Here is a 71,243-nt window from a genome sequence, read left to right as displayed (position 1 = left end):
TCATGCTCACCCACTGGGATGCTCCACCATGCTCACCCACTGGGATGCTCCACTGCCTCACCATGCTCACCCCGGGGTTGCTCCATGACTTCCCTTCTGGGATGAACTGAAACTTTGAGCAGTAATAAATCTTTCCTCCCTTAAGCTGCTTCTTATGGGGTTGTTTTTTTTTTTTTTTTTTGTCAGAAATGAAACAAAATAGGAACATAGAGTTCCTTTTGGAACCTTTAGAAGACTACAGGGCTGGCCAACTGCTCCTGGTTACTCCAGGAAAAGGCCTATATGCCCTTGGCCTGGGGCCTGAGGTTTCCCAAGCAGCGTTTTGATCCACACAACACACGGCCTTCAGGAGAAGGGAGCCACAGGCCTGCTGGTGGATGAAGTTCACTCCAGGACAGCTTTGGGTCCTGGAATTGACACCTATTAACCAGGTGATGCTGTGTAAATATTTCTGTGCCTCAGTTTCCTCACTTGAGGCTAATAACAGCACTTGACCTCACCGGGTGTGGTGAGGAAGGCATTCTGAAAATCTCCTTAGGCAGTAAGACTCAGTGTACACTAGCCATTTAGGGTGATGACAGAAAAACAGCCTCAGGCCCTGCTGGTCACCCTCAACTCCAGACCTGAGCTTGCCACACCCTCTCCCCACTCAAGTGACCGAAGGTCCCAGGGATCAGCAACGAGGCGCGTACACAGCAAGGGGCGGGAGTAGCTTAACATTTAATACTTTAACGTTTGCCGATTTCCATGGTGTAGGGTGTTCCACCTGATCAGCTGTCCAGCTGCCGCAGGAGATGGAGTAGAGAAGTCAGTGCCAGGGCCACCCCCCTGCACAGTCTCACTGTGCAGATCAACAGGCCCCACAACCCCGAGTAGCATTAGCAAGAGGCCAGTGTGGCACAAGGGTGATGGCTAGTGGGCTTTTTTTTTTTTGGTTTTTCAAGACAGGGTTTCTCTGTGGTTTTGGAGCCTGTCCTGGAACTAGCTCTGTAGACCAGGCTGGTCTCGAACTCACAGAGATCCACCTGCCTCTGCCTCCCGAGTGCTGGGATTAAAGGCGTGCGCTACCATCACCCGGCGACTAGTGGGCTTTGAATATTCTCTTCCCCCTTTGAAAACGAATCTATTTTGATTGTAGTGATATGTCTATGTGGGGCTGGGGTATGTGAGTACAGATGCCGTCTAAGTCCAGAAGACCATGTCAGATTCCCTGGAACTGCTGGAGTGGATGCTGGGAACTGAACTCAAGTGCTCTGCAGGAACAACCTACATTCTTACCCATGGAGCCATTTCTCCAGCCCCTGTCTCTGCCTTTTATAGGGGCTTCTAGGACTGGACCTAGAGTCTCAAGCAGGCTAATCATGTGCTTTGCCCTATACCCCAACCCACTTTTATTTTTAATTTATTTACTTATGAATTTATTTTTTTCTTTTTTAAAAAGATTTATTATTTTATGTACACTGGGGTTTTGCCTACATGTATGTCTGTGCAAGAATGCCAGATCCCCTGGAATTGGAGTTACCAACAGCTGTATGAACTGCCATGTGGGTGCTGGGAATTGAACCCAGGTCCTTTGGAAGAACAGCCAGAACTCTCAATCACAGAGTCATCTCTCCAGTCCCAAGATAGAATCTATTTTATCCCAGGCTGGCTTTGAATTCATTATATAGTTGAGGATGACCTTGAACTTCTTCTGGTGGTCCTGCCTCCAACTTCTGAGTACCTGCACTACAGGCGTATTTCACCACACTCTGGGTTATGTGGTACTAAGGTTTTTTGCATGCTAGGCAAGTATTCTACCGATCGAGCTGCGTCTCCAAGCTCCTCCCCACCATTGCTTTTAGCAAACATTAGTTAGCGTGTTCCTTTGAAGATGTATTTTCTTTTTAATTACGTGCACATGTGTGAGCATGTGTTCTTGCAGGTGAGCTCAGAGAAGGCGCTGGGTCCCCTGGAGCTGAAATTGTAGGTGACTTCGAGCTTCCCAGCCCCTGCTTTCAATAAATTTTAATTGTAAGCATATCTAGTTTAATTTTTCACAAGGGCCGTGCTGAACAACTGACCCATGAAATGGTAGAAGTTTAACAACTGGCTGTCCCAAGCACATACAAGCTGACCCCGGCACCTCACTACATTTCCTTCCCACGAAGGCCCTGGTTACTCTGGTAATTCTAGGACCTGACCTCTGCCCTCTCAACACACACAGCAACAAATCCGCCCCCACCACCACCACCACCACCACTTCCCAGCCCATTCCACTCTTTGGAATGCTAGGCACACACGGAGGCTGTCTCTGGAATGCCCTCCATCACCTGGGGACCCTTGGTCTGCAAGTCATGGCCCATTACAAAGCTGGAGTGGCAGCACATGTCTTAATCCCAGCATGCCAGAGGCTGAGGCAGGGGGATTGTGAGTTCTAAAACAGCTTGGGCCAGCGATCAAACAACAACAACAACAACAACAAAAAAAAACCCTGTTTTCATTCTAGGTGAAACAAGCCCAGGGCTTGGATTCGGGCACACTTTGATATCTATTATGTTGATATCTGTCATTTAATAGCCATGGGACCCTTAGCAGTTAACCTAATCCCCACACTGGTCATTTGCTGTGTCTCTAGAAAGGGAATATTAATTCTAGCCAGGGAAGTGGCACAGGTCTGCTGTTATCCCAGACCTTGGAGGCACAGGGATCAGGAGGGTAAGGTTATCCTTAGCCTGGGCTACATGGGTCAGCCTGAGCTACATGAGACTCAACCTCAGACCAAACCAAACCAAACCAAACCTAGGACTGGGCCTTGACTCAGCAGGTAAGAGTGCATGCAACACAAGTGCGAGGACCTGAGTTCAAATTCTCAGACCCATATACAAAGCCAGGTTGTATGCCACAGCTGTAAGACCCAATACTATGGAGGGCAGAAACAGGAGGACGCTAAGGTTTGCTGGCCACAGGATTGGGGGCTGAGCAGGAGGATTCCAGTCTGACTCCAGGTTTCTGTCTGGAGGGAATAAGGTAGAAAGTGATAGATTGGGCCGGGCGGTGGTGGCGCACGCCTTTAATCCCAGCACTCGGGAGGCAGAGGCAGGCGGATCTCTGTGAGTTCGAGGCCAGCCTGGTCTACAAGAGCTAGTTCCAGGACAGGAACCAAAAGCTACGGAGAAACCCTGTCTCGAAAAATCAAAAAAAAAAAAAGAAAAAAAAAAAAAGAAAGTGATAGATTGGAACACAGCTGTACTCCTCCGGCTTCTGTGTGAGCATAGGTGTGTATACCCAGGCACACACATGTGCAGACATCACACTTATGATACACACACACACACACACACACACACACACACGAACACCTAAAACAAAACAAAAAACCAAAGAGAATTCTGAAGGGCCTGGGCAAAGAGGTCTTACTTAGCCCTGGTTCCAGCCTGTGCCCAAACCAGTTTTTTTTTTAATTTATTTATTTATTATGTGTACAATATTATTCTATCTGTGTGTATGTCTGGAGGCCAGAAGAGGGCACCAGACCTCATTACAGATGGTTGTGAGCCACCATGTGGTTGCCGGGAATTGAACTCAGGACCTTTGGAAGAGCAGGCAATGCTCTTAACCACTGAGCCATCTCTCCAGCCCCCAAACCAGTTTTATCAACCTGCTTTGGCATAAAGTCACATTGGAAGTTTGCAAGTCCGACATTACATACTGGTGACGTGAGGTGACATGTCAAGCATATTCAGTGTCCTCCCTCTGCAGTCCCTCTTTTCAACCAGGCAGACAGCCATCCCCTGTCACGAGGGGATAGTTGGCATTTTCTTTCTTTTTCTTTCTCTTGGTTTTCGAGACAGAGTTTCTCTGCAGCTTTGGAGCCTGTCCTGGATCTCATGCTGTAGACCAGGCTGGCCTCGAACTCACAGAGATCTACCTGGTGACAAACGACTCCAGTTCTTGAGGTTTCCTCCTTGTTCACATTCCGTGATGTCATTGGTGGCTACGGTTTTGGGCCATGTCACCTGCACTCCAGGACCCAGGTTGAAGGAACAACTCTTATCTGGGGAACAGCCCATTGCCTGGCAGGAAGAAAGGGACCCTTGCATCATGCTCTGACCCTGAAGGTGTCTCCGGAGAACTGGCACGCCTCCTTTATGTACACTGTCACCGACGGAAGCCGGCACAAGCGGTGGCCTATCACTGTCCAAACATTGACTGGGGTAGGATGGGAACAGCAATAATGCTTACTTCAGCTGCCTCCCCCATCCTCACCGGTACTCCTTAACCTTCCTTGAGCTGACAGAGATCACACTCTGTTTCACACCAGGCGGAGCCGCCTCTTCCCCAGAGGCCAAAGTCTTCTGGCAGCGTCTGATCAGCTAGACTACCTATGTTCATCTTGGGCCATGGTCTACCCTGTACACCCACTCCACAGCAACCACTTCCCTCGTCCTTCCGCGGACTCCTAGCATTATGTAGCTAGAATAAGATAGTAGCAGACCTCTGTGAGGTCAAGGCCAGCCTGGTAATTTTCCAGGCTTACTTTGTAAGCTGAGGCTGTTATACAGAGAAAACTTGTAAAAAAGGAACCGCTTCTTGCTTCTTCCTCTTTCTTGGTCAGAAGAATCACACCTGAGTTCTACTGACAGCCTGGGTAGTGACTTGACATTTTAAATACTTAAAACGTGACACACTGTTGTCTCCTTTAAGAGTTAATCCAGCTGGCCTGTCAATCACTCACCAGGCCAGGACTGCTTCCCTGAGGAAAGCTAGTAAAGACAGGCTAGGGAGAGGGAAAACTAGTCACCCCCCTTGGGAGATAATACAGTCACTTGCCCTTCCAGAAGGCCCTCCCTGGGGCAGTTGCAGGACTTCCTTCCTGTAATCCTTCCCACAGCACTGTGGAGTCCTAACTCAGAAAAGAGTAAGTGGTCCCCGCCCCTGCTTTCTTTTTCTTTCAGAGAGCACGCTCTATCTTTGCCCCAAACTCTCCTAACCTGAGGCTGTCTGAGCAAGCGGCCTAGAGCAGTAGCCTCCCTTAAGCCATGTTCTTCCTGGGCACCGCAGTCCCTGGGTCCTCACCAGTATCCCGTAGATGTCCTTTCAAGTACTCCCAGACCCCCAGAAACTCTCTTAGCCTCATCTTACTCTGTTTCTGATCTTGGGGTGCACCCTCGTCATCCGTGTTACTCGCTGGTCACCAAGGTCTTGCCCTCGGCCTCCTTCCAACCGTGACACTTCCCAAGTCCCGCCAATTCTAGCCCTACGTGTGCTACAAGTCTTGCTTCTTGCTGTCCCGCTCCAACTTGACCAGGGCCATCATGAACGTGCTCCTGGTTGCACTTTCGAGACATTTTCCTTTTTCTTTCCATCCACTTTCTGCACAGAAGTCAAGGGTAAGAATGAAAACAGAATCGAGCATGGCAGTGCATGCCTATCACCCTGGCATTTGGGATGCAGGCTGCAGGGGAGGTCAAAGGCCCTCTGGGCCTCCTGCAGACCCCCCTTGCAGCCTCGGGCTTGCTCTCCCATCTTGGGGACCATAGTCTGTGCCCGGAGCCTGCAAAGACCAAGAGCTGGAAACTTTACCCCCAGGGTAGCGATGTTGGGGACGGGACCTGTGAGAGCACTGAGCATTCAGTGGTGTGGTCGTGGAGGAAGTGTCTTTGTTTTAAACTGATTGCCCCTCCACGTTCTGCCATGGGATCATGACCATGTAACACAGAGGACTTCCCAGATTCCAGAAAAGAAAAAGGGAAAATTGTGCTCGTCTGTGTGTTTGTTGTTTGCGGTTTGTTTGCATTAGATACGGAGGTTTGTTTTAGCTCATGGCTCAGGGGACACACTCCTTGGCGAATTTTGGAAGACGGCGAGGGGCTTGTTGCTGGGACAGCTCGGCTCCCGTCAGTGGCAGTAGGAGGATGCTTGCTCCTACCGCGGTGGGCCAAAAAGCCAAGAAAGGAGACCAGGTGTTCCAAATTCCTGATCTTTATACACGGCCCAGTCTAATATTCCACTGCAGCTGCACAAAGGGGCCGAGGTGAGCAATGAGGTCTGTCCGGCCTCTGGCTCCAGGGGCTGTGCATTGCTCCTGGTTCAGCCCAAGGCATGCCCTGGAGGGGCTGGTTAAAGCCCTCGGGGGGGGGCATTGAGCTGTGCTCTCCCCCCACCCCAAGAGTTCTCTCCTCATCCCCGTCCCCCCAGAACAGAACCCTCCAGCTCCTGAAAGGGTGCAGTGAGACTACGGCATTAGTGACACTGACGTCCACGGGCTGACATTTCCTCAGCTCACCCCCCAGTCAGTCGCCATCCCAAATGCTTCTTACAGACTGGTTTTCCACCCACAAAGCTGTATATTTTGAGACGGGGTCTGATGTAGGCCAGGCTGCCCTCAAATTTGGAGCAATGCTCCTGCCCCAATCTTCTGAGTGCAGGGCAATATAGCTGTTCATCACCAAGTCTGGTGGTTGCCTTTTCTTTCTCCCACCTGAAGTATAGCATGCCTACAGAAAAAGACAGATTCTAAGTGGGGAACTGAGTGAAGCTTCAGAACACGGGTGCCCAAGAGAATAAGTGAACAATTCGGAAAAGAAGAGAGAGCTCTGCCCTGTAGGAGCCCCACTGTGCCTGGCTGGCTCACCCTCGGAAAACACCCTTCCCTTCACCCTTCCCCTGACTTCTGGCCCCGAGATCCATCTCACCTGTCTCCAAGGTAGAAATAAATGAAACTTGGCCTTGGACAAAGCTGATTCTGCCTCTCTCACGTGTCTGCAGGCCTGAGCACCAGTTTCTGGGCTCCATGAAATGAGGCACCGTGGTTAGCTGTGACTTGCTCCTTTGGGATCAGGTAGCCTGCCTTCAAAGAGATCCAGGACTTGCTCCGTGTGGATGAGTGCTGTGGTGTCCTAGTTAGCCTAGTTAGTCCTAGTCCCTGACGCAGCCTAGAGTCACCTGAGATGGCAGCCTCAACGGAGAAATTGACTAGATCTGGGAGCGTGGACTTTTGTTTTGTTTGCTTGTTTGTTTGTTTTTGATTTTTGTTTTTCTTTTCTTTTTTTTAAAGATCTATTTATTTATTATGCATACAACATTCTGTCTCCATGTATGCCCGCAAACCAGAAGAGAGCGCCAGGTCTCATTACAGGTGGTTGTGACCCACCATGTGGTTGCTGGGAATTGAACTCAGGACCTCTGGGAGAGCAGCCAGTGCTCTTAACCACTGAGCCATCTCTCCAGCCCCTTGATTTTTGTTTTTCAAGACAGGGTTTCTTTGTAGCTTTGGAGCCTGTCCTGGAATGCCCTCTGTAGACCAAGCTGGCCCCGAACCAACAGAAATCCACCTGCCTCTGCCTCCCGAGTACTGGGATTAAAGGTGTGTGCCACCACCGCCTGGCATGTTTTTGGTTTTGGGGTGTGTGTGTGTTGGGGGGGGGGTGTCAATTGCCAATTGGAAAAGAAAGACCCAGCCTACTGCAGGAGATACCATCCCTAGACAGGTGGTCCTGGGTTGTATAAGAAAGTTAGTTAAAACAGGAATTGGTGGCACACACCTTTTATCCCAGCACAAAAGGCAAAAGCAGGCAGATCTCTGAGTTTGAGATCAGCCTAGCCTACAGATTGAGTTCCAGGACAGCCAGAGCTACACAGAGAAACAGTCTTGGAAAATTAAGAGAGAAAGCTAGTTAAGACTGAATCTGAGCAAGTACTGTTTCTTCATGGTTTCTGCAACTGATTCCTGTCTTGATCTCCCTCAACAACGGTCTGTGACCTAGAAGTATAACAAACAAATCCTTTCCTAAGGTGCTTTTGGCCAAATTTGTCTCAGCAACGGAAAGGAAACTCGAACTCTGTGCGGTGTCCCAGGCTTTGAGGAGCATGTGCAATGCACCTGTCCTTCTGCCCACATCTTCTGGACACACACGAACCAGTTTGGCCTCCCTGAGTCGTGGACACACACTTTGGTGGGCCCCGTCAACTGCACCTGGGCATCCCGGATGAGTGGTGACTCCAATCTTCTGCAGGCCTGTGACAACCATCCTGGTTCTTCCACACAGGGCACACTCCCCACCACATGTGCTCAGGACCGGCCTCCTCTTACTTCCTGGCTACCAGGCTTGGCCCTGCACTGATCAAAGGTGCCTGCTAGCATTCTGCCTCTGTCCGTGGCCCTCAGGTCCGGTGTTGGCAATGCCAGCACTGAGTCTCAGAGTTCCAAGACAGCCAGGGCTATATAGACAGACCCTGTCTCAACAGCAAAATAAATCCAAAAGTTCCCCAAGCAAAAATGAATGTTTTAATTCTGTTCCTGGACTGGATCTTCTGTTTGTGCTGATTCGCACAGGGAGCTGCATCATTTCCATTTCTCAGATGAGGACACAGGTACAGAGGTTAGGGATGTCGCCCTAGTCCCACATATCAGGAAGCAGCTGAGCCACTCAGACATATCTATGTTTGTTTTGAAGATTTGTTAGTTTGCTTTGAGACAGGGTTTCTTTGTGTAACCCTGGCTGTCCTATAACTCTCTCTGGAGACCAGGTTGGCCTTGAATTCACAGAGATCCACCTGTCTCTCTCCTGAGTGCTAGGGTTAAAGGTGTGCCCCACTACCACCCAGAATTTTTTTTTTTTACTTATTTATTATGTATACAACATTCTGCCTCAGTGTATGCCCGCGCACCAGAGGAGGGCGCCAGATCTCATTACAGGTGGTTGTGACCCACCATGTGGTTGCTGGGAATTGAACTCAGGACCTCTGGGAGAGCAGCCAGTGCTCTTAACCTCTGAGCCATCTCTCCAGCCCCCCACCCAGAATTTTTAAAACATGTTTTTGAATAAAAAAATAAACAAAAGGGAAGGACATGACTGCTCCTAAGTATGGTAGTGATTTATTGTAGATATGAAAGGGAATACAGCCAGAGACAGAGATATCTGGGAGAGTCCAGGGTGGACATGACTGGGGGTGGGGGGCTTGTGAGGACAAAAGGGGAGGGGAGAGAGGAAAGGGGAGAGTTGCCAAGAGGACAAGAAGAGATGCCAAGGAACTAAAACAGGTAAAAGGACTGGTGTAGCCAAAATGGCTGTTATATAGGGCTCAGAATCTGGGGGAGAGGAAGCCCCAGCCCCAGAGAAGGGGACAGGGTATATCAGCCAGATATCAGCCAGGATGAACCTGTAACAGACTGAGGGATGCTGGGAGAACTTGGCTGGCAGGTAGGCTTTGATGGCATCTCAACCATTTGTTCCAGGCTTGAAACCTAACGATTCTGTGTGTGTGTGTGTGTGTGTGTGTGTGTGTGTGTGTGTGTGTGTCCACTGAGTCCAGAAAAAGGTGTTGGCTCTCCTGGAACTAGAGTTACAGATGGTTGTGAGCTGCTTGTTTTGGGTGCTAGGAACCAAACTTGGGTTCTCTGGAAGAGTGAAGTTGGGTCCTCTGCAAGAGCAGCAAGCACTCTTAACCACTGAGCCGTCTCTTCAGCCCCGCATTTATGCTGTTTTCGGGGCTCTAGAAAGTGCGGTCTCTACATCATTTCTATTAGGCTTTCCTTTCAATTCTGTAACGTTCATCACACACTTTAAACAGCTACTGGGCCATTTGTAGGTCCCAGGGCAAGGCAGGCCCAAGGGGTAGAAAAACACAGAGCTAGCATAAATGGTGACATTGCAGAAAATGTCCCCAAAGACCCGAATCAAACACAAGGTGGAAGCTACCTCAGGGACCGTCGTGGGGGTGGGGCTAGCTAAACCTTCAACCTGCAATGCAAGATCCAGAAAAGCTAGTTTCAAAGTTGGTGGTTCAAACACTCTTTGGTGTGGAAACCATTGCTCTAACAGGAAAAGGGTTGCGCCATAGGCCCAATGTTGCTATCTCTAGCTAGGCAGTGTGGCTCAGATAGCCGGCAGCTAGAACCAGGTGAAAGGGGGTCACCTGCCCAGTGCCCTGCACTTGAGGCTGGAGAAGGGTGGGGCCTGCTCTCATGGTGGGAAAGCGCCCTGGCATTGAAGCTCATGACCCCAACTGCAAAGATCTGCTGTGGAAAGACTCTTGTCCCTCTTGCCAATACAATTGGGTAAGAGGCACACCGACCAACAAAGCCACAGGAGCAACCACAGGCTTTTCTTTGTCTCTTCTAGGACAGCAAAGAACTGAGATGCAGTGACCTGTGTGTCTCCCATCAAGGTCAATCTACTACCCATAGCCCCGTATCCCCCAAATAAGTACCTCCATTGTGATCGGGGTCTTAATAATGATGGTTGGTAAGTTAGGCAGTGTGAAAACTGTACACACAGAAGCTGTCCTTTAGGTGTGGATTTTGCCAGGTCTAGTAATATGCGGATTAATCATCTCTGAGGCTGGGCAGTGGCAGCAGCCACAGCCCCATGTATCCCACAGCTCCATGTGGATCACTAGACTGTGGTCCTACAGCAGACTGAGCAGCATAGGCCATTCAGTTGCTTTCCACTGAGGGCACTTCCAAAGGGTGATGGCTTTATAGCGACAAAACCCCATTATAAATAGGGGAGCATCTGGACCTTGAGCATTCTCTCAGTCTGAGGAACCTGGGTACCCGTGTTTGACACCTGTACCTGGAACTCCCTTACAGTTTTTATCTGTTACTTTTCTCTCAGGAGCTCGCAAAAGCGGTTCTCCATCACGCAGAAGACAACCTCCAGCCTGCCCCCCTGGATGACAGATAGGGTCCTCAATCATTCCCAAGTGCTCCCAGGAGGCCAGTTTGATGGCATAGCTGGCAAAACCATGGGGTTTTCCAGGGGCTAGGTTGAGGGTCTCTGTCTTGAGGGGGCCTAAAGGTCTTATTGCTTAAAGAAAGTGGGGGTCCTTACATGAGCCCACACTTATTGGGCCCACAGACCACAGTCCATCATCTGGCTCCAGTTCTCCTTCCATTGCACCTGCTGGGTGTCCAGCTTCTTGCAGCTCCAGGGGAAGACGTCCAAGGTCTCTCCCACCCGTGGCAGTTGTTCCTTTGTTGTCAAAGCCTCATCTCCAGGGAAGCTTTACTTCCGTGGTCCCTGCCACCACTCTCAGTTTTATCTTGCAGTTTCTCTGGGCATGACATGGGATTTTCCAGGGGCTAGGTTGGGGTCTCTGTCTTTCTGAGGGGCCCCCGATTGCTGCTTTTCTCACTGTCAAGATGAGCATCAGATACTGGTGGCTCTCTCCTTCCCAATCCCAGCACTGGCAGCAGACCCAATCTGTGGAATTCTTTGTGGTCCACACTGGTGGTATGTCACAGGAGATCTCCTGATAGACAGCCAATCTAGCAACATACTCCTAATAGCCAGCCTAGTCAGGACCCTGCCCACTGCCAAGCTGGGGTTGTCCAATTAGAGAAATGCCTTTGCTGGCCTGGCTGGGATCTTGGCTGGATAGCTCCAAGTGGGAAGACATCTCTTTTTGGCCACTTCCCCACCGACAGACACGTAGGTGGAGTGTCTTCGAGAGCTGGGGGATGGACGGGTGGAAAGCTAGGGTCCTGGAAAACACGACAGTCACAAAAGCCTGGGATGCAGTATAGGAGGAGGAGGAGCTAGATGACCCACCCAGGAAGTAAGCCGGTAGGTACATCCTCATGTACATCATCCAGGCAGGAAGGATCCAGGACCTCTCCTGGTTTCCCTGGCCTCCAGCAAGAGCATTCCCGAAGCTGTGGCTCTGGGGTCCCTGCTCTGTCTGGCCGGGGCTTCCTATCCTCACAGCTATCAGCAGCTTTCCCTCAATTTGATGTCGTTCCAAAGTCCAGTCATTCTTCTCTCCTGTCCAGTCTGTCATTCACTCTCATCACTTGGGCCCGTCACTTTGTTCTTGATCTTATTTCTCAAAGAAAACAGGGGATCCTTACATGACCTCACTCTAATTGGGCCTACGGGCCCAATTAAAAACAACTCCATATATCTCAGGGTTGGACTAACCAGTCTCCTGTCCACTCGTTCACCAGTGGGGATTACCCCCAGGCAATTCCAATTTAACATGCCTGTATTCTGTCCTTCTCTCAATACAATCCTTGCTATCTTCCACCTGCAGCAACAGGCCTTCCCACCCCCACATCTCAGTCCTAGTAAGCACAGAGCAGAGAGACTGTAAGGATGACCTGCTGCTCTCCTCGGCCACCCACTTACCCAGCTTTCTTGATTTGAGTATGGATGAGGCGCTGGGGAGAGCAGCTGGGGCACTGCACTGGGTAGGAGGCCGACCCCTGCCCTTGAGGGTTTACAGCCGAGGAGGAAACAGACAACTTAAAGACATGCGCCTTGAGGAATGGGAAGGCTGAGAATGGCTGGGAGCTGCTGTTTCATATGGGTGTGTGTGTGCATGCATGTGTGTGTAGGGGGGGGGGACTGTGTGTGTACGCATGTGTTAACAGACTCTGCACCTCTGGAGGATAGCAGGACTGAACTGGGCTGAGGTCAGCTATGTCCTCAGTTTAGAAAGCAAAGAAAGGACGCGTGTTTCACACACCTTTAAACTGCAAGCCCTTGCTGTCAGGACAGCGCTCAGAGGCTGGGAGGGGCTAAGTCTTTTGCTCAGAGGCTGGGAGAGGCTAAGTCTTTTGCTCAGAGGCTGGGAGAGGCTAAGTCTTTTGCTCAGAGGCTGGGAGAGGCTAAGTCTTTTGCTGAACTTGTTTTCTTAAACTGTGACCTGCATGGGGCTGGAGATGGCTCAGCAGTTTGGAGCACTTGCTACTCTTCTAGAGGACCCTAAGTTTGGCTCCCAGCACCCCATGTCAGGCGGTTTACAACCATTTAACTCCAGCTCCAAGAAATCCAATGCCTTCTGGTTTCTGAGGGCACCTCCCCTCCCCATATAAAAATACTGACCTACACGAATATCTTTCCTATTTGGAAAGGAAAAACTGAAATGAAAAAGAACTCTGGGAAGGATTAATCATTTGCATCAAGCTATTTCCTCAATAGCCACTTCTGCCAGAAGGTGCACGGGAACAGCACTCTAGAACTTCCGAGAAGGCCAACACTTGACCTTGAGGTTTGGGCTTAGGTGAGGGCTAGCCTGGCAGCTCCCAGAGAGCTAGCTCACTCTGGGTGATCAGCGCACTGAGAGCAGTGGGCATCCAGAATGTTTGCAGAGCCCACAACCTTCTGGGTGGGTCTCAATACTCCCATCTGGTAGGCACAAAGGTGGCCACCCCCTACTCTAGGACTTTACTTCACGTACCTGTCCTCGAGTCCTTTTTAAAAAGACATGGACAGCCGGGCGGTGGTGGCGCACGCCTTTAATCCCAGCACTCGGGAGGCAGAGGCAGGCGGATCTCTGTGAGTTCGAGACCAGCCTGGTCTACAAGAGCTAGTTCCAGGACAGGCTCCAAAACCACAGAGAAACCCTGTCTCGAAAAACCAAAAAAAAAAAAAAAAAAAAAAAAGACATGGACAGACAGACGGTCATGCTAAGGAAAGCCTTCCACAGGCCAGGCCACAGACTGAGCCATTTCTCCTGGTTTCTTCTCTGAAGTTGAGGTCACGGAGAATAGCTAGGTTGCCTCTCTAGTGGTGAGGGAGGACTGGGTCTGTATGTGCTAGAGCATGGATATTCTGGGCTTGTGACTCAGGATATCCTCAACATAACAAGTATGGGGCCATGGTCAGGCTTGGAGGAAGGTGATCTGTCCCGCGCCCTGTGAGCCGGCATGACCCTGGTGAGTCAGGGGTGGAAATGTCCTTCAATCTTCCACACAGCAAGCACCGCGTCCATGGCTCCAAGCTGCCAGTCAGATGCTCACGGCCCAACCATGAGAGCATCGTTAGGGAAGCTCACAGTGGAGCACAGAGAGCCTGTCTCCCAGTTGAGGACGGACACAGAACATGGGCAGTGGGAGGGCTCCAGTTTAACTAGTGGCAGTGAGAAAACCCGGGAGGCCTCAGTGTAAACTCTCCAGGTCCAGGATCCCAAAGCAAACACAGACCTAGTCCCTGGTTGCATAACTAACGTCTCAGAGCAAAGGGGACACTCCTCTCCAAAAAGACCAAGGACTTCCCTTAACTACTCCACGGGAAAGTACACAGAGCATGGAGTACACACTTGTAATATCAGAATTTTGGAGGTGAGGCAGGAGGATTGAGAATTTATATTACAAAGTGAGACCTTGTCTCAAAACACAAAGAGGAGAGGGAGGTAGAGTTCGATCTCAGACTATGGCTTTGTTGATAGCTGACAAGCTGGCTGCAAGTCATTGGCAATTAACTAACTAACTAACCAACTACTCCCTCTAGGATGACTAGAGGAATGGAGTTTTCCAAGTCCAAACCCACACTATAAAGGGGATGGTGCGACCCTTGTCTGGTGCTTGCTTTGGAGCCTACAGTGCCAGGCCATAGTTTTTGGAGAACAAAGTCGTTTCCAGCAGGCAAACGGCTGAAATCTAAACTGCCTAGAAATTCCAGTTCTTCCCACTCAACGGTGCCTCAGTCAACAGCAAGCACACTTCAGAACACTGTGGCCCTCAACAAGACACACTCTAGGTAGCCTCGTCTCCAGAGGACCCTCCAGCTCTTAGGCTGGCTATCTTAAAAAAAAAAAAAAAATCAAACCTTGGGGCTGGAGAGATGACTAGGAGGTTAAGAGAACTGACTGCTGTTCCAGAGGTCCTGAGTTCAATTCCCAGCAACAACATGGTGACTCACAACCATCTGTAATGAGATCTGGTGCCCAGAACACTATATACACAATAAATAAATTTTTAAAAAAAAATCAAACCTCTCTGAGAGTGTTTCTTATATCTTTTTTTAGATGCATTTATTTATTATGTATACATTATACTGCCTGCCTCTGCCTCTGGAGTACTGGATGGGTGTGCCACCACTGCCTAGCTTCAAAATAAAATTTTTTTGTTTTGTTTTGTTTTTTGTTTTGAGACAGGGTTTCTCTGTCCTGGAACTAGCTCTTGTAGACCAGACTGGCCTAGAACTCACAAAGATCCGCCTGCCTCTGCCTCCCGAGTGCTGGGATTAAAGTTGGGCGCCACCACCACCCGGCTTCAAAATAAACCTTAAGAAAATAAAATGTCTGTGACTAAGACTGTTATGGATCTTGCTCACGTCATTCTACAGCAGATGCAAGAAACACCGGTTTCTTCATTCCTACTCCATATCCAGCCATTGCAAAAGAGGCCTGAATGTACTAAGATGGCAAGAAAATGACATAAATAAAAATAAATGCTTCAAGAGCATTAGGAATTAGCCATTAGAGATTTTGTCTCAGGTCTCATCTCCAGCAAACTGCCCTTTACTGCTGTGCCAACAGAAGACTGGAAGGATGGGGACAAGACGCTGTAGGCAGCGATGGGCAGAGTGCAAAGCCTCGTGGGAAAATGAGAACCCCTGGGTCCTGACACATGGTTCTCTAGGATCATCAACAATATCCCAAGGCGGTGGAAAAGGGACTAGGGGTCTGGCCAGCAGGAGGGGAGGTCCTGGGCTGAGAGAGTTCCCCATGAAAGTGCATTGGTCCCTCACCACCATGCCTGAGATGCAGCTGAAGGCATGGAGAAGAGGTCCTGTCCCCACAGCAGCATTAACTCCAAACCAGGCACGAGAAGAAGACTCAGCACGTGTTAACAACATTTACAGGTTTCCAGAGGTGCAGGAGAATGTTGCCCAAAGGAGTCCAGAGTGCTCACTGCAGGACGCAGAGTAGAAATACACAGCAGTGTGGCTAGCATGCTGCAGGCTCAGCCCACACAGCACCTAGTTCAGGCTCTCAGCTCTAGAAGCTGAGACTGGACAGCGGGCTTCTGAGCAAGGGGAAATGGTTCATCATTCACAACACAGTCACTGAACCTTCTGCTTCCAGGAAGACAGCATATTTCAAAGTTGGGATGAGTCATAACTCTGGGAGGATCAACCTTCATATTCTACAGACAGCAGTCTCTCATCTGAGAGAGGGCTGTGTGTGTGTGTATGTAGGAGTGCCCTCCCTATTGGCAGGGGTAGTGACATGCACCCAAAGTATGATTTAAATTGTGCCCAGCACACAGAGGCCGGTGACAACAAAATTGGGACTGTGCCCTTGGGGAAGATGTATTCTGCAGCAACTGCTGACCAAAGGCTTGGCTACACAGAGGGATCCTAGGAACAGAGGCCCTAGCGGAGCCAGTGCACCCTGCACCACCTACCACTCGCTACACCTGACATCTGAAAGGCTGGTCCTTCCTTCTCCCTGGTCTCTTGCCCAGTGACTGATACAGGATCTCAGAAGTCCTAGATGTAGGGAGGAAGTCAGGCCCTGGGAAGCAGGTGGCTTGTTCCACAGTCCCCAACCCTGAGGGCTTGTGTGGGAGGCAAAGGAGCAATGGCTTAGTGCACTGATGTCTCCACGGCCATGTGTATCAGAGAGCAGCAGGATGGCCAGGCAGTGTGCACCAGCTCCCTTCCCACTCTGGGAAAGGCTTAGGGTCCCAAGTCTCTAAAGGCTCAGCAGGGTTCTGGTTCTGGATGTGACTGCTTCGCTCATCGAAAGGACCCCAGTCCAGCCCAGTCCTCCACCTTCACACAAACTGGGACAGGTTGGGAACTTTGATGTTGAGATCACCAATGTTGATGTTCCTCGGGATCTCAGGAAGGTTGATGTTCTTCACAGCAGACACAGCCCTTGCAGGGGCTGCTGAAAGGCCACCCTGGGAACAAGGGGAAGGAGACTGTCAGTTGCTTTCCCAGGGACATCTGCTTAAATCTTAAACTAGATGATGTAGATCTGAGGAATTCCGAACGGCACACACAGAAGTCTTCATATCCCTCTGCCTCAAAGGCGGTGGACAAAACCCATTTAGATAGCTGGAGCTTGGTGCGGAAACCACGGCCTCTGCTTCCATTCCACTGCATGGTCTGCAAAGGGGGCTGTGTCTGATGCAGTTTTACAGCCGCAGCAGCTAATAGTGCTCATAGCCCATGGCAGATGCTCAATAAATGCTTGCTGAGGGACTCTAACACGGTTATCCTAAGTACTGAGGATACCCCATTTATAAAGCAAAACAAACAAAACCCTTTCCTCAAGAGTCCGCCTTACAGAAAAGCGCAAAGTTAAGGAAAAAGAACATCAGATTTAGGACACCTGCTTGCCAACTAGTGTGAGCTGTCATGTGGCAACCAGCTGGGAAGCACAAATGCTGGGAAAGCTGCACAGACACAAGAGGAGGGTGACCACCCCCAGGCTCATCCTGGGAGTGGAGAGGGAGAAATGACGAAGAGCTCAGAAATTCACTGTGCCCTAACGGACAGCTCCCAGGACACTCATTCCCACTCCACCCCACCCTGCACGGCTGTTGTGGTTTCCAGACCCCTTGCCTGACTCACTCACTGTGCCTGGAAGCACTGGAAGCACTCACTTCCCAGTCTGCACTCCTCAGAAAACTGCAGCCAGAGTTGTGACTAGAAAAGCTTCTCCAACAGGATCAGCAGTCCTCACAGGAAGACCGCCTGGTTCCGTAACACTCAGAGATGTCACTGCTCTACTGTTCCTGCAGCTGTGAGGAGGTGCGCCTCTGACCCTGCTCACCGTGGGACAGGTCTGGTTTCACCACGAGCCCCTCCATCAAGCCTGGTCACATGAGGATGGGGTGGGTATGGTATTTTCTATTTTGTTGTCTTTTTTTTTTTTTTTTTTTTTTTGAGACAGGGTTTTTCTGTGTAGGTAGCCCTGGCTGTGTAGATCAGGCTGGTCTCAAACTCAGAAATCCACCTGCCTCTGCCTCCCTGGTGCTGAGACTAAAGGTGTGTGCCACCACCGCCTAGCTGGGTATGGTATTTTCAAATCAACATTATTGTAGTTTTGTAGAAGCCTCACTGAAAATAAGGAATCTCGAATTTCTAGAGACTAAAAGATACCATGAGATATGGCTTCTGGAAGAACAGATGCGCAAAAGCACCAGAAATGTGGGCTGTAACTATATTCCAGAAGCTGTTTGCTCTTTCTGCCATCTGCCTATCCTTTAAGCCAGACATCTCAAATTGCCCTACCTGTTTAATGTTTATACTAGCCTTCAAGTTAGTGTGAACAAATCAATAAAGACAGTGAGAACCACCCCCTAAGGACTCAGAAAAACACAAGTCACACAAGGCACACATTCCTCCCTCTGCCCAGTGCTCTCTACCCAGCCAGGACACAAGTATAGCTACTTTCTTACCTCTGACTTCTCCAGTCTGTTTTGAGCTTCAATTTGAGCCACAATTTCATTCATGTTTGTTTCCAACACCATCCCACCCATCACCACCTCCTGAAGGATGTAGTGGACCTAGAAGAGAGGCAATAAGAAGACTCAGCACAGCACAGTGGTTTCCTTTGATGGCAGCAGAAGAGGGGTCAGACAAGCCACATTTTGATCTATGCTGGTGGCCATGTCAGAGGAGCAGCAGATGGCAACTGAGTCAGGAGTCGGCTCACCAGAATGCAAGGCACTGATGGGCGAATCTCAGAGAGTCACGGCCCTGAGGGCTTCTGCTCCAGAATGCCTCACGCTACTGCGTGTCTTTACATACAGCAAAGGCATTTTCGTCTGGTTTCCAGCATGGTGTGAATGGGTGTGGGGATGTCCCCACTGCCTTTAATGTAGTGTAATTATCTCATGGAAATCTCTTGTTCAACTGGGCATTTTAATCTATGGATTACTGGGAAGACAATTTCCTCTCAAGCGGGACTGTTTAACTGAAGCTATGATTTTATACAATAATAGTATTAATTTAGATAGAATTTTGATAATTCAAGGTTTTAAACAAGTGTAGTGAGGAATTATGATTGAACATTAATACAGGTAAAAGTAGGATAAGGTGTTGCCCCGTCCCTGATAAAGCAGAGGCTGCAGAGGATAGACAATAAGAACACGGAAGCATCACACAGCTAGGATTTAAGAGTTTTACTTGAGGATTTGTATAGACTGTGGTGTAGGTTTGATTAAGGTTGATTAAGGAAAACAATCTAGTCCCAGGAGTTAGCTCCAAGTCTTTCTGATATTGGGAAATGTGTTCATGGGTTTTGGGCACATCATAGCTAAAACAAAGATATAAACTGACTTCAGGTAAGTATAAAACAAAGAATTAGATGGTTACTTAAGAAAACTCAACAGGATTCTAAAATGAAAAGCAAAACAAATAGTCTGTTGTCGGCAATCATAAAAACTGCTGCCTGTGTAAACGGCTATGGCTGAAACGCTCTGATCTGGAGAAGTCTAAATGGGGAATGCTAAGCTGAGTGTGCGTTCTTGGGGATAATTAGGTTTTCACCTATAATATACAAAATGGAAGGGAAATGGAAACGTGTTGTTTTTTTTTTACTTATATTCATTGTAATCATTCACTTTAAAAAATAGAATGCAAACATGTTGTAATTTTTATATTGCTGAAAGATTTTGCTGGGGTATATGAGCTGTAGGAGAAAAAATACAGACGCATGGGAGGGAAACACCAGGGTAGAAGAACAGAACAGAGCAGAACAAGCAACAGAACGAATAGTAAAATGAAGAACTAAATTTTGTCCCTCAGAAAAATACTCATGTGTCTATGTGTCTGTCCAGTAGTTCATCTGCTCTGCATCTCCTCTTCAGGTTCTCTGATCTACTGAAGGCACCCCAGGTGAGAGCCTGCCGTGTTGGAGATGTGGGTGTGTTTTTCACCAGCCCCACAGAATTCACTTTCACTCCCTACGATCAACTGAGTCAACTGAGGTCAGTCCACCGACTCCACGGCTCCCTTCAATTCCTGAGCTGCCGAGGACTGGTCCTTATGCGAGCAGATCCACACTCAGCTGCCTCACTAGTGAGACCACAGGGGCCTCTGCCTTTTGGTTTATGGCTTCGTGGTCTTCTATTAGCAATGGCAGAGGGACTGGTGTCCTCAAGACAGTGAGGTGATGGCTGAGGCTTCCAACTCAGACAGGTGGTGTGCAAAGTCTAGCCCTGCTGTTGTTAGCTAAGTGGTCTTTGGCAAATTATCTTCTCAAAGCTTCAGCTTCCCTCCAAACCTACAGGACTAAATGGCTGGGTAAGATAACTAGATGGAAGACTAGACATAAACGCCTTGGCTGCTGCCTGGACACACTGGCTCATACAAAACAGATGTTTTCCTATCACCCGTTTGCTGCCATCACACTGGCGGGCACTGAGAAACAATCCCCAGCTATGGAAACGGTCCCCATCCAAGCACCATAAGAACCACATAAAATTTTCCTTGTGTGCCGGGCGGTGGTGGCGCACGCCTTTAATCCCAGCACTCGGGAGGCAGAGGCAGGTGGATCTCTGTGAGTTCGAGACCAGCCTGGTCTACAAGAGCTAGTTCCAGGACAGGCTCCAAAGCTACAGAGAAACCCTGTCTCGGAAAAACTAAAAAAAAAAAAAAAAAAAAAAAAATTTTCCTTGTGTGAGGCTCACACTGGGCTCAGGCTCCACCCATCCAGTGGTTCTCTGGGCAAAGCTAAATCTTGAAGCACAGCTGGGATGGAGCAGAGGCAATTCAGCCACTGTACAAGACAGCAGGAGAGCTGCCACAGAAAGTCCTGGCGGTGAAGACAGAAGTGCTCACTGGGCCTACAGGGTGGCACTTCCCATTCCTTTGCAGTACTGAGGCTTGAACCTAGGGCCTTGTGCAAGCATTTTTCCCAGTCCCTCTTTCAACTTTAAAATTATTTTTTGACTCATGTATCTCAGACTGACTTCAAACTTCTGATCTTCCTGCCTCTACTTCCCAAGCAGTAGGATTACAGGTATGTGCCACCATAACTGGATTATAGCCATGGGAACTCAGCCCAGTGCTATGTACATACTAGACAAGCACAGCTGACCAATATCCCTTGGGCTCATCTTTCTGAGAAATATTCTTGCTAAATTGTTCAGGATAGCCCTAGACTCACAATCCTGCCTCATTTCTCAGCTGGCTGGGATTATAGGTCTGTGCCACAAGGCCCAACAAAGCACTTCAAATTCCAAACCAAATCATACCAACAAGACTTGTGTAATTACTTTCTGACAAACCAGGAAGGTTTTGTCAAGTATAGAAATTGGACCAGCCCACAGGAGGCCAGAAAAGGCCCTGGGAAAAGCAAATCAGCTACAGGTTGGGGGGGGGGGGGGGAGGGGAGTGGTTACAAAGCTCATGGGCTGGCCTGTCTGGGATAGCAGCTTTATATAAGAGGGAGACTAAAGATGAGACTGAGAAGGTAGCTTGGGTTTGAGCAAGGTGCCCTAGCCTTGATATGGTGTGTGCTGAGACTGCCTGTATGTCTAAATTCAGAGGCTAGAAGAGGACACCAAGTATGCTGTTCTATTGTTTGCTCTCTGCTTACTCCCTAGAGACAGGTTCTCTTACTGAAGCTGGAAGTAGGCAGGCAGCCAGCAAGCTGGAGAGATCCTCTCATCTCCACCCTCCAGAGCTGGGGTTGTAGGTCATGTGACCTTGCCTGACATGGAGGTGCTGAACTCATGTCCTCAGGCTTGCACACTATGTGCTATTACCCACTGAGCCATCTCTCCAGCCCGAGACGATTCTTTGTTGAGCTTTCCTGGATACTGTAGCATGTTTCTGGTCTCTGAACACTAGCTGCCAGAGTTCCCCTCCAGCTAGGATGACCCAAGGTCTCCTCAGACATTGTTAAAAATCTCCCATGGGACGGAAGAATGGATGAAGAAAGTATGGAATATATACATATTAGAGTATTACTCAGCAGTAAAAAACAAGGACTTCTTGAATTTTGCATACAAATGGATGGAAATAGAAAACACTATCCTGAGTGAGGTAAGCCAGACCCAAAAAGAGGAACATGGGATGTACTCACTCATATTTGGTTTCTAGCCATAAATAAAGGACATTGAGCTTATAATTCATGTTCCTAGAGAAGCTAAATAAGAAGGTGAATCCAAAGACAAACACATAGGCATCCTCAGGAATATTAACCTTCATCAGGCGATGAAAGGAGACAGAGACAGAGACCCACACGGGAGCACCGGACAGAAATCTCAAGGTCCAAATCAGGAGCAGAAGGAGACGGAGCACGAGCAAGGAACTCAGGACCACGAGGGGTGCACCCACACACTAAGACAATGGGGATGTTCTATTGGGATCTCACCAAGGCCAGCTGGCCTAGGTCTGAAAAAACATGGGATAAATCCGGACTAGCTGAACATAGCGGACAATGAGGAATACTGAGAATTCAAGAACAATTGCAGTGGGTTTCTGATCCTACTGCACGTACTGGCTTTGTGGGAGCCTAGGCAGTTTGGATGCTCACCTTACGAGACCTGGATAGAGGTGGGCAGTCCTTGGGCTTCCCACAGGTCAGGGAACCCTGATTGCTCTTCGAGCAGATGAGGGAGGGGGAATTGATCGGGGGAGGGGGAGGGAAATGGGAAGCGGTTGTGGGGACGAGGCAGAAATCCTTAATAAATAAATAAATTTAAAAAAAAAAAAAAAATCTCCCATGGGACAGAGTCTTAGTTTAGACCCCTGACCTTCAGTCTCAAGTCAAGTTTCAATTTATTCTATGGTACTAAGAAGCTGAGGAAAAGATGTGTTTGCATGCTTCCGTGCATTTGATACAAGAAGTTCTTCTCCAGAAAGAAGGCACTAACACATATAACTGGGATTTGTCCTTTGTCCTGGGGGAAGGAGTACATTATGGAGTAGCCTGTAAGTGTACCCATTTACTAAGTCTTAACAAGACTTCCCAGCTTTCTCTCTTTTCTAAATTATATACAATATTCATTACCCATATTATACATTAATATATATCTACATTAAGATATATCTCTATAAAATTTAATAGCAAAAGTTTCATATTTAGGCAACTTAAAATGTTATGCAAGACTGGTTTTCATATTATTCTGTGGGGGAACTCCACTGCTTATACTTCCCTATCAAATGGTCCTCTGGATATATTGACTGTATGGAAGTTCCTCATAATGCAAAAACAGAACTACTATATGACTCAACAATTCAATTTCTGGGTATATATCCACAAAAACTAAAAGCAGAGACTCAAACATTTATACATCCATTTTCATATCATAAAGTCACAATGGGCAAAAAAATAGAAGCAACCCAAGTGGCCACCCCCAGATGAATGGATAAAAAAATGTCCTATTCCATAAAATAGATTATTTTGCCTTAAAAGGGAAGCTTCTTTTGTTTTGTTTTGTTTTGTTTTGAGACAGGGTTTCTCTGTAGCTTTGGAGCCTGTCCTGGAACTCGCTCTGTAGACCAGGCTTGACCTCAAACTCACAGAGATCCACCTGTCTCTGCCTCCTGAGTGCTGGGATTAAAGGTGTGCATCGTCACCACTGGCTGGCTAAAAAAGCAAGTTTTGATACATGCATACATCCACACAATATGCATAAACCCTGAGGGCACTGTACTAAGTAAACTAAATCAGACACACACACATAAACCTACTATAAGACTGGTATGGTGAGGCACGCCTTTAATCCCAGCACTCAGGAGGCAGAGGCAGGTAGATCTCAGAGTCCAAGGCTAGACTGGTCTACAGAGTGAGTTTCAGGACAGCCAGGGCTACCTCAAAAAAAAAAAAACACAAAACAAAAACAATAAAAAGACATACTATAGGAATTCATTATATAAAGTTGTCAAATACATAGAAACAGAAAGCAGAATGGTAGCTGGGCTGGGCAGGTGGGTATTGTGTTGCAAGTGCACAGAGGTCGATGACAATCTCTCAGATGGATGGTGGTAATGACTGCACGCTAATGTAACAAACTCAATGGCACTGACTTGCAAAATTAACAGTGGTAAGGCTGATAACACTTAAACAGAGACCTGCATTCAAGTACTCTTAGTGCTCCACCCACCTCTTATTCATCGGTACAAAGCAATACTTTTGTAGAATTTCAACTATGCACCAAGTGCTTCACTGAACTTATTTTGATTTCACAATAACTGTCCTGTGTTTGGTAATTGTGATGGTTAGTTCTGAATGTTAACTTGCCACAACTTAGAACCACCTGGGAAAAGTGAGTTGAGTAATATGTCTTTTTTGGATTAGTCTCTGAGTATGTCTGTAGTGGATTGTAGATTATTAATTAATATAGGATGACCTACTATAGGCTACTATAGGCAGCACCCGTGGCCTAGGCTGTGGTCCTGAACTACCAGACAGGAGGAAGGTAGAGAGCAAGCAGGCAACCTGGGTGGGCTCGTTTCTCCCTGCTCTTGACTGTGGCTGTGATGGACCAGGTGCATGAGCTCCTGCCACTGTGACTTCATTACGTGACGGTCTGAAATAACAAACCTCTTCCTCTCCCAGAACCTTTTACCACAGTAACAGAAATGAAACTAGGACAGCTCCTTCATTCCATATTAGAGAAAATGCAAATGGAGTCTGCAGTGCCAGGAGCCATCGGTTCCAGAACCAGGTGCTGAGTGCAGGTTGGGCAGACTCCTGGTCTCTGTCACCACATTCACTCCTGACCCCAGAGCACATGGCACCACCTAAAGCTTGCTGCTGGTGTGACAGTTCCAGTGAGAACTCTGCCATGATTCGCCCAAGGTCCAGAACAATGTACAATGCAGAGTCATGTGAATGGGAAAAGGGTCTCTCACATCTGAGCAGCGCATTCCTTGGACTTAGGAGACGGATCAAAGTGTGACTGTGGAGGCTTTAGCAAAGGTCTAATTCATAATGTCTGGGAATCAGAAAGTAGAATACGAGTCAAGAACTCTGAATTTGACCCGGGCGGTGGTGGCGCACGCCTTTAATCCCAGCACTCGGGAGGCAGAGACAGGCAGATCGCTGTGAGTTCGATCTCTGTGAGTTCGAGGCCAGCTTGGTCTACAAGAGGTAGTTCCAGGACAGGAACCAAAAGCTACGGAGAAACCCTGTCTCAAAAAATAAAAATAAAAATAAAAACCCTCTGAATTTGAACATCATAAAGGTAGACTTTCCGAAAGTCATTCAAGTGTGTTCTTTTTTTTTTTTTTTTTTTTTTTTTTTGGTTTTTTCGAGACAGGGTTTCTCTGTGGTTTTGGAGCCTGTCCTGGAACTAGCTCTTGCAGACCAGGCTGGTCTCGAACTCACAGAGATCCGCCTGCCTCTGCCTCCTGAGTGCTGGGATTAAAGGCGTGCGCCACCACCGCCCGGCTTCAAGTGTGTTCTAAATACAAGAGGGAGAAAAGGAACTGCAAACTCGTCTTCAACAAAACTAAGAGAAAACACAGATCCTAGACCCAGACAGTCACAGATACCGAACAGGGAGTGCAAGCTCCCTTTGCTTCACAGAAGGAAATGAAGGAAAGATTTGACAAAGAGAGGATGGGGGAGGGGGAGTTAGTGACCTCAGAAAAGTCTGCAAAAAACCACTTCCTGCAGGCAAAGCACATCCCCAGGTACCAAACTAATTTTTTGCTGGTGGAGGGCAGAAACCTCCTTCGACCTGGAGTTGGGACCACGTCAAAAAATACACAAGCCCACTGTAGGTGCCTCATAGATGTGGTCCCTGTGGCGGCAAAGAAGAACATCTTTGCATTGGAGAAGTTCATGGGTTCCAAGCTTTATTAACTGCCTAGAAATAAGGGTAAATGAACTCACCCAGAGCTCTCTAACATGGGAACAACAAAGCCGAGCTTGAAACACCTCCCCAAGCAAATTTCCTAATAGCTGGCACCTGAAAAGCAAACCCACTTAAAAATGATTATAAAGAGCCATCTACTCAGGAGCTAAATAAAGACACAACAAAGAAAATTAGGAAACAAGAAAACCAAAATAACATAAAATTGCTGCTAGGGAGCAGTCAAAATTACAACAAAGCCTTCTGAAAAATTAAAAAGAAGAGTGAGGGCAGATGAGATGGCTCATGGGTACAACACTTGCCCAGTGTGCACAAGGCCCTAGATTTGATCTCCAGCATTGCAAAGTAGGGGAGCAACAGAAGACAAGAAGATGAGAGTGTGTGTCGTAGCAGAATTCAGGGACAAAGTAGAAGGCAAAAGAAACTACAGGACTGACAGTAAAAATAGAAGAAACAAAACTAGAGACAAAACTAAAAACAACAAAGAGCAAAAGGAAAGAAATAAGAGAAAGGTGAATCAAACGTAAGGAAATGAGGGGCTGGGATATACCCTGGGCGAGCGCTCGCCTGACACACATGTAGTCCTGGGTCCCCAGCACTGCACAAACCAGGTGTGATGGTTCACATTTATCCCAGCATCTGGGAGGTAGAAGCAGGAGGACTGAAGGTTTAAAGTCAACCTCAGCTATATAGGGAGTTTGAATCCAGTCTCCAAACCAAAACCAATGCTTAATGCTAGCAGGAAACAGTAATATTCTCACGGACACAAAGTGCAACCCAAGGGTTTTCTGCCCAGTTGATTGTTCTTGAGTTTTCCTTGAGGAATCTAGAATATGTGACAACCAAGAGGCAACTGAGAAATACTAAGGCATAAGGGAAAGATCAATTGTGATTGGGAAGACAAAGATTGAAAGGCCAGCCAGCATCAGGGTTCTGTGTCTTAACAGTGAACAACTAGGAAGAGAAGTAGGGAACAGAGAACAAGAGACCACCTGCCCTTCAACAGCTGATAGTCCACAGACAGCTCATTAACACTCCTGATTTGCCTATTATGATTTTTACAGATTTTCCCCCACAAAGTCCAACTCTGCTATTTGCTACAAAAAAAAAAAAAAAACAAAAAAAAACCACACAAAAACAACAAAACAAAAACTCCAAGAGACACCAGTAAAGGCCAAGAAGGTCATCTCTTTTGGATTGTTAGTTCTATGTCACTAGTTTATAAAACTCTCCCAGAAGGTACCATCTATTATTTCAATGCTCTAAAAGAGAACTTACCAGGTAGGTGCCTGTGATCCCTGGCACACAGAGTGGGAGACAGGAAGATCAAGAGGTCTAGACCAGCCTGGCACAGAGTGAGATCCTACTTTGAAAGCCAAAAATCCCTCCTGTGCTGCTTTGGGGAGGGTTGTTGGAAAGAACATCAGGAGTGGGGAATAAGGGAGGATAATGAAAGGTGGGTATAACAGAGATGCATGGAATTGTGAAATACATAAGGCACTCCTTACGCCCCTTCCCCAAAGGGGAAATTCCAACACCTACGATGTGACAGTAAGTAGATAATCCTTCTCAATGCCTTTCTTCTGTTTTTGTCTTTTGATTTTCTGAAATAGGGTCTCTTTATATAGACCTGGCTTTCCTAGAACTCTATATAACAGAAGAGCCTCAAATTCATAGAGGCATGCTTGCCTCTGTTTCCCAGAGTGCTGGGATTAAAGTATATACCATGGGGCTGGAGAGATGGCTCAGAGGTTAGGAGCACTGACTGCTCTTCCAGAGGACCCAGGTTCAATTCTCAGCTCATACCTGTCTGAAACTCTAGTTTCAGGGGACCTGACACTCTCACAAAGACATACATGCAGCCAAAACACCAATGCACATGCATAAAATGAAAATAAATTATATTTTTAAAAAGGGTGGATCTTTCCACTTGTTTTTTTTTTTTTTTTTTTTTTTTGGTTTTTCAAGACTGGGTTTTTCTGTGTAGCTTTGGAGCCTGTCCTGGAACTCATTCTGCAGACCAGGTTGATCTTGAACTCACAGAGATATACTTGCCTCTGCCTCCCAAGTGCTGGAATTAAAAGCATGTACCTTTCCACTTTCAATTTAAAAAAAAAAAAAAAAAAAGCAAACGCCACCACATCTTTCTATAGCATTCAGTTTAATTATTTCTTTTCTTTTAGCAACAGGGTTTCTCTGGCTGTCCTGGAACTTGCTCTGTAGATCAGGTTGGCCTCAAACTCACAGAGACTGAAATGCCTCTGCCTCCTGAGTACTGGTACTGAAAGCATATGCCACCACTGCCTGGCTCAGTTCAATTTTTACACAATGATTTTCTCCTCTCATTCTCGGCTTGTTGTGTATATGTGATTAAACTCTGTAATTATAATATTCATGTAAATATGAGCACCCTTCGCTAGGCACATGGCTCCATGGACGTAAATAAGCAAAGGATATGCAGACAGTAGCCATGGTGATCCTGTGTGGCAGTCAGGAGTTCCGAATAAAGGGCAGCAAAACTTATCTGAGTGAATAAAGAGTGAGCTGAGATAGCTGGAGGCCGCCAAGCACAGGTGTGAAAAAGCATGCAGCCAAGAAACGAAACTGAACCCAGGACCCGCAGAACTGAAGGGCTGGGCAGAGCACAAAGGGTTCTGTTTAGGACAGGGGGTGGCTGGTAGGCTGGCCTGGAGGGTGCCAGCAGAAATCTAGAGAGCACTGACAGGTAACATTGCCCCGTGGAAGGAGGGGGAGGAAAAGAGGGTTGACACCTGAGTCAGCGAGGTAACACTCAAAATAATGGGACTACGGACAGTCTGCTGTGAGACCATGTCTTAGGAATGTCAGAAGCTATACCCATAAAGCCTCACCAACATGGCTGCCCAACTATCAGCTAAACAAGAGTGGCACCAATGGACTGGCACACTGGGTAAGGAAAAGCCCACAAGATCTTTACCCTATGTAAAGAACTACAGGCAGCTGAGGAAAGCTGAGTGCGGGAAGAGCACACCAACTGGCTCTTCAGGGTCGAACGGTCGGCCTTGGAAACACGAATGCAAGTAACAGTACGTAGACTGAACAGGTTCTACTTACATAGATGCATGCACAAGTACATATATGCACACAAAAATAAGTGAAAGAAGAGGCCGTGAAATTGAAGGAGAGTGGGAAAGGGTATAGGAAGGGCTTAAAGAGAGGAAAGGGAAAGGAGGAATGTTGTAATTATAACCTCAAAAATAAAAACAAAAAGAGTAAAACAGATGTGACCAGAAAGAAGCAAAGGTCAAGAGCCCGCGCCTAGCCGAACAGTGTGCACTGAACAAACACAAACGACCCTGCTATCTCAATAGCCATCTGTCATAATGACACTGGCAAATCTATTAGGATTGCTTACTGGATATAAGAGGTGCTATTTGAGTTCTAAGTACTCTGACCTAAGATACTCGCAGGAGGAGGAAGGGTTTATCTGAGCATCAAGGTTCCAACAGAACCATCTGATGTAATAAAGGCGGAGGTGAGCAATGCACCGGAGATCTTAGGAGTCTGCAGAGTGCGGCAGCAGCTGAGGATCCGCCAGATCAGTCTCTACAGATCCACAGCCACACATCAACGAGTGTAGGTGCTTACAGCTCTACACTAGTTAAAATTCTTCTCCTGAAACTTCTATCCCCCAACAGCCAAAAGTAGGAGTGATTTCAGCCAAATGTAATTCTACAGACACTCTGACCTCTTTTATCATGTCTCTGTTCTGTTCCCATCAGAACGCCACTCAGATAGCCATATCCTTTCACTTTCTTTTCTAAAAAGCAGCTACAACCTTCTCTTGGAGTACCCACCTCTACAGCTGGATCAACTGAACAGACATTTTCTTTTTCTTTTCCTACTTTTGCTGTTATTTTGTCTTTTTGGTTTTCTGAGGAGACAGGACCATTCTGGAACTTGCTTTGTAGACATGGCTGGCCTTGAACTCACAGAGATCCACCTGCCTCTGACTGGAAGGTCTCAGAAACGTTAAGTGACTTGAGGGCAGCAGAGCACTCACAGGGTGTGTGCTCAAGGACCCGCCTCTGATCCTCAGCACACGACAAAGGACTCTCCCACCTGCTGGGGTCTCCTTGTGGAAATGAGGGCTTGTAATGCTGTCCACTGCTGAGATTTGCCAATTCCCACACCTTAGCTGCCTTATACTCATTCTTCACGGTGATCCTGCTCAATAGCTCCGTAAAAATCAGAAATATTCTGCCAGGTTTGGGGTTCTGACTACCCAGGGTTGGGGCACCTAAGACAAGGAAGTTAAGGACCTCTGCTGGTAGAGTCAAGATTTTCATCTCTGTGACTTGAATGGGTGTCGACTGCAATACTTAAGTCAGTGTACTGTTGTGTTGTTCTTTGCATGTCTCTTTGTCCGCTGTGATTCTTTGAGATTCTATGTTAAATCTCCTGTGGGTGCCCACAGCAACAAGCTTATGAAGCGTTAGGTCATAATTTCTGGAGTAATGAAAGAAAGAGTCCACTACTGTGCACAAAGTCTGGATTTCAAGACACAGCGTGTCATCTGGCATGACCTCCAAACTCGACCCTCTGAAACTCCACCGCAAATAAAATAGATTAAAACGAGCCTGCTAACTTCACAAGAAGATCGACAGAGTCCAACAGGAAGGACACAAATGCCACTTCAAAGATACAGAAACTAGGCTGTTGAGGGTGGAGACAAGGCAGTTTCAATAGCCCTTCTCAGGGACACGGGTGCCAGGACCTCCAAGAGAACCATCCCTGCTTACATTTCTCAATCGAGTCAAAGAGCATTCTGCCTCTCACCATGTGCCCACAATCACTGCAATTGGAAGCAAACTATCTGAGAAGTGGAAGGAAGCAAGCACCCTGAAACCAGGTGTCTCCAAACTTTAACTTGGCTTGTTCCAAAGCTGAAGTATTCAACGTCTCATTCCTTCGCCAATAAATACAGAGAGTAAAGCTCAAGAAGTCAGCTTTGATCCCCAGTGTCACCCCAAAATGTAGTGTCTCAGAACACCCTGTAGCACTGACTCCACAGTACAATGCATCTCTCAGTAGAGATGGCAAGACCTCATCCTGGAGGCTTCTTGGGCAGGGAGGGTAGGTACCATCGTCTGGAACACTATCAGACAAAACACCTTTAGCTTAGTGACAGGCACAGAAACCTAAACTGGAGCAATTCCAATTCCTTACAGGACAGAATCTTACAAAAGACAGGGGCACACACACCCCTGCCTGGCCATTAATAAGACAGAATCAATAAAATGCTAACCAAATAAAAAAGAACATGGTGACTCTGCTTATGTTAGAAAATCAGGGCATCAACTTCACAACACCTATGCTTTAAAAAGGAATTCCTAATCGCTTACAACCAAGCTTTCAAGTTCACTACATAAAAAGCCAAGTATAGATACCATTTCTATCCCCTCTTGGCTTAGATTGCTTCAGTGATTCTAAGACAGGCCTTCAGGAGTAAGTAGGGAAGAGCCTTGGCGGGGAAAGGGTGGCTCACTTTCCTGTCTGCTAGAGGGAGTGTGCTCTGAGAGAAGCAGACTCTGGAAGAGACATCACCTTGGCTTAGGGTCAGTTTCTGTTCTCATGCTTCCCAAATAAGAAAGAACTGAAAAGCAAAGAAGGCAGAAACGTGTCTTAGAGACCAGGGGAGCATGACTTTTTCTCTGACTCCTCTTGTTCAGAAGCCTAGTGTTGCACCAGTATCTCAAGACATGCAGAGCAGTGCTGTTCTCGGGCCCCATGGACTGCCTTATGGCTCGAGCCCTGCCTCTTCCCAGAGAGTCTGCTGCAGTGGTAGTGGCTGGTGGTACGGGATTAGAGGCAGACTTTTCTCTGATGTGTCTGAGAAGTGAGCCAGGGATGAAGGTCCTGCCACCCTGCGTCCTTGGGAAGGGCTTGTCTCCACCCTCAACTTGGGGATTTCTGCAAAGAACACCATAGAAGGCACAGAGAATAACCAGGAATACTTGGTCCATTGAGGAACTTGGGAGATAATGCAGCAGAGCTAATTCCCCTTTTTTTTAATTTTTATTTTATGTGTGTTAGTGTGAAAGTGTTGGATCTCTTGGAACTGAAGTTACAGGCAGTTGTGAGCTGCCAGGTGGGTGCTGGGAATTGAACCCTGGTCCTCTGGAAGAACAGTCAGTGCTCTTAACCACTGAGCCATCTCTCCAGCCCCAAGAGCTAATTCCCAAATCACCATTCTGTTATTATAATAGAAACTTCTGAAGGTGTGTTACAGACTGCCAGGACTTCCCACCACACCCTCGGCCCAGTCAAGGTCAGATGATGACAGTGCTGTGCTGAGGTGCCTCTAGAAACTCAGACAAATAGCTCTTTGGGGCTAAGCACCTAGACTAAGAGGTAATGTGCAATGTGCAAAACGTTCACTCAGCTTCACTATCTTCTCAAATATGTTTAATATCACATAATGAGTGCTGGTAGGAAAAGAGATAAGATGTGGACCATGTCCTCAAGCACTTGGAATCAAGAAAGATAAAACCTGTACAGAATTAACTATAATAAAATAAGATTGTGATAAGCACCATGACCCATAAAGAATGCTATGTCAGCTCAGGGAGGGGGGCCTGAGACTTAAGTGTCCATGCCGAGCAGGGGCGGGGTCAAATCACCTAGGAACTGGATTGTCTTCATGTTCTAGGAATTCTGTAATTAAAGGGTCATTACTCACTGGCTTCATGATTTATGCTCTTTGAGTACTTACACTTAGCAAACTACGTTCACTGCTCCTTATTTCTTCCTTTTTTAAAAGAAACCAATTCCGAGCTAGGGTTCTCTAAATTTCTGTTTTGTTTCTTTAGTTCAGGGCATCAGATAAAGGGCCCTATGCATGATAGCAAATGCTCTGCCTCTGAGCCTTGCCCTCCTTTACTGCTCTAGAAATGTCCTCTAGGGCTGGAAGTTGGCTTGGTGGTTAAGAGTGCTTACTGGAGGAGGAGTTCCTGTATTGACATGACAATCAAGGCACACATAATAAATACACAGGCACATAGGCAAACATACACACAGACACACATCCAATGCATACACTTAATACGGACTCACACACATAAAGAAACCTTTTTTATTTTCTAATGTTGTAAAGCTGAAGCTGGAGCTTAATGGTAGAGTGCTTGTCCAGCATGTGTGAGCTCTGGAACTCAAACCCTCAGTCCCTAGCACAGAAAGAAAACAAAGAAAGTAAGGAAGTAAGGGAAGAAAGGGAGGGAGAAGGAGAGAATCTAGCATGCTTAAGTCAGGTGGAGTGGTGCACACTGTAATCCCAGGTACTTGGGAGGTTGAGGTAAAAGGACCACTTAAAGTTCAAGGCCAGCCTGGGGAAAAAGAAAAACAAAAGTTCATGCAGGACTTTTCTTTCTAGTCTATTGTTTCATTTTCCCTCATCTACTGCATTACTGGTCTCAAATGTCACATGGTACTGAGCATAGAAGACAATCTAGATCTTGTCTTCTTTTTTTTTTTTTTGAAATAATTTATTTATTTTTATTTTATGTGCATTGGTCTTTTGCCTGCATGGATGTCTGTGTGAGGGTGTCAGATCCCCTGGGACTGGAGTTATAGACAGTTGTGAACTGCTGTGTGGGAGCTGGGAATTGAACCTGGTTCTCTGGAAGAACAGCCAGTGCTCTTAACCGCTGAGCCATCTCTCCAGCCCCAGACCTTGTCGTCTTTATTGCTATCCTTGCCCTAGGTATGTGTGGGCTCATAGAACATGAGAGCAGCCCCTCTTCTTCCCTTTGTCTAGGGCACTAGAGTAAGAGAGAACACCACAGGGAGTGTGACACGGTCGGGAAGGATAGTCTCAGGAGCAAATGCCAGGCTGCAAATTCTGACTCCGCTATTGTTACTTGTGTGACCTATAGACGGGAAAGCCCAGCATCTTAGAGCTTAGACCTGTGTGGTCTGAGGATAAAAAGATGATGCAGGAAGAACACCATTTACGTGACACACCCGGTCACCCTGTGGCAAGCACAGCAAATACCTGACGGAAGCTAGTCATTTAGTGGCTAACTCTTCCCCTACTCCAGAATCCAGTTTTCATCTCTGTCAGCTCAGAGAAGAGAGGTGGGCAGCACTGTCCCCAAGCTGTCTAGCAGAAGTAACTACAATAAAGAACTGTCTGCCGTCAAACACCTCTCTACTGCATGAGCTACATCATGCATCAAAAACTTCCATTCCCCACCCTGCCTGTGTCCTTTGGAGCAACGACAAGGAGAAAGCTTTGCCCTCTACCCTTAATTCTGGCACCCTTTCTATCAGTGTCAGTTCAGTCATGTAATGAAGCACTTTTCATTTGACCGTCACAGAGATAACAAATGCTGGATCACAAGGCTGTTCTCAGGAAGTGACCTCCATTCCCATAATTCCTGCTCCTTCTAAAGCACTGACACAGAGGAAGAGGTTCCTGCTTCTCAGAATCTGTTACTAGATTTTAATTCCTAAAGTAACCTTAAATTCATGTAGGAAGCATATAAGATATAAATATTAAATACAGTGTTAGCACTTGGAAAGCTACTGTATAAGATGCTCCTTCCTAAGAGTCAACCATGTTTCCTTCCTACAAAAACCTTTCTCTAGTTTTGTAATATGCAATAAAAAGTGTTAGTGAATTAAATGTCATCTTTATCCTTAAAAGAACAAATGAAAAAGCAGTGGTAGTCTGCTGGGCATGATAAAAACAAAACAAGATGCAGTGTTTGTCAAGAGCCACGAAGGAGCTGCGTGTTGTGACATGCCTGGAACCCAGCACATGTGAGGAGAGGCAGGAGGATCTAGACTTCAAAGGCATCCCTAACTACACAGGGAGTTGGAGGCCAACCTGGACCACATGAGAACTTGTTTCAAAAAACAAAACAAACAAACAAAAAACCAAATCAGTGACAGTCATTAGTGATATTAAAACAGCTCGGGTCCTCTTCCCTTTGGTCACAAGGTCACAAGGTAGGACAGTGTTTCCCAGCCCCTTGGGCATGACAGATAACTCACACTGATTGATGAAATGACTGTGGTAGGTATGTCTCTGTAAGTTGTCACAAGAGCACCAGGTGGACTTTCATCAGCCTGGACCTCAGATGACGACAGCAACAGCACAGTGACCAGGCAGCAGTCTCAAGAAATAAACCACTTAGAAGTTACTGAGATTCTTGGAGTGATAGATTCCCAAGCTTCTGCTGAGTCACATCAACAGCAATTGTTGTAGCAAAGGGTTCTTAGCTAATGGTTAAGAAAGTCCTGCTTGTTTCGGAGAAGGCTCAGCCTCTGCTGATACACAGAAATGTATCTCATCTCCAGCCTTTACGGGTGATACAAATCAGCAACCAATATGATCTGCATAATGTGTGATTTATTTCATCTGCTGCTTATGTAAGAGATATCACTGGCAATTAACGTTGTTCTTAATTACAGGTTGGTTATTTTTAGGATGGAGTTTTACCTCTATATGTCAGGATGGCTTGGAACTCACAGTGAGTTCCTACCTGAGCTACCTTAGTTCTTCCTGCCTAGTTACCCAAGTGCTGGCATTACAGTTGTGCCACAACACCCAGCTTCCTTCAACACTGAATTTTCTTTCTTTTTTTTTTTTTTTTCAAAAAAGGGTTTCTCTGTGTAAGCCCTGGATGTCCTGGAACTCACTTAGTCGACCAGGTTGGCCTCAAACTCAAGAGATTAGCCTGTCTCTGCCCCCCAAGTGCTTAGGCTAAAGGAAGGCACCACTACCACCTGACCCTTTTTTGGTTTTGTTGTTGTTGTTTTGCTGTTTTCTGAATTTTCTTGAGAGGACTATATTCCAAAGATTGCTCTGAAACATCAAACGTTGCTGTTCTGTGTACAGCATTAGCTACCTTGTTGTCCTTAGCTTCTAATAAGGAATAATTAAACAAATCAAAGAGACTGTGTGATTTGAACAGCTAGGAGCCACTGAGTCTGGGCCCTCGGCAGGGAAAGGGACGGACACCAGATCTTGGCTCACACACTCCTCCCCTGTTCTTTTTTTTAAACATACTGTACAGATTTTGGAATTTTAAGAAAACCTTTTTGCTAAGCTGTCAGCTGTCCTGAGGAAATGAAATTCTGACCTCTAAATCAAAGAAGCCAACACTGAGGAAAGGGGACAACAGGTGGACAGAGGGTGTGTGGGTCTTTGACAATAGCATCAAACTGTTGTCTTATTGCTCTTTAGCTAGCTTCTGGAGTTGAGATAATAAGTGTATGTTCTCATTCTTTAAGCAAAAATCCCCACTTTTGATGCACCTGAAGGGAGGGGCTAGGGATGCAACGAGACAACAGGCTGGTCTTGACTTCCTTCTTCTTTCTCAGGCATATCCACAGAGGAAAAGATGGCCAGGCCAAGCAATGGTGGCACACGCCTTTAATCCCAGCACTTGGGAGGCAGAGGCAGGTGAATCTCAGTGTTGGAGGACAGCCTGGTCTACAGAGGGAGTTTCAGGGCAGCCAGGACTGTTACAAGGAGAAACTTTGTCTTAGGGGCGGGGGGGGGGAACAGCCAGGTGGTGGTGCATGCCTTTAATCCCAGCACTCGGGAAGCAGAGATAGGCCGATCTCTGTGAGTTCGAGACCAGCCTGGTCTACAGAGTGAGTTCCAGGGCAGGCTCTAAAGCTACAGAGAAACCTTGTCTCGAAAAACCAAGGGAAAAAAGAAAAGAAAAGATGGCCAGAGACAGTCAGACAGTCAAGTAATCCAGCTAGCTCCTACTGTTAGAACTTAAGCTCAAACAGTATGTCTAATGTCCTCTCTTCAGTAAACTTACACAAAATTAGGTATCCCTCACTCTTCCTTTTGTTTCAAGAGGCCAGCAAGCAAGGCAGAATAGCTGCTGCTTGAACTGTTCCCAGAAGGGCCATTTGACAAACATAATCCATCGTCACAGTTTACAGGCCTGTCACCTCAGACTTCAGAAGTTCAACCACGAACACTTAGCATCTTCCCACTTTAGTTATCTACTTGGCAGTTTTCCTGGGCTCAGCCCCACCCAGCAGCACACCAGCCAATCCTATTGAAAGAGGATAAGCACGACCATCTAGCCCCTGGACGAAGCCACTGAAATGATCTGAAGACTCAATCTCAAAGACCCAGTTGGATTTCAACCCTTTTTGCTGCTGAGATGCTGCAGATGAGAATGCTACGTTACTCACTCCGTTTTCAACAAAACAAAACATCAACACAGTCCAACATCGGGACCCTGAGCTGTGTTTAGGGGATGCTGAAAGCACTGAGGACCCAATCACCTCTGCAAAGATATGGTCCTGGTGTGTCTAAAGAGTGTATGGCCACCTCACAGACAACAGAACTGGACCCTATTCAGTCACATTGAAAATCTGAGGGCAGTGTGCGCTATGAGATCCTGTCTCCAACAAAGAGTAGGACATTAAAACAAGACCATCAAGACCGATTTGAGAATTACCATCAAAAGTGGTAGTTCCCCTGCATGGTGACACACGCCTTTAATCCTAGCACTGGGGAGGCAGAGGCAGTGAGTTGGTAGCCAGCCTGGTCTACACAGCTGTTACAGGACAGCCAGGCCTACACAGTGAGACCCTATCTGGGGGGAAAAAAAAGAGTAGTAGTTTGACTATGAATTAAGTATGAAATATAGAAATACAGCTGACTCTATAAAGGGGGAAGAAAACAGGTTAAAAAATCAAAGATTCTGAGGTAACAACAGAAGATCAGAAAGAGCTCACAGCACTATGTACTACAGAGACAGTAAGAAGGTGATGGTCAGGGCTGGAGAGAAGGGTCAGTGGTTAAGAGGACAAGGGTTCAATTTCTGGCACCCACATGGCAGCTCACAAATGGTAACTCCAGTTCCAGGGTATCTGGCACCCTCACATGGACATATGTACAGGCAAAACACCAATCCACATGAAAATAAATAAATCTTTAGAAGGAGGAGGAGTGGGTGGTGGTGGCCAAGAAATGGTTACAGGATCTGGAGATCAGTTAATCACCTAAGAACGGCAGGTGGTGGTGGGGTTAATGTGTGAAAACCAGGTTATGGGGCTCTAGAAAGGGAATAAAAATGAAAGATGGGTATAATGTATGGACTGTTCAGTTCAGCCTCAGCTGTACAATAAACTCAAGGCCAGCCTAGGCTACATGAGACCCTTTCCCAAAGCAAACAACAGAGACACCGAGATTGGAAAACTTTCCAAAGTATTAGAAATTCAGTCATCCGCAGTCTACAAGACCAGTTGCTCTAAGCCCCGAGTGTGAGGTGACACGGAAGCTAACAGGACCAACTGGTGCACACCTGCAAAATAGGACCAGGAACTTCTGGCCTCAGGTGGGAAGAGTCTTCAGTAAAGAAAGATGGAATTCAGTCATAACCTTGCCGTTTTGTGATAGGTCTTTTGCCTATACAAACGAAACAAAACAGCTGACGATTAGGATATACCTGAGATGGCAAATGTTTTGTGAGGGTGACTGTAGTAAGCTAGAAATGAAACGAAAGGGAAGTCGCTTGCTGGAAAACACCTTCAGACAGTCTAAGGGTGACTAAGATAGGATTCTGACTCCTTCTTCCACCATTGATTTCAACAACTCCAATAGATAAGAGCGGTCATTTCCTGTGCCAATCACCAGCTAAAAATAAACAGTTGTATAAACAGTAAAGGAATCTGCTGTGGCAGCGCGGTACTTCATGGAACTTCACTAAAGATAAGACATATGAGAAAGGGCAGTATTTTTATTGCCACTTCCTTCTAAAAGCCATGCCCAGTAAAACAGAGCTGGAACCACTTTACTGATTGAGCAGACATCCTCACAGATGTTTAAAACAGCATTAGAATGAGGCCAAAGGTCACCCAGGAGATAGAGAAAATGGCTTCGGAGAAATCTTGACAGCCTTTCACGATTAGAAACCCCAGGCAGCAGGAAGAACAAGGAAGAACCCTCCTTAGCCTGAGAATGTTTACAAAAGACCCATGGCAAATGCTGCACTTCATAGCGACAGGATGAACGGTGCTTCTGAAACCAGCAACTAAGACCTGATGCCATTCACCCTGTCTCTCGTCAGCACAATGCTAGAGATCCTGGGCAGCAGAGTGGGGGTGGAGAAAACACGAAAAATAAAAGCACCAGAAATAAATAAACAAAATGTCTAAAATATAAGAGAATTCTTAAGTGTTTAACACACTTAAGTGTTTAACAAGTGTTTGTCTTGGTACAAAATATAAACAAAGTAAATTCTATATAGCAACAATACATTGAAAATTAATATTCCTGGGCTGGAGGGATGGCTTGGAGGTTAAGAGCAATGTCTGCTCTTCCAGAGGTCCTAAGTTCAATTCCCAGCAACCACATGGTAGCTCACAGCCATCTGTAAAGAGATCTGGTGCCTTCTTCAGGCCTGCAGGCAGAATACAGGCAGAACACTGCATACATAATAAATAATAAATCTTTAAAAAAAAGAAAATTAATATTCCAAACACCACGTACATAAAAAATAGATGTCTAGGATAAAATATAACAAAATGTTAATTAATAGATCAAGACTTTTTCTTTCTTTCTTTTTTTTGGGGGGTGCTTTTTAAGACAGTTTTTCTGTGTAGTCCTGGTTGTCCTAGAACTCACTCTATAGTCTAGGTTGGCCTAGAACTCACAAATATCAACTCCCTCTCCCTTTTGAGTGCTAGGATTGAGGCAAGAGTCACCATCACCTGGCTTTAATTGACATAGCTAAAGAAATGGAAAAACAGAGCTAGATGTGGCAGCTCATGTCTATAATCCTAGACTTGAGAGGTGAGGCAGGAGGATTATCATAGGCTTGAAGTCACCTACATAATAGGCTATGGGAAGTTCACAGACAGCCGATCTCAAACACTTTCCCCAAAAGAAGTGAAAAGATACATAATGGATGCAGTTTTATTGTAAAAAATACACATTACCTTCAAATAGAACCCTGGTACAGTCAACAGAGAAGAAAAAGAAGAGAAGCCACTGGAAAATGGCCAGGAAGTGTTTGGCACAGTAATGCTAGCAGGGACGAGTCTAAAAACTCTTGCTGTCATGATCATAACAAACTAATAAAATTATGCTTGTAACAATGCACAGTTTTATCAAAACAAGGGAGGCTGGAGAGATGGCTCAGGAGTTAAGAGCACCGACTTCTCTTCTAGAGGATGCAGGTCTGATTCCCAGCACCTACATGATGGGCCATAACCATCTTGTAACTCCAGTTCCAAGAGATCCAACACCCTTTTCTGACCTCCATGGGCACTGCACACGTGGCATACAAACAAACATGCAGGAAAATACCCATACACGTAAAATAAATAATAAAAAGTGAGGATGTTTTTTAAATTGCAATTCCTTCCCAAAGCCATGGATCACTGGAAGGTCATTGGCTGATTTGTCAGTGAACATCACCGAGGACAGCATGTGCCAGCTGGACGAACAACATTACTGTCCTCCTGTGAGCTGTCTCCTGTTTAACTTGGCACATGAGGACACAGGCCACAGGCCTCATCATAGTTATGCTAACAAAACAAATCTGAGAACACGACTTGGATCTGTGTCAATTCTGTCCAAATAGACTTTCCTAAGAGCATCTTGCATCTGATCTCAAATGATGTTGCAGATGTATTATTTCCTACGTTGCTCCTCAGCAAAGTTTTCGTTTAGTTTTGTTTTTAAAGATTTTTTTACTTTATGTGCTTGAGTGTTTGGCTCTTTGTATATGTACAACATCATGCCTAGCATCTGTAGAAGCCAGAAGCAATCTCCTGACTGGAGTTACAAACAACTGGTTGTGTGCTCCCATGTGGGTACTGGGAACTAAGTCTGGATCTTCTGCCAAGAGCAGTATGAACACTCAATCTCTGAGCCACACAGTCCCCCAAGATATAAAACTGCATTACATCAGAGTTCCCGAGTTCTCTCCACCCCAAAGCTTCACCGTTACTAGCCTATGTCTAGGAAACTCATTTCAGTTTTGTAGGTATAGCTACTTATCCTGGTGTCATAACTGCTATAAACCTGTGAACAAAAGAGCCAGGAAACAGGCCGGGTGCTAATATCTGTGTGCTAAAACTACTAATAGATCTTAGCAAAAACCAGCCACCAACAACACCCAAAATACACTGGGGCTGGAGAGACAGCTCAGCAGTTAAGAGCACCGGCTGCTCTTCAAAGGATCTGAGTTCAATTCCCAGGACCCACATAGCAGCTCACAACCCTCTGTAACTCCAGTCCCGGAGGATCCAATGTCATAGCCTTGTCTCTGGGGGTACCAGATACACATTTATTGCACAAACACACATGAAGACAAATACCCATAAACATTTTCAAACAAACAAACAAAAAAAAAACCACCAACTCTCAAAACTATTTAAAATCTTTTAGAAATAGGGTATGGTGGCACATCACATGCCTTTAATCCAAGCAGAGGCAGGCAGATCTGTTCCAGAACAGCCAGGGCTACACAGAGAAACCCTGTCTCAAAATTAAAAAAAAAAACAAAAAAAAGTAGAAGGATAAAAACATATTTGCTTATCTATCTATCTTGGGGTGGGAGGGCACATCTTGAGGTCAGAGGACAATTTACAGTAGTCAGTTTTCTCCTTTTACCATGTGGATTCTGAGGATGCAGCTCAGGTGATCAAAGGTTGGCAAGCAAGTACTTTCACCCACTGAGCCATCTCACTGTCCCCTCAGAACTATTAAACTTACTAAATAAAACAAGTTCAGGCTTGATGTATGGCTTGGTGGCAGAGTACCTGGTTAGCAAGTGAAAGGCTCTGGATTCAATCTCCAGTACTGCAAAAATTAATTAATTAATTGATTAAAACTAAGACTCTAGAACTAGGTCAGAGCAAAAGAACAAGAGAAGGAACAGGAAGGCACACAGGTGGCTAGACATGTCCTACACTCTGTCTTCCAGGAGCCCTGTTCTAGGAGAGGACATACCTTATCCATATGGAAGATCAAATCCAACTCACATACATTTTCAAAACACTTATCCAGAGTCTCCACAAAAACCTAAGAAAAAAGAAGAAAATGAGAAAACCATTACTCGCCATTTTACAGACGTCACACAAGAAAGTAAAAGGGGCGAGCCTGAAGAGTGCCCCAGTCCCACCGAGACAGAAGCTCAGGCATGAAGATGGCTGGAGACCAGCCTGAGCTACACAGTGAGACCTCAAGGTCATTAAAGAAGTCTGAAACTAGAGATGCCGGCCAATAAACCCAACTATTCAAGCAGGAGGATTGAAAATTAAAGGACTTCTCAGGCCACTTGGGGCAATGCTATCTTAAAATGTTATAAAAGCAAAAAATAAATAAATAAAGTAATAAGGGCAGCTATGACACTCCTTTCCCCTCACAATAGAGCTCAAAGCAGATCAGCAAGCCTAGTCCCCAACATTAACTGACGCCTACTTCTTAGCCAACCTCAGGGCCGATCATCTAGGCAGGAAAGCCTTGTTCTCTGCCTAGCAATCCGACCAGCGGACACACTAAGGCTTTCTCTTCTCTTTTATAAGATGCTCATTTACATTAAAGAATAAAATACCAACTACTTATGATATTATGGTCTTTCCCCAAACCTGAAGTACACATATATTAAAAAACTCCCTTACAGTATTAATTGAAAATTTTGTATTTATGCATTTTTTTCTTGTTTGTTTATTTATTTTTGGTTTTTCGAGACAGGGTTTCTCTGTGTTTCCCTGGCTGTCCTGGAACTCACTCTGTAGTCCAGGCTGACCTCAAATTCAGAGATCCACCTGCCTCTGCTGCCCAAGTGTGCCACCACCGCCTGGCAACTATTCCTTTTGTATCTGTCCACCCCTAAGATCTCATATAAACAGCACAATATAAAAATTTAAAACTTTTAAAAATCTTGTTTATGTGTATGTATGTCTGTTGTATATGTGCCTGAGGAGACCAGAAAGGCATCGGCTCCCTGAAGCTGGAGATCCAGGCAGTTGTAAACTGCCTGAGGCAGGTGCTGAGAATTAAACTTGGGTCATTTGCAAGAACAATATGTTTAACCACTGAGCCATTTCTCCAGCCAGTTTCAACTTTTAAAAGTTCCAGTTTTTTTTTTTAAGATTTCTTTATTTAATATATGCAGTGTTCCATCTGCATGTATGCCTGCAGGCCAGAAGAGTAAGCCAGATCCCATTATAGATGGTTGTGAGCCACCATGTGGTTACTAGGTATTGAACTCAGGACCTCTAGAAGAACAGCCAGTGTTTTTAACCTCTGAGCCATCTCTCCACAATCTTTTTTTTAAATGTATTTATTTTTATTTTATATGCATTGATGTTTTTCCTGAATGCATGTTTGTGTGAGGGTGTCAGATCTTGGAGTTATAGGCAATTGTGAGCTGTTAGGTGGATGCTGGGAATTGAACCCAGGTTCTCTGGAAGAGCAGCCAGGGCTCTTAACCACTGAGCCAACCCCCCAAAGTTCTTCAGTCTTAAAAATCAAACACTTTAAAAGTCTCTTTAAAACATTCAGTTTTCTCCAATGTTCAAAGGTTCTCTAGAACATCCAAAGCCTCTCTGAAATTCCAAAGTCTCTCTAAAACTCCAGTCTCTTAACCGTGGGCTCCTATAAAATAAAAAATAAGTTACATTCTTCTATTTCAAAAACGAAGAACCAGGGTACAGTCAGTCACAGTCAGACTAAAGCAAAACCAAAATTCAACTACAATGAAGTTCAGTGATTGATGTCTGGGACTCACCCATGATCCTCTGGGCTCCAAAGGGCCTGTGCCACTTCTCCAGCTCTGCCCTCTGCAGCATCCACAGCTTGTCTCCTAGGCTCAAGCTAGCTCCCCTTCACAGTTGCTGTGGGGCTCTTTGGTGGCCATCCCACGGTGCTGACATCTCCAAAATGATGCAGTCTTTGCAACTGGGCTGTACCTTCACCAATAACCCTCTCCTGGGCTCTCTTCAGGGACTGTGACCCTGCCATGCAGTGCCAAGTCTCAGCTTCTCAACCCTGGGACTTGACTTCAACTGAAGCTGCACCTCCTCTATGGCCTCTGCTACCCTCCTATGGTGCCAAGGCTCAGATGCTTACCCTAACCTCTTCACGCCTTCAAAACCAGTACCACCTAAATGACTCTTATTCATTTACCACAGTTCCCAGCATGAGATACAGCCTCAGCCCCCTCTGGACCAGAGCTTCTGTATGCTGACTCCGAGGAAACACCTCTCAAAAGACTTCACCTTGGTGATGCTGACCTCTTCTTAACTATTGCTGATATCTCAGTTCCAGCTGACCAGCATCAATCATGCAAAGCAAAGGTTTCACTTCAGTCGTACTGGTCTCTTGTTAATCATGGCTGATTCTTTAGCCCCAGCTGACCAGAACCAAGGATTCTTAATTCAAAATATCATAGAATTGGCCTTACTAATCTCTCCTTCCCTCTGAAACTTCACAAACCAGGTCTCTACCATTTGCATTTCTCTCAGTATTCTTATCGTCCAAGCTCCCACAGAACAAGCCACTGAGCTCTGAGTACTTGATGGCTTTTCCAGCCCAAAGTTCAAATACCAGCACAATCCTCCCAAAAACACATGGTCGAGTCTGTCAAGCAATGCCCCACAACTGGTACCAATTTCTGCCTTAGTTAGCAAAGTGTTATTCCATCCAGAGCTTGACTACCGTCTTCCTTGATGATGCTGATATCAAGATGCAATGAGCAGAAGTGTCTGACATCCTGACCTAGGACTGATAACTGGTACCACTTCCTATTAGAAACCAAATACTGGAAAATGACTGGCCATTAAGTATTAATACTCTAGGACCTAGCGACTGTATTCCTCGGGTGTATATCTTACAGAAATGCAAGCACATGAAATTCCAAAAATGTCACAATGGCACTATGACAATATTTTGTTTAAAAACAGCAGTGACAGACTGGGGAGATGAATCAGTGGTTGTTTTTGTAGAGGTGACATTTGTTGCTCTCGCAGAGAACCCAAGTTCAATTCCCAGCACCCACATGGTGGCTCCCGGCCTTCTATACCACAATTCCAGGAATCTAAAGCCCTCTTCTTACCTCAGGAGGCACTGGTATGCACACGATGCACAGACATACATCCAGGTAAAACACTGATACACATTAAAATTAAATATATAAATCTAAAAAAATTAAAACAAAACAACAAAAAAGAAATAGCAGTTTAGTAATTAAAGCTGGAGTAGTGGTGGTACACACCTTTAAGCCCAGCACTCAGGAGGCAGAAGCAGGAGGATCTATGAATTTGAGACCAGCCTGGTCTACAAAGCAAGTTCTAGGACAGCTAGGGGCTACACAGAGAAACCCTGGAAATACTGGAAATTTTTACCAAATTGAAAAGTTCTTCACGTACATATTCCAAATCAATCATTTCTGGAAAATATGAAAGAATACTCTGAGAAAACAGCGATAACAAGGACAGATTTTTCTTACTATGTATCAGAATCTGTTGTAAAACCTTAAGAATTAAAATATTGCAACACTAAAAAGAACAAAAGCATAGGGCTAGCTAGCAAGATGGCTGCTCATGGTAAAGGTGCTTGCTGACAAGCCTGGACTCAGGGTAGAGGGAGAGAACTGACTCCTACAAGATAGTTCTGACCTGGTGCTGGCTACCTTTTTTTTTTTTAAGTTTGTTTATTTATTATATATGCACATGCCATAAGAAGGCACCAGATCTCATTATAGATGGCTGTGGGCCATCATGGTCGTTGCTGGGAATTGAATTCAAAACCTCTGGAAGGGCAGCCAGTGCTCTTAACCTCTGAGCCATCTCTCCAGCCCCCCAGTGCTGGCTACCTTTATGTCAGTTAGTCACCACATTGGCCTATGGGCAATATGGGCAAGCCTGTTGGGCATTTTCCTGACAAGAAAGCCCAGCTCACTCACTGTAGGTGGAACCACCGATGGGCTAGTGATCTTGGATTATCTAAAAGCAGGTTAAGCTAGTCATGGAAAGCAAGCCAGTAAGCAGCTTCTACATCAGCTCCTGTCTCCAGATTCCTGCCCAGCTTGAGTTTTTTCCCTGACTTCCCTCAGTAATGGACTGTGGTGCGGAACTGTTAGTTGAAATAAACCATTTCCTCATAAGCTGCTTTTCGTCCTGGTGTTTATCACAAGCCAGAGAAACCCTAACAAGATGGCCCTGTAAACCTGCACCAGGGCACTCACGCTCTTGTGTATACCTCTCTCTCTCTCCCACAAACACATTGAATTAAAATGTACACATAATTTTTTAAGCTGGCAGGGACTGAGCTGTTGTCAGCTGTAGCTACTCAGTGGCTAGGTGTTGGCACACAGCACACTTAGTGCTTTACTTTCTTCCCCTGAGTTTCCCTTTCCTGGCTCTTGAAGACCTCCTGATAGAACTGGACTTGCTTTCGTATCTGATCCACTGATTCCATCTTTGAGGTTGCTGTTGTCTTTGCGTGATCTCCCAACAATTACACCAAATATGACTTTATGTTTTTCTTTTATGATTTTGCAATTTTTGTTTGTTGCTGTTGTTGTTTTGTTTCTACAGAGTCTCACTAAGTAGTATTGGCTGGCTGGAACTCACTGTATTGTATTACCAGATGGGGTCTTGAACTTGGCAGTGATTCTCCTGCCTGTTTCCCTGAGTGCTGGGATTAGGGAATGCACTGCCACAGCAGGTCCAATTCTGCACTTTTATAGGAATCAATATCAGGTACATCATAAAAAGTTAATTTACAAACACTAACCTAAATCACCATATAATATTTTCTTTAACTATGTATTTTCTAGCTGATTTTGTAGAAACAGGAAATCCAATGCTTTCTTGACCTCACTCTCAGGAAGCATGATTTTCATGTGGAGGCGTCAGGTGTTGGTCCTCACTTTCCACCTTGTTTGAGATGGAGTCTCCAGTTGTTCACCCTTTTTATGCTAGAGTAGCTGGGGCATGATTGTCTTGCATCTTATCCCCAGCCCATCCCACCCCACCTCCAATCCTGGTAGTTGCTGAGATTTCCAGCATGGTAGTCCTGTTGTTTTCATCCTTCACATTCCAATAAAAGTGCTCATACGGCTTCATTCTTTTGTTTGTTTGTTTTTCAAGACAGTTTTTTTTTTGAGGGTTTCTCTGTAGTTTTGGAGCCTGTCCTGGAACTAGCTCTTGTAGACCAGGCTGACCTTGAACTCACAGAGATCCTCCTGCCTCTGCCTCCCGAGTGCTGGGATTAAAGGCGTGCGCCACCCCTGCCCAGTACATTCTTAGTCTATTTAAAAAACTCTTTCATTTTTAAGACTAAGAGCCCTCAAAAAAAAAAAAAAAAAAAAAAAGACTAAGAGCCCACAAAAGGCATCCTGCAACAATTCGGTCTCAGCCTCCTGAGTAGCTGGGACCACAGCACCACCACGCTCAGCTTTCAGCTTCTTTCATTCTGTTTTGTTCTCATATGTGCCTTTAGACTTCTTAAGATAATTCTGGCTCTCGGTTTTGCAACTAAAATTGGCTATGAAATTAATTGGGGGAGAAGACACTATGTGTGAACCATGCTTTTGCTCTAAGCTACCATCATAAGTAAAAGTTAAATGTGTAGACACTTAGGACTGGGGAGATGATTCAGTAGGTAAGTTCTTGCGGCACAAACAGAAGGACCTCAGTTTGATCTCCCAGAACCCAAACGAAAAGTCCAGGGCAGCAAATCCTAGCACTTCAGAGGGAAAAATAAGATGACGCCTGGGGCTTGCTGGCAAGACTGTCTTAGCGGAATCTTTCTTTGGCTCTAACTCAAAAATAAGGTGGGAAACCACTGAGGAAGGTACCAGATGTCAATCTCTGGCCTCCACAAGCAGCTACACAAACACAAGTGCACGCGTCTTGTATAAATACTTCAATGTAGTTTGGTTTCAGAGGTGAAAGGAAATTCAAAACATTAAAAACCAAGGGCAGTGCAAGGGCTGGAAGGTTGCTCACACGCGGTCCCAGAGCACCACCTGGTGGACATTGGGCAACTCTGACCAACGTTGGTGAGGTGAAAGACTCTAAATGCTTTTGTAAGCCTCCTCAACCCTAAGACATTTTTCTAAAACCTTAAACGGGACAGTCCTCCCTCCCCCCCCCCCCCCCACACACACATGCTAGACTGCTCCTCCTCCTGTGTCCTTGTGAATAATCTTTAAACATAACTCCATTCTGGGAATTGAGGCAAATACAACCCAGAGATGTTGACTCAGTTCCTGATGTGTTGATTTAGTCATTAAAACAAGGTCAGGAAGGCCCACAGATGCTCTCCCTTATCTCCCTCATCACGCAGCTATTCTCCTGCCCTGGAATAGACCAATCACTGCTAGTAACCCTTTGAATAAGCCAACCTACAGGTCCCCTCCCCCCCTTGTGTCTGTGGCTTTTTACTTTAAAAGATGGACTATAACAGCTATTGGAGGTCCTTCATATCCCGAATCCGAAGGACCCTGTCATGACAGAATAAAAATCCTCTTGCTTTTGCATCAATTGTGGCTGTGTGAGTGGTGTCTGGAGCAACTCCTCCCTGATGTTTGGACTTCTAGTCCAATAGAGGAGACTGAAAAAAGGATTCAAACCAAGGCAGATTACACAAAACCCCCGTGGAACTCTGAAAGTTGCTTCCATTATCTGATGGCTGCACATACCTGGATAAGGTCCAAGATCCCAAGTTCACTCTCCGAGGAATCCACACAAAATACGAAGTAGAGGGTGGCATAGTGCCGGTAAATCAGTTTGTAGTCAGCACCACCAATCAGACTGCGGGAGACAGGAGTGAACAGTCGAGAACTCAGATCTTAAGTAAGCATATCCGAGAACCCCGCGCCAAAGAAGGGAAATGGGCCTAACAAAGAGGAAGGCTGGCCACTCAGAACGGCCTGTCTCACACAGACAACAACTAAGTTTGGGAGAGGAACTTAAAGCCACTTGACTTCACCCTATAGCTTTCTTTTTACCTACCCTGCCAATGACCCGAACATCAGAGTGATGGCTTGGGGCTGGAGAGATGGCTCAGGGGTTAAGAGCACCAACTGGTGTTCCATAGCACCAGGTCCAATCCCCAGCACCCACACGGCAGCTGACAACTAACTGTTTGTAACTCCTGTTGCAGAGGTTCTGACATCCACAATGACAAAACACCAGTGGACATAAAATAAAAATAAATTTATTAAAAAAAATCAGAGTAAAGCAAGCGTCTCCCAAAGAGAGCCAGGCTGTCTCCCTGAGCAGCTCATGCTAAGAATGGGTTATATGGGTCTGGTGTAGTGGTGTGCACCTTTAATCCGAGCATGTGGGAGGTAGAGGTAGCAGACCTCCGAGTTCAGGGCTAGCCAGGGCTACATAGAGAAAGCCAGTCTTAATAACACCCCCTCCCACACACAGGTTATGCTGCATCAGCTAGCCACTGATCCCTGAGGGTACCAGAAGAAACAAAAATAACGAAGGCCCCCAAAACATGGCTCTGGGGACTAGGGGCTGGTGACCTGAAGCTGATGGCTTACCTTCCACCTTCTAAGAAGTTACAGATGTTGTCATCCCGCTTGAGAACCAGATGGAAAGTCTCTCGAACAATCTGCTGCTGAATTTCTTCTGGCTGTGGAACAACAACAAAAAGCCGGGTTGGGGGCAAGTGAGAACAGAGTGTCCGTCGATAAGGACGGCTATGTAGAAAGGGGGATTTACACTGAGGACAACTGGAAAAGATCATGTATAGACACAGGGAGAACCGAGAATGACTACGGGAAAGACAGGGCTCCAGAGAGTAAGGTGGCTTATTTACCTAAGTATCTCAGTCACCAATATTGCCATTTTATAGACAAGGAATCAGAATTCATAGCCTCACAAAGATCCTCAAGTTTTGTTTGGGTAGTTGGTTGGTTTTTTTTTTGAGACAGGGTTTCTTTGTGAAGCCTTGTCCTGAAACTAGTTCCATAGAACTGGCCTTAAACAGAGATCCACCCACCTCTGCCTCCTGGGAGCTGGGATTAAAGGTAAGTACCATCACTGCCCAGCTTTTTTTTTTCCCCTGAAAAAAATATCTATACTGTGTAATTAACAAATCTCAAAGTTCCAGCACTGTGTGAAGGTCAAGATGTAATCATGTACATTGCCTCAAAGATAAATTTGTCAGTGTTTTTAAACTGTAATACCAGTGCTACATATAAGATGCTGTTTTGCTCACCAGCAATTGGGAGAAACAGAAAATGCTATATTTGCAGATCTGAATTTTGGGCAACTAAACAAAACTACAAATAAACTTTTTCCACTTAATAGTCACTCGCAATCTTGAGAAACCTCAACTGTGAATGTAACACTTGATAAATCACATTTGATTTCCACTTACATGTATGAGTTTTATAAAAAGTCATGCGTGATGGCTCACTTCTGCAAGTCCAGCATGCTGGAGGCTAAGGCAGGACTGTCACTGAATTGAAGGATAGCCTGGTTTATATTGTGAATTCCAGGCCAGCTTGAACTGTACTAGCTCAACAAAACAAAACAGAGGGAAGAGTGGGGAGGGGTAGAGAGGAGCAGAGAAACAAAGCCCACTGCAGTAGAGCAAGTCTGTAATCCCAGCATTTGGTAAGTGAAGGCAGGAGGAACATGAGACCCTGTATAAAGGTGGGGGGTGGGGTAGGAATGCTTTAATATCAGAAAGAAGCAGGAGGATCTGTGAGTTCAAGGCCAGCCTGATCTACATAGTAAGATCCAGGTCAGCCAGGGATACACAGTAAGACCCTGTCTCAAAACAAACAAAAAGGATTAGGGGAAAACCAGACAGAAACTAAGTAGTTAAAAACTCTAGAAGAGAGACCAGCAGTGGTGGCACATGCTTTGGAGGCAGAGGCAGGCAGATCTCTGTGAGTTCTAGACCATCCTGGTCTACAGAGTGAGTTCCAAGATAGCCAAGGCTACACAAAGAACCCCCGTCTTGAAAAACCAAACCAACCAACCAACCAACCAAGCAAACAAACAAAAAACCTACAACAACAACAAAACTCGAGATCAGGAGCTGGAGAATTGGTTTAGTCTTTAAAAGCATTTGCTACTCTTACAGAGAGAGGACCCAGGTTCAATTCCCAGTCGCCACAGGTGGCTACAACCATTAGTTAATCCAGTCCCAAGGGATCCAACGCCCTCTTCTGAACTCCAATGGCACCAAGTACGTATGTGGTAGACACACATAACTTCAGGCAAAACAGTCACACACATAAAATAAATAAGTCTAAAAAGAAAATTTAACCCTCTAGATAGTCTTCTCACATCGTAATGTGGGATCAATCAGTTAGGGATGATGTTTAAATGCAGGTTCCTCTTTAATATGCCTGGGCTAGAGCCCGAGACTACTCTTAAGTTCTAACAAGCTCCTACAGGACACCAGTGCTTCGGGTCTGGGGACCACACTCTGAGGGGCACAGCGTAAGTAAACATTCAACTTGAATCTTCCTTAAATCAGGAAAACACATTTTAAAAAATTAATCCCTAAACCAGGGAGTGGTGGTGCACACCTTTAATCCCAGCACTTGGGAGGCAGAGGCAGGCGGATATCATGGTCTAAAATAGCCAGATCCAAAAACTACAGAGAAACCCTGTCTTGAAAAACAAAAAAAAAGCAAACAAAAAAACTAGTCCTTTTCATTGTACACCACCGCACTTAGCTTTGAGAGGGCCAGTTATTTAAAAGCTATGAAGTATTGGGGGGGGGGGGACACAAAAACCAGGAACTAGTCACTGAGGAAATGGCTGGCTCAATGTGGGCTCTAAAGGCTCTCAGCGCCTAGTGAACACATGGATGCAAACCTGTTAACCACTGGCCCACAAACTGGAACAAATCAATCACTATCTTTCTGGTTTCCATGTGAACACACCAAGCTCACATTTGCCAGGATGTTGTCAAAGATTAACTCTGCGTGCTCAGAAGCACAAAGCACGTTAAGCATCAGCACTTTTTTAAGCTGACAGAAACATCTTTTCAACTGAAGTCCTTTATCCAACTATAGGTGAAAGTGGCAAAAATGAGGTGGTATGGAACAATGAGGCCAACTAATTCCTAGCTCAACAGAAAGGCAAACTTTGAGCTGCTTCCATGCCCCAGTTATTTTAACAATCCTTCCTATCTATTAGTACGCTGCAATTTTCAAGGGACTCTCACTCAAGAGGTTCTTAAACAAGTCTATGATCTTCAAAGACATACAAATAGCTAATAAGCATAAGAAAAGATAGGTGATCAGCATCCTTAGTTACTATGGAAACAGACATCAAACCCTTTTAAAAAGAGATTCATTTTCATCCACTAAAATGCCTTTAATTAAAGGCAACATGGCTAGGATTTATAGCCCAGTGGAGGAAAAATGCCTAGAATGAGAGAGGCCCTAAATTCACTCCCTAGTTCAGAAAACAAACCAAACAAAGAAGATACACATTGAAAGACATATGAAGAAAATAGAATACTGATACATTGTTGATAACAGTGTGAAAGGGTACAACCACTTGGAAAACACTTTAGAAGGTTCTTAAAATGTTTACCATTGGAGCTGGAGAGATGGCTCAGGGGTTAATCGACTACTCTTGCAGAGGACCCAGGTTCAATTCCCAGCACCCACATGGCACCTCACAACTGTCTGTAACTTCAGTTCTAGGAGACCCAACACCCTTACGCAGACATACATGCAGGAAAACACCAATGTACATAAGAATAAAAAATAAACTACTTAAAAAAAGTTTATCACTGAGTTATTAATGATTCTACTACTAATGCAAGAGAAATGAAAAGCTATGCCTACTAAAACTAAAACTCAACACATGAATGGTCACAGTAGCATTATTTATAAACGCTAGATACAGCAATAATGGGAAACATGGATCGAGCAGCAAAGCACAATGGCATGCCTGAAACTTCGGGATGTGGAAGGCTGGGCTAGAGAATCTTTTCTACTCTTTTGGCGGTTGGTTGTTTGGATTTTGTTTTTTGCTGCTTATAATGTCTTCATTATGTACCCGAAGTTGGCCCTGAACTCACAATACTCCTACCTCAGTTTCCCAAGTACAGTGAACATAGATCTGTGCCACCAAGCCTAGGGGGACCTCCAGTCCCAAGCCAACCAGAGCTACATAATGAAATCCTGCTTCAAAATAAGAACACATATATATGAATGCTACAATACAGATGAAACTTGAGTATGTCTTCATAAGTAAAAGACTAAAAAGCCCATACATTATTACAATTCTACTTAGATAAAACGTTCAAAAACTTAAAAGGAGGGGCTGGAGAGATGGCTCAGCGGTTAAGAGCATTGCCTGCTCTTCCAAAGGTCCTGAGTTCAATTCCCAGCAACCACATGGTGGCTCACAACCATCTGTAATGAGATCTGGCGCCCTCTTCTGGCCTGCAGGCACACATGGAAGCAGAATATTGTATACATAATAAATAAATATTTAAAAAAAAAAAACTTAAAAGGAAAGCAAGTGCTTGCTTACAGACAGTGAAGTAGACTGCTAAAAGGGAGGAGTTTCTTTAAGGGTAGAGATAAAAAGGTTCTCAAACTGTGATATGATAAGTAGCTGTATAGTCATTTACATATCTCTTTTCTTTTTAGTCATTTATATCTCAATAACTTAGGAGAAACAAATGTATACACAAGTTGAAGTTATATTAAGCGTATTTTTTTTAAATGCTGCTTGAAACGCCTACTTAAAAAAGCAAATTAACCGGGCAATGGTGGTGCACGCCTTTAATCCCAGCACTTGGGAGGCAGAGGCAGGCGGATCTCTGTGAGTTCAAGACCAACCTGATCTATAGAGTGAGTTCCAGGACTGGTTCCATAGCTACTGAGAAACCCTGTCTTGAAAAACCAAAAGTAAAAATAAAAAAGCAAATTATTTTTCATTTATGACGAAAAAGGAATAAAAATCCTAGAGACATTTCTCCCTTGTCAACTCACACAAGAGTAGGAAAGGTGGGGCTGAAGCCTGAATGTTTTCTAATTCCATTCCCCTTGGGTTTAACCAGTCTCTCGGTTTTGTATTTTGAAACCTAGCCACGAATAAAATGTTGGGGGATGAGAGACAAATAACGACGTTTGCGTTTTCCCAAAGGAAATGATTCTAGAAAATGAATATTGCTGAGCCATCCCGTGACAGCATTTGTTTAGTTATTTGCTTTCTTGAGATACGGTCTGGTGCAGCTTAAGCTGGCTTTGAACAACTGTCTATCCGAGGATAACTTTGAAGTCCTCATCCTTAGGACTCCATCTCCTGAGTTCTGAGCTTACTGGTGCACACCGCTACACCTGACAGCTTGTAATATACCTCATTTTATTCCTCCCCCTTTTTGAGACAGGTTTTGAGACAGTCTTGGCTGTCCTGGAACTCGCTTTGTAGACCAGGCTGGCCTCAAACTCCCTGAGATCCGCCTGCCTCTGCCTCTCAAAGTGCTGGGATTAAAAAAGGTGTGCGCCACTAACCCCCACCCCGGGTTAACCCCAATTTTGAAAGAGAGTTTCTGTAATCTTACTGGGTAAAGGGTAGACCAACCCTGATAAGTCCCAGCCAACAATGAAGCAAGTAATTCCAGGAAAGAACTTCTCCTCACCTTGAGAAAACAAAAAACTTACAAGAACCTAAAGACCCGACTATCACAAAACTACGCTCATCAATTAAATTTTTTTAAAAAAAAAGCCTAAAGACAATGGTTTTTGTCGTCCAAGATCCCAGTGAGGCACACTGTGTGCCGTGTCTGGCCTAAGACCCAAGGGAAAGTGTCAGAGCACAGAAGAGCCGGGTCCCCGGGAGGATGAGGCGGTGGGTCACGCACGGTGCCGGAGCCCGAGGTGCTGGCGAGCGCTGCTGCGCGCCGAGGGGAGGGGAATGGACGCGGGTGCGTGACGGGCCGGGCCGCACTCACAAAACGCTGGTAGAAGCGGACCAGTCGCGGCTTCCCATGGTTGTTGAAAACCAGAATCGCCTGAATCATCTTTGCCGGTCCCGCTTCTCTCGGCACCAGCTGCTCCAAGCAAGCTCCTCCTTCCGCCACAACACGGGCACTTCCGGTTGGTGCCCTGCCCAAAACTGCTCCCGGAAACACAGCCCTGTTGCCCTGGGGTCCGAGCACCGAGGGGTCCGGCCGCTCTGGCGCCCTGGAGAGGTCGGCGGGCTCGCCTGGGAACCACGGGTGTGGAAGCCGAGGGGCCAGCCTGATTATCAATCCGAGCCTGCCTAGGACATGAATCCCGTACTGGGCCCTTCACTCTGGTTCCATGACGAAGCCAACCGCGTCGTCAACGCGGATCCAGAACGGCAACTCCAGCCAGCTACTGCGCCAGTTTGAGGGACCCGGAGGGAGCTTGCGTGGCTTCGCCGTCCTAACCTTGGGCCAGCAAAAACTGGATTTTTATTTTTTAGTATTACAATGCTGCAATAAATCAGGGGGGAAAAACTCGTACAGATGGTAAAGTCGAAATCACATGGGATTTTTCATGCAAGCCCATTTAAAAGGTACGGTTGGTCTCGAACTGGGAACACCTTTGTTTCCTTATTTGTATGTTGTTTTTTTTTTTTTTTTTTTTTGAAACAGGATCCCACTGTGTAGCCCTGGCTGGCTTCGAATTCAGATTCTCCTGCCTCTCTCTCTTTCTCTCTCTCTGTCCTAAAAGCTGGAATTAAAAACTTGCACCAGGGGCTGGGAGAGATGGCTCAGCGGTTGAGAGCACTGGCTGCTCTTCCAGCGGTCCTGAGTTCAATTCCCAGTACCCACATGGCGGCTCACGACTGTCTGTAACTCCAGTTCCAGGGCATTTGACTCTCACACCAATGAACATAAAATAATAATAATAAATTAAAAAATAATTAAAAAAAAAACTTGCACCAATGCATACATCCCGGTGGGGTGAAGGGTTGTAAATAATAATTCAAAGGGCCAATTGCCCTGAAGTGTGGCAAAATGATTCAGATGTTGAGTAGGGCAATTGAACTATAACACAATAGTCTGTAGTAAAATAATTTTAAGGATTTGGTTTTAATTGTGTATATGCATGTGTCTTTGTGCTGGTGTGAATGCATTTGTTTAGGTGCCCTCAGAGCTAGAAGGGAGCACTGTGAAGCTGGCATTACACAATTTAGCTGTGAACCACCCGATATGAGTACTGGGAGCAACTCCGGTCCTTTGGGAGAAGTAGTTTTACCCATCTTTGCAGCCCTTGGCATAAACTAATTTTAATATGTGGTGTAGGGAGTATCATAGTTTGGCTGTGGAGCAGCACCAGTCCAAAAACTCTCTCTCACCTCTCCACATTTGCTGCAGCACACTGTCCCTATGCTCACGCAGGAACAATAACATAATAACAAAAAGGTATGGCGATGATAAAGCTAGGGTTGTAGCACAGGTGCTAAAGTGCCTCCACCAAACCCGGAGTTCCATCTCCAGCCCTGTATAAATGCTGGTGTGATGGCACGTGCCTGTAATACTTGGTAGACAGAAACGGGAGGGAGAGGCAGAAGTTGAAAGTCATCAGCCTTCAAAAGGAATAGATACAGATACAGGGGCCAGTGAGATGTCTCAGCAGGTGGAGGCGCTGTTGCCAATTCTGATGACCTGATTTGGAGTCCCAGAACCCACGTGATGGAAGAACAAACTTCAGCAGGTTGTCTGTGTGCGCACACACAGTAAGTAATAAATGTAACCAAAACTATTTTTTAAAGAACTAGATGCAGGCCAGACAGTAGGGGTGCATGCCTTTAATCCCAACACTCAGGTAGCAGAGGCAGATGGATCTTTGTGAAAGAAAGAGAGAAGAAGTAGAAGAAGAAGAAGAAGAAGAAGAGGAAAATTAATTTTACTATAAGTAGAAGAAACGATAAAATATATTTAAGAATATTCACTTTATCAAATATTTGTTCAAAATCTTCACCCCCAGTCTGGCATGAGTAGCATGAAATCAGTTCTCTCCTGCACTGGCCCTGAGGCCGAGTCTAGAACAGCCCTTTGGGGAAGCAACTTGGCAATATAGCAAGAATTTTACAAAAGATGCCTAGATTCCCAGTGACCTGACTCTGGACACCTGCTCCTAAATCATCCAAACGACAGTGAGGAGCCCGCTGTAATGATGAGCACTTTAGTCTCAGCGCTGTGGAAGCAGAAGCAGGCAGATCTCTGTGACTCTGTGATCAGCCTGGTCTAAAGAGCCTCAAAAAAATATGACTGCGCACTGACCATCATTACATAGTAACAATAGGAAGAGTAAAGTCCAATTTTACATGTAGACATATTAAAGAGGCAAGATAATAACAGGGTGAAATTGTGAGTCTTTTCCACTTATTCAAGGTACCTGTGTGAGCCCCCAGGTCCCTACCCAGCTTTGAACCAAGTACCTTTCTATCGTGGGAAGTGGGTTGTAACTCAGTTTCTCTAACTGCTAAACTGTAATCTATTTTGTTGTTGTTTATGTGGAGGGGTAGGTGCTTGTGAGCTGCAACATGAATGAGTGTGGAAATTGGCCAACAGCTGCTGGAGTTGGTCCTCTCTTCCACTATGTAAGTTCTGGGAATCAGACTCAGCTTCAGGCTTGGTGGCAGTCGCTTTTACCCACTGAGCCAGCTTGCTGGCCCTTTTGTGTTGTTCGTTTGCATGTATGGTTTTGGGTTTGGTTTTATTGAAGTATGGCCTCAACCTGTAGCCCAGGCTAACCTCAAACTGTTGGCAACCCTTCTACATTTCTGCCTCCCAAGCAGTGGGATTATAGGCATGAGCCACCATGCCCGTCTTCTCTACAGGAAACCTGGTTTCCTTCCCTAGGAGTGTCTTTCAGCCTAGCCTCAGGCTGGGCTCCTACTAAACAACCATATGCACCCCAACACTTCCGCTCATCAGAGTCTGAACATATTCTTGTCTCCTTCCTCTCTACTGGGGCTTGTTGATTCTGCTTCCTACATACCTCTGGGTACGAGCCCTTTCCTCTCTCTTTGTCTCTGCTGCAGAGCAAACCACGCTGCCCTCTCACCGAGTGATTGCAGCGGATTCCAGCAGAAGCTCACTGCTCCCATTTCTTCTCGAGCAACTGAGCTTCAAAATAGATGAATCAGTCCTCACTTCTCCACAGGACCACTAGCGTCCAGGACACTAAGGATAAAGTCCTCAAAGCTTTAGTGAGCATGAAGTTGCCATGCCCCATGTCTAGCCTTCTCTAAAACACACGTCCCAAGCTATTCTACCCTCTGAACTCCAACTATGTGACCTTTCCTTCCTTAAAGCCCAGGATCAGAGCCCTTTGCCTCAGGACATTAAAAGGCTGGCCTGCTCCAGGGGTTGCCTGGAGCTTTGTGCAATAGGACGTCCCAGTGTCCCCAGATAACCTATTCCTAACCATCCTCAAGGATAAGACCCCATCGTGACCTGTCTGTAAGCTGCCCCAGATACAGGACACCAATGACATGATTCTATATCCTCTTGCCCTTATATCCAAAAACATTTTGTGGCCAAGGAAGCAGGGACAAGGGAAGAGACAAGAACTTTGCCTTTGGAAGCTCTGGACTCCAAGCCTGGATCCTCCCCTTAGAAACTGGGAGAGTTGTCTGACCTCTCTGATCCCCTTTTCCTTCTCGGTAGTTTGCAGGTGGAGGCAAAAGAATCCAGTAATCAAAAATGTGGACTTTGATCCCAGTATTTAGAAGGCAAAGGCAGGCAGATATCATGAGTTCAAGACCAACCTGGTCTGCCTATAGTGAGTTCAAGATCAGCAAAGGACACACAGTGAAACCTTGTCTTAAAAAACAAAACAAAACAAGTGTGTGGGGGAATGTGAACTTTGGGACTGGGGATGTAGCTCAGTTGGCCGAGTGCTCACCTAGTATGCACACGGTCCTGAGTGTGCGCTCTGGCATCACACAAAACAGGCATGGAGATGCGTGTTTATTATCCCAACACTGGGGAAAGGCAGGAGAATCAGAAGGTCAAGACATCCTTAGCTAGATAGCAAGTTCAAGGTCAGCCTGAAAGGTGTGTGGATAGAAGAAGAAGAAGAAGAAGAAGAAGAAGAAGAAGAAGAAGAAGAAGAAGAAGAAGAGGAGGAGGAGGAGCAGGAGGAGGGAGGGAGGGAGAGAGAGAGAGAGAGAAAGAAAAAGAAAAAGAAAAGTAGGCTTTGAAACTGACTGCCTGGGTTTAGATTCCTTTCTCTGGCAATACATACTATTCATAGAGCCTCAAAGCTTCAGTTTATGTACCTAAAAACATGGGGATACTAATCATACGTGCATTATAGGAGCGTTGTGACAGAATACTCCAAGGACTTAACACACCAGGAAGAACTCAGTATTGGCAGCGCCAGTCATGGTCACAGAAAGCATCTGGCATTGCATTTGACACATTAAGGGGACTCAGTAATCCTATCCTCCTTCACCCCTTCTTCCCAGGATCAAGCAGGATACGTACAGCTGCCATGGTGACATAGAATCAAACTCAGGACATGTAGACTTCCACTTCAGATCATGCCCAGATCTGAAAAGAGACACACCTACCCAACGAGGAAATGTTCATCTCCAAAGACCGGAGGCTCTCTGCTAGGAAGGTGGCACAGCTGCAAGATCATTAACACCTCATGAGAACCCAGTAGTGTGGAGGAATTCCTTCCTGAAAATTCACTCATTCATAAAACTCATTCATTAACACTTCACGAGAACCCAGTAGTGTGGAGGAATTTGAGGATTCACTCATTCATAAAAATTCTCCAAGTACAAAACAACAGAAAGAATGCTTCCAAAAACATGTGGTCCATGGCTGTGGCTAAAGGCATGGCAGATAACTTACAGAGCAAGCATGAAGCCCTAGGTTTGATTGCCATTTTAAAAAAATTGAAAATAAATAAAAATTTAAAAGTTGGCCTAGTGGAACGAGTCAAGATCTGTGCACCAGCCAGAAAGGCTGCTGGCCTTCCAGGAGAGCAGCCAAGTGGGTCTGTGCTGGCTGGTTTTATGTCAGTTCGACATGAGCTAGAGTCATCTGAGAGGAGGGAATCTTCAATGAGAAAATGTCTTCATAAAACCTGGTTGTAAGGCCTTTTCTTATTTAGTGGTTGATGGAGGAGAGCCAGCATCACTCCTGGGCTGGAGGTTCTGGGTTCTATAAGAAAGCAGGCTGAGCAAAGCCAGTAAGCAGCATCCTCTGTGACCTCTGCTCCTGCCCCCGGGTTCCTGTCCTGCTTGAGTTCCTGCCAGCACTGCTTTGGATGATGAACTGTTACATGGAATGGTGAGTGAAATAAACCCTTTCTTCCCCAAGTTGCTTTTGGTCATGGTGCTTCATCAGAGCAGTAAGACAGAGGTCTAAGGCAGGAAACCCCACAGAGACATGGAGCAGAATAGAAGTAGGACCTTGGGTAAGCGATGGGAAAGAACAGATCAGGAGAACAGGGGCACAAGGAGACGGCTGGCACAGGATAGAAAGGAGAAAACAGCAAGAATAGAAAAAACCCATTCATTTTCCCCCAGAGCTCCTCTGTCTCAGACAGGGACATTCCTTAATTGTGCATCAGGACTTGGGGAACTCATCTAATACATGCCCACCACCTAGGGAAAGGAACACTGGAGAAAGGTCTAGCAAAGCTAGCTTTGCATCCAAAGAGGGACACAGACATACAAAAGTTGTAGCCTAAACTGGGCAGTGGTGGCACATGCCTTTAATCCCAGCACTCGGGAGACAGAGACAGACAGATCTCTGTGAGTTCGAGGCCAGACTGGGCTACAGAGCGAGTTCCAGGACAGGCACCAAAGCTACACAGAGAAACTCTGTCTCAAAAAACCAAGCAAACAAACAAATAAAAACAAAAATAAAAAAACAAAAGTTGTAGCCTGGAAACCCCCTGTGAGCCTCAAGGTCTTGGATTTGATCTCCACAGAATGTGTTAATGGTATTCAGCCCGACAGACTGTTCTTTCCAGGGTGGAAGTCAGGATGGCCACTTCTCAAGGACACCATCTCAGATGCTAACAGCAGGAGGAGGCACTTCAGTCATCCTGCAGATATACAAAGCAGTGAAGGAATGTGAGTAGAGCATATTTCATAAGAGTCTCCTGGCAATCTTCAGATGAGTCTGATTCTGCAGTAGCCACGGGATCCTCAGCCACTCACTGCCTTGGCCTCCCATCATTAGCACTGACTCCCCAGCACTCCCCAGCCCATCCAGCAAATCCACCATTTGTCAGTTTTACTGACACAGAAGGGAGCCCAAATCCTTCACACGCCCTTCCCTGGCCTTCGTTGGCCAAAGTCGTCCTTGTCCTTTCTGAGGTGAATACCTAACTTTTCTGGGATTTCTTTGCTCTAAATGTCCTATTAGGAAGCCTTTGGTATGCGTTCAGGTGAAACACACACTTCAGATAAACAGCTGCATATAAACTAGGGTGTTAACCCTCGGCACTGGAATCATTGGTAAAACCAGGTTAGTATTCAGCCACTTTTCAGGCTTTGGAGTCCCGACTAAGGAAGAAAAAACATTTGGTTGCTCAAAGACCTCCCTGGAATAATGTATCACTTCAAGAGAAACATTTTGAAACTTAATGACAGTCCCTGGCTCTTTCTATAATTTTTGCTTCCAGTCCTTGCTTTTATAAATCTCTGGGGCTTTGGGTTCTGTTTCTCCAGCAAGAAATGCCTCAGGTTGCCACCCTCCGGTAATTCCTAATTCCGTGAGGGAATTTCCCTGATGCTAACACACCTAGGAATTACGAAGGATTTATCTTGCCTTCAATTCATTTTACTTCAACCATGTCCCATATGTACAAAACTCCTACCAAGGTTCAGGGCCACAGGCATCCCCTTGACCTACCCATTCCTCATCCTCTGCTCCATCTCCTTGCTCTCGGATCTCCACTGTGTCCCTCTGTGAGGACTTTTGGGCCATGATGTTGTCTGTCCAGGATGCCCCTGTCTTTCCATCACCAGCAAAATTACACTTGGTCACAGTCCCCAGCTCCAGTTTGGCTAAGGAATCTGAAAGAAGAGAAGTTGAATGACTTTTCTTCCTCTTCTTTTTTTTACCTGGTATGTAAATTCTTTTTGAGGTCAGAGATCTCCTCTTACAGAATTTAGTATATATAACAGATTCAAAATCCAAACTTCCTGACCTTTGAAGTAGTAAACAACTAAACGTACCAAAGAACAGGACATCAAAGGCTATACATTTCCTATGAAACAATATATGCACAGATTTTTTTCAAAGCTAAGAAAATGCAATAAAGAGCATAGTACACTTTGGTCACTTTATTGTATGACATTAAATAGTTTAAGTTTCAACTACTAAACAGCACTTTGAATGGTGAAAACACAGATAGTGTATTGCCATACTTGAATGCTTTCCTTCAAAAACACAATTCCAGTCCTTATATATACTACAAAACAGCCTTGAAGGAAGAAGTGGCAGCATCCTTTCTACAGTCCTTAAGATACTCAGTACAGCACTGAAAAGCAGTCTGACAGAAACCAAGGTAGGTCTTCACAGCTGTATGATAGCAGCGGCCAAAGCTGGGCGATGGACTGAAACATTACAACTGGGACAAAACATACGCAATATCACCATTCTAGGCCAAAACGCTTTACAGGTTACAGAATGTGTAGAACTTAGCAGGCAAAACTGTATTACACACCAAATGGCTTTTCTTCTTGTAGTGAACCAGCCAGGCTAAGGCACTTCATTCTGATGGGGCCCTTTACGTCTGGGTTGGCCCTGTTCTCTGGTATGGCTACTAAGGTTCTTGGTGGGAATCCCAAAGCACTAGAAAGCAAGGGCCAGCTATAAGAGTTGTATGGTATCCTGGGATACCATGGTGCGTCCCAGACCAATGGCCCCAGGACACTTGACCATAGACGTAGGAGTAAAGCTCAGGATCACAGGTCAGGCCCCCGTGGAAGGCCACACTGGGCCTTCTCCCACAGCTCTAAGCAAGAGAGACGGGGAGCCTCTGAAGGGAAGCCAACAGTGGTTCTCAACCTGTGGGTCTCAACCCCTTTGGGGGTTGCGTATCAGATATCCTCCAATACAGATATTTAAATGATGATTCGTTACAGTAGCAAAATTACAATAATGAAGTAGCAACAAAATAATTTTATGATTGGGGTTCACCACAACATGAGGAACTGTCTTAAAGGCTCACAGCATTAGGAAGGTTGAAAACCACTGGCCTATAGGCTATTGGAACAGGCAAAGTGAACCACAGTGCTCACCGATAAAGGGGCCATCACCCCGAGTTTTCAACCGTACTCCAGTCCCCAGTTCGAGTTCCATGGCCTCCATCTCTGACTCCGGCATCCAAAATGCCACCGTCTGCTCTGGGGTGAGGCTCTCTGTCAGCTCCAGCAGGTCTGGCTTGTTCACCAGGCCCTTCAGCACCTCGAGCGTGAGCCTGTCAGTGTCCCCCTTAGCTTCTGTCTCTGTAGAGCATATGATGCAGGGCCGTTAGCATATAAGGAAACTTCTCCAAGTACTCTCAGGAGCTGTTGAGGGCATCTCTCCTGCCAGGGCTCATCAGAGAAGTCCACAGCAGAGGCTTTATGACCTGGACTCTGGAGCCAGGCTACCTGGAGCAAATCTGGACTCTACTGCAATCTGGGCAAGAGAGCTTTCGCTTTGTCCCTGGAGAATAGGGATAAAAATGGAGCCAATCGGACAACCCTAACATGCAGTATAGGGGAGAAAAAGCAAGTGGAGCATTCAGCACAGTGTCTGTCATAGAATCAGCCCTTGTCAAGGGTCTTTGGCTTTGTTATTTCCATCTCAGAGAGGAGAAAAACCAAGACATAGTGGGGGCAGTGTTCAAACACTCACAGTACAGTTCTGCCTTCCAACCGAGTCTCTGGGACTAAGCATAGTTCCTTCAGGTTCTAGAACCAGCACTCAGCTTATGGTCCCCACACCCCCTACCGGGCTACTCCAGGCTGGCCCTTATTGGGGAATATTACTTTCAGGTGTGTGACTTTTGTTTACGCTGCGTTTATTTAACTCTGTGAAGCTGTGTTGCTGTGCTTGTCCAAAATGCCCGATGGTCCTAATAAAGAGATGAACGGCCAGTATCAAGGCAGGAACAAGGATAGGCAGGGCTGGCAGGCAGAGAGTATAAATAGAAAGAGAACCAAGAACAAGGAGCAATAAAAGAACAAGGAACAGAGGACATCAGTGGCCAGCCACCCAGCTACACAGCAAGCCATGAAGAGAGAAGTAAAGGAAGGTATACAGAAATAGAGAAAGATAAAAGCCGAGAGGCAAAAGATAGGATAATTTAAGAAAAGCTGACAAGAAACAAGCCAAGCGAAGGTCGGGCATTCATAACTAAGAATAAGTCTCCGTGTGTGATTTATTTGGGATCCAGGGTGGTGGGCCCCCAAAAAGCCGAAGGAGTGAAAGATCACACACCCTGCCCTGGCAGAGAGAGCTCAGCAAGGAACCCAGGTCCTAACCCTGCAGACAGCAGGGTTCACAGGGCAGTGGCTGTCTTTAAGGTGCAGAAGGCATGCATGGTTGCCCCCAGACTCCTGCGATGTGTTCCCAAGGCTTGTCTAGTAGTTCTGCCGCCAGCACTTTCCTGTTGCATGAGTCAAAGCAAATCCCTTCTCCCTTGAAGTCGCTTTCGTCTGGTCATTTTGTCACAGCACCAAGAAGAGTAATTATACACTAAAAGTAGCTACTACAAGGAGATTGAGAGCCACCAAGCAAACATCTGGATAGATCAGAGAGTGCCGGACCTGGACTGGTCTCCACACACAATGATAGAGCCCAAAGCCAAGTCTGGAAAATCCTGCCAGACTTCAGGAAATGGAAGCGCTGGGGATACTAGCCTGGCTCCTGGGGCTAAGGTAGAACACACGCATTCTCTGAGTAAGTGGGGGGCAGGAAGGAATCCAATGGGGGATGCTCAAGCCAGAACCAGTCTAACAGCCTCTTGGGGAGGAGAGCCCAGGACACCTACTGTAAGATGACAGGAGGAAGCCTGTGTTCACCTTCCTGGTGGCACTGAAGTTGGGCTCGATTTCATTTCCTTTGGAGTCAAACTTCCGTCGGTGGATACAACTGGGCCGGATATACAGCACATAGTAGCGCTCCTGGGGGAGGCAAAGAAGGGGTGAGGGCACTACCCCATCCCCCACCCCACTCTGCCCACCTCACCCTTTGTCTCAAAATCCCATCATCCTACACTGATGTGTAGGCTGGGCAGATGCCTGATTCAAATACTCATCCACTCCTATACTCGCTAGAGTACCTGTCCACATACTGGGCCACACAAACTGTGGCAGGGCATCACAGGCCTCCAAGGCTTCCACACAACCAATGACCATAACCCAAGCACCAGGGTCCCCAAATGCCACAAGGCAGGGTGGATGTTGCCAACATGTCACAGAAAGGACATTGAGGACCTAACGGGGGGCCACTACTCTGCTGCTCCCAGATATAGTTCTGGGGCAAATCACCCCAAGACTCCCATGCCTCAGTTTCCCCTATCACGTGGGAAGAGCATAATGTTCCTTTCAGGTACATTACAGGGACCCAGTGACACAATGGAGGAGGGGCACCTTTCAAAGCAAAGAATGTGCTGAAAAGTTATCGGCCATGTGTTCTCATCTGGCCAGGCACAGTTCGGAGGTGGGGGAGTAGGAGGAGGGGGGAGGGAGGAGATAGAGGGGGAACTGTGGTGGTCATGTAAAATGGGAAAAAAAAGTACTCAGATATGGAAGATGCAGATAGTACTTTTGGGACAGTCAGAAAAGGTGAATTCTCAAAAAGCAGAGCTTCTACAGGCGTGGGACAAGGGTATAGGAAGAGCAATACAAGCCTGAAACAGGCCTGAGAATGTCACATCCTTGTCTGGAATAGACCAGGCCCTGGGTTCGAACTCCAGTGCTGCATAAACCTGCTGAGGGACCCAGCACTGTGGAGGAAGAGGCAGGAAGATAGAAATTCAAGGTGAGTTCAAATGAACCTGGACTATTTTTTAGATAAGACCGTATCAAAAAAAAAAAAAAGACTGAGCCAGTCAAGAGGCCATATGTACATATGACCAATGCAGGCCTGCAGACCCTTGAGTGGCCCCTTGGCAGCCCAGGCTGGAAAGCAACTGAGATGGGTTTTAGATAGGTCTAGAACTGACATTGGAAATTTGGATCTTCTTTGGTAAATAAGAAGGAACCCTGAAAAGTTTGGGGGTAACAACAATATCCCCCAGAGATGTCTTTCTAGAAATGAATTAGCAAGGGGCAATCTGTTCCATGAGCCCCTCAGGAATTGACCCGGACCCCATGTCTTAGCCCAGCGCAGGGGACGATGTTTTGTGGATGAGGGAGGGGACCCTGTGAGAGGCACCCAGGACACAGACTCACCTTCCTGCCATGGGCATCCAAGATGCTGTGCCGAGATACATCCACCAGCTCCCCCTCTAGCAAGACGCCATTTCCCCTGGGGGTTGAGAAGGAAGGAAGGCAAGTTCTGTCAGTCCTCGGGAAATTCACACCAGGGTTTAGTTGCCTGGGTGAGAATCTGCTCTGAGACAGAAACAAGTCTCACCCCAGACTCTATTCACCTGTCTCTGAGGGGGTCTGGTGTGAAGCCGCCACTGTCTGCTTCCCTTATCTGAGCCTCCATCCCTGCAAAGAACCTTCCCAGGTTGTGCCGAGGTCAAGAGATGCTCCCCCCTCCCCAGACACACACATACACACACACACACACAATAATTGTGACCAGACCCTCAAGATTCTTATCCACCAATGAGGAGATAGCAGCTGCCTCACTGTGCTCCTCTTGTTCTGGCCTAAGAGCATAGATGCACAGATGATCATGTAAGTACTTACTAAATGTACAGCGTTGGTTAGAGCTGGGCTTGATGGCACATACCTGGGATCCCTGTACTTGGGAAGGAGGATTGCTGTGAGTTCAAGTCAAGCCTTGAATACACAGCAAAGTGCTGCAAATAAATAAATGATTCTACTATTTTATTTAAGCAAATATGGGAACAAGTGGGTTCTTTCTTTCTCTCTCTCTTTCTTTTGAGGCAGGGTTTTCCCATGTATCCCTAGCTGTCCTGGAATGGAATGTCACTTGTAAACTAAGCCGCTTTGAACTCACAGAGACTAACCTGCCTCTGCCTTCCAGGTACTGGGATTAAGGTTGTGAGTCACCATGCCTGAGTGTTTTGCTGTTTGTTTGTTTTGGTGGTGGTGGTGGTGGTGGCGGCGGCGGCGGGGGGGGGGGGGGGGGGGGGGGGGGGCAGTGGATTTTGTTATGTGTAGGTATGTGTGTCTGTGTGAATGTCAGCCAGTGTGTACTGGTACCTGTGGAGTTCAGAAGAGGGAGTCAAATCCCCCAGAGCTGGACTTAACAGGCAGTTTTGAGCCCTCTGATGTGGGTGCTGGGAAGTGAACGCGGGCCCTCTGGAGAGCAACAAGCCCTCCTCACTGGTGAGACGTTTCCCCTGCTTTAAAGAACTTTTACAGTCCTGTTACTATCCACTCCTGCATAATAATCCACCAGGGAAACGGTTATTGTCACCATCAGCTAGAAAATTCAAGACTCAGAAGTTTGGGGGATTAGCCCAAGATCACAGGGTACCACACAGAGTGACCAGGGCCACCCCTTTACCACTCCCAGACCACAGCATTCACAAAAGCAGAAGCTGGGACCTGGGGGCTTTCTTTGGAGCCATCAGCATGGGGAAAGTGTGGGGTCTAAGCAGGTAGAGAGTGGAAGAACATTGGGCCAAGACTCCTTGTCTTGTGTATTTTCTCCTCTCAAATTCTTTCTAAAAACATTAAACTGACAAAGACAGTATACACTGGAGGCATTTAACAAGATAACTTGATCTATACACACTTTGTGTACGATTCACACAATCAGATCTATGTACACATTAGATCCTCAGAACCAATTCCTCCTATGAACTGAAACTACTTCTCTGAGAACCTTATGAGCTGAACTTTAGATTCCACTTCCTACATGACACCGTATTTGACTTTCTGGGATTGGCTTCTCTCACATAGCGTGATTCTTTGGTGTATCTGATTGTAAATGGAACTATCCTGCTTATTACTCTGGATAAGGCCTGTACCTCCTGATGCTCCCGCCCTCCCTCTGTCGGTCCTGCCATACCATGCGCTGGCCCCCTATGGTGCACCATGACAAATTACTGGAGTTTAGAGCCCTGGGGTGGGGTAAGGACCGAGGGCCTCTAGGGTTCCATTTGGGAGTCTGGAGTCCCTTCGGGAAAATGCCTGTAGGCGGGAATTTCAATTACATCTTTCTTCTTGGTGTTGGCAGTTAAGGATGCTGGGAAGAGCAGCCTGGAGGCCAGAGGTGGCTTTGACAACGCCAGTTTTATCTCTCACCTCCAGCGCCCCCTCTGACCCAGAACTTTCTCTGAACAGGACTCAGATTGTGAGCTCGACCAAGGCCTCGAGCCTAGGCTCCAGGGATGCTTACAAACCATTCTTGACTAAGAGCAGGGGCCAGAGCCCCAGGGACTCGACGTACCCGGTAGTTCCAAGTCCAGTCTAACCCTGGTCAGCAGCGGGACAAAGTGCAACCCATCCCGAGCCAGCAACCAGGTGGCCAGAGTAAAACCCACCCCTGGTCAGCAGCCGAATGGATGGGCGGATCACAGCCTACCCCTGGTGGGTGGGGGGGTCCCAGGACCCCGGCAGTCGTACGCTCTGCACCGGCTTGTTGCGGAGGACACTGTCGTGGTAAATGCGGCTCATTTTTCCCAAGCCGAGGCCGGCAGCTCCAGGAAGCAGTGGGCGCGCGGGGCGGGGCACCAAGGGGACAGGAGCCGGGAGGTCCTTGCAGCGTAGGCTTTCCCAGCTCGCAGATCCCGGAACCGTGCTGCCCGCTCTGGGCGTTCCCAAGCTGGACTTAAAGGAGCCGAGCCTCATTCCTGACCTCCAGACCCTGTGCAGTGGGGGCTTTCCAAGTGACTGCTGTCCTTCATGTCCTTGTAGTCTAAGACAGGAAAGATCGGGAGTTCGAGACCCATCTGTAGTATACAGAGACCCTGTTTCAAAATTCATCAGTATACAGAGCGACAGTTGAGGCTCAGGAATTGTAGATCTTCCTTGGGATCGATTCTAGGAGGATATTTTCCCAGGGAGCAGAAGGGAGAAAAGGGAATGGCATAAGGAACCACAGAGTGATCTGCATAGACGCTGTCCTTTGGCCCTTCCCGTGATCCAGCCACGACCTAGGGGAGTTCCAGGGACGCGTGAAGGGGTACAAATCGGTGTCAGATCTGCTGCAAAGGAAACCGGAATCTCTGCCATCTCTGCCGTGTGCGCGCGGCAAGTTCCTCAACCTATCCGAGCCCTCACTTCTTCCTCGGCAAAATAAACGTATCCGATGGTTTGTAAAGATGGAACTCGCCCTCCTCTAGTCTTTCCCTCCCGCGCCTCACAGATTCTGATCGATTGCTTCTCTAGTCCCACAGTGCCCTCTGCTCAAGGGTGTCTGCAAGCCTTTTATTCCAAGCTTGCACCCAGGAGTCTCGTCTGACCTGGAAATCATTGGAAAGTCAACTTGTCTTATTGGCCCCTTTGTGCCAAACCCTGGCGCAGGTGGCCGCATTCTGGGATGGCAGGTGTGCCCCTGCCGGGGGGAGGGGAGAATAATGGAGAAGTGACCCCCGACTGATACCCGAGGAGTCCAGGGTGAGATGGACCATAGAGGCAGAAGAACCTTTCTTAAAAGTAGGTTTTGGTTTGGTCTGTTCTGGAGTTGTCTCCAGTCATCTTGGACGGGGACATCCTGCTGCACTCTGTGACCACTTACCTGGTGCAGGGCACAAAGCAAGTGACCCCAAGGAGCAAAGCAGAGGTCACAAGGAGCAGAGACCACAGTAGAGAAATGTCCTACAGAGCTGGTATTGAGACCCTGTGGGTAACTAACGAAGAACAAGGTAAGAAACAAGAAAGCCAGAAGGTAAACCAGACATGGTGGCACATGCCTGGTTCCAGACATAGGGGGCTGAGACAGTAGTGTTACTACAGTTTCAAAGCCAGCCTGGGGGGCTGGAGAGATGGCTCAGAGGTTAAGAGCATTGCCTGCTCTTCCAAAGGTCCTGAGTTCAATTCCCAGCAACCACATGGTGGCTCACAACCATCTGTAATGGGGTCTGGTACCCTCTTCTGGCCTGCAGACATACACACAGACATAATATTGTATACATAATAAATAAATAAATATTTTAAAAAAAAACAAAGCCAGCCTGGACTACCTAACGAGTTTCTGGATAGCCTGAGCTACAGCGTGAGAGCCTATTTTAAGAAACAACAGCAGGAACTGAAGAGAAGGCTTAGTGGTTAAGATGGCTGTCCATCCAGAGCACCCAGGTTTGATTCTCAGCACTCACATGGAAGCTCACAACTGTCTCCATTTTCAATTCCAGGGGATCTGATGCCCTCTGACCTCTTTGGGTACCAGGCACGCACATGGTACAAAGTCATACACGTGGGCAAACACTCATACATGCAAAAATAAATAAATCTTTTTTCTTAAGTTAAAAAAAAAAAAGGACCCAGAAGCTAGCTTGTAGAAATTTCTTCCAGTCAGCAGGCAGGTAAAATAGTAAATGAAAGATTTGTTTATCATTAACTCCAGTCAGAAATCGAAATTCTCTCAGGAATGTTTTTTTTTTCCTTTTTCTAAAGCAATGCATGTAATTATAAACACACCAATCACTTCCCCCACCCCCTGAAGAAAATAGACATTGTCAAGATCCCTGTTTGGAGCAAAACAGTAAACCACACGGGAGCGCGTTCATGCATCAGGTCACAGCTTAGCATATCTGATACATCTCATAGTGCCGAAAGTCTGGGGGTTCCAGAAGAAATAGCATGCTAAATTGCCACCAAGGCAGTGAAATCGCCTGGAGAAAACACACATGCACACCACGGAGCCGAAGAGAGAAAACAAAGGAAGCACTCGGGAGGGAAGGCGTACCTAACATGAAATAAGATGCCAGAAGGAGGCCCAGACCCATCCATCAACAGTCCATCAATAAATGCAAATGCAGGGAGCCTGCCTGGGAAAGAAAATCTATGATTTCGTGTCACTTCCATGTCTCTCCGCCTCACATTCCTCCAGGCCCCTCCTGCTCTCCATAGCGATCAGCCGACTTCACAAAGAAACAACGCCATCCGTCTCCACGTACGGCCAGTGCACCCCACTTTTCCCTGGAGATGGTCGTACCCAGAGAACCCCTGGAAAGAAAACTCTCAGAAGAGGCCTGTAAAACGCGATCATTTCTGGTTCTGATGGTATTAGGGACACTATTCCAAGGGATGAGTGAGGGGTGACAACCCTCAGCATGGAACAGCAGCAAAATGTCTGAGGCTTTAGCTGGCCGTACAGGTGAGCGCCCCAGCCACTCGGGAAGACTTAGGCAGTGTGGTGCTTTGAATGAAAATGGCCCCCGTTAAATTCATAGGGAGTAGCATTATTTGAAAAGTTTAGCAGTGTGTGGCCTTACTGGAGGAAGTGTGTCCCTGGGAGTGGGCTTGGAGGTTCCGGAAGCTCAAGAGGGGCCCAGTGGCTCACTCTTTTCCTCCTGCCTGTGGGTGGATCCACATGGAGAACCCTCAGCTCCCACATCTGCCTGCTTACAACTATGCTCCCCACGGTGACGATAATGGACTAAACCTCTGAACTGTAAGCCAGCCCCAATTAAATGCTTTCTTTTATAAGAGGACC

General features: G+C 46.4%; 2 protein-coding genes across 2 annotated transcripts; both read right to left on the bottom strand.

Annotated features, from left to right (window-relative positions):
• Positions 1-15,557: 15,557 nt before the first annotated feature.
• Positions 15,558-54,601, bottom strand: LOC121446956 (AP-3 complex subunit sigma-2). Its single transcript, XM_041649867.1, has 6 exons — positions 54,444-54,601; positions 49,042-49,133; positions 48,187-48,298; positions 41,484-41,555; positions 18,128-18,235; positions 15,558-16,621 (listed from the first exon to the last, which is right to left on the bottom strand). Exons 1-6 carry the CDS (start codon positions 54,510-54,512, stop codon positions 16,493-16,495), a joined length of 582 nt encoding a protein of 193 aa, XP_041505801.1. The 5' UTR covers positions 54,513-54,601; the 3' UTR covers positions 15,558-16,492.
• A 5,645-nt stretch (positions 54,602-60,246) lies between these two features.
• LOC121446949 (arpin) lies at positions 60,247-68,357 on the bottom strand. The gene is made up of 6 exons (XM_041649855.1): positions 68,169-68,357; positions 65,891-65,966; positions 64,486-64,618; positions 62,747-62,953; positions 61,353-61,516; positions 60,247-60,540 (listed from the first exon to the last, which is right to left on the bottom strand). The coding sequence occupies exons 1-6, from the start codon at positions 68,258-68,260 to the stop codon at positions 60,532-60,534; spliced, it is 681 nt and encodes a 226-aa protein (XP_041505789.1). The 5' UTR covers positions 68,261-68,357; the 3' UTR covers positions 60,247-60,531.
• Positions 68,358-71,243: the final 2,886 nt, after the last annotated feature.

Source organism: Microtus oregoni, unplaced genomic scaffold (genome assembly GCF_018167655.1).
Source record: "Microtus oregoni isolate MIOR12 unplaced genomic scaffold, Mior012 000000F_ref0000247, whole genome shotgun sequence".
NCBI classification, from domain to species: Eukaryota; Metazoa; Chordata; class Mammalia; order Rodentia; family Cricetidae; genus Microtus; species Microtus oregoni.
This window is presented reverse-complemented; position numbering and strand designations above follow the sequence as displayed.

Excerpts from the sequence above, each read along its gene's own strand:
- LOC121446949 (XM_041649855.1), bottom strand. The coding sequence starts at position 68,260 with ATGAGCCGCATTTACCACGACAGTGTCCTCCGCAACAAGCCGGTGCAG. Across the intron at positions 62,954-64,485 it reads CTTCCTCCTGTCATCTTACA|AGACAGAAGCTAAGGGGGAC; the intron begins GTAGGTGTCCTG and ends TATGCTCTACAG. Across the intron at positions 61,517-62,746 it reads GGGTGATGGCCCCTTTATCG|ATTCCTTAGCCAAACTGGAG; the intron begins GTGAGCACTGTG and ends CTCTTCTTTCAG.
- LOC121446956 (XM_041649867.1), bottom strand. The coding sequence starts at position 54,512 with ATGATTCAGGCGATTCTGGTTTTCAACAACCATGGGAAGCCGCGACTG. Across the intron at positions 49,134-54,443 it reads TCCGCTTCTACCAGCGTTTT|CCAGAAGAAATTCAGCAGCA; the intron begins GTGAGTGCGGCC and ends GTTGTTCCACAG. Across the intron at positions 41,556-48,186 it reads GGATCTTGGACCTTATCCAG|GTTTTTGTGGAGACTCTGGA; the intron begins GTATGTGCAGCC and ends CTTTTTTCTTAG.